General features: G+C 41.9%; 2 protein-coding genes across 2 annotated transcripts in view; one reads left to right on the top strand and one right to left on the bottom strand.

The window, feature by feature from the left end:
- Positions 1–8,010: 8,010 nt before the first annotated feature.
- LOC121865691 (DNA translocase FtsK-like) lies at positions 8,011–37,079 on the bottom strand. The gene is made up of 3 exons (XM_042365248.1): positions 36,920–37,079; positions 8,557–8,687; positions 8,011–8,307 (listed from the first exon to the last, which is right to left on the bottom strand). The coding sequence occupies exons 1-3, from the start codon at positions 37,077–37,079 to the stop codon at positions 8,011–8,013; spliced, it is 588 nt and encodes a 195-aa protein (XP_042221182.1).
- A 29,063-nt stretch (positions 37,080–66,142) lies between these two features.
- The window catches only part of LOC121876606 (extensin-like), a 4,589-nt gene continuing 2,557 nt past the window's right edge, over positions 66,143–68,174 (top strand). The window contains exons 1-2 of the mRNA XM_042381875.1: positions 66,143–66,244; positions 67,798–68,017. Of these exons, the coding sequence (XP_042237809.1) occupies positions 66,233–66,244; positions 67,798–68,017 (232 nt within the window). The 5' untranslated portion in view covers positions 66,143–66,232. The remainder of the gene's footprint in view (positions 66,245–67,797; positions 68,018–68,174) is intronic.

Genomic DNA, 68,174 nt, shown 5'->3' with positions numbered 1-68,174 from the left:
TCTGAACAAAAAACTTCAAAGTTAGTGTAAACAATATTCTATTGGTGGTTCTTTAAAAATACATTCCAATAAAAACAAATGCAAAAACGTTCCAATAATGATGTAAAACGTTCCAAAAACTACAATATAAAATCGTTCCAATAACATCCTAAAAATCCAAAACTTGTACAACTGAAAATAAAAAGTTCTAATAATGACACTGAACAAAATCTCAAGGCAGTCCCACGACGAACAATGTCATAGGTGTTAGTGAAGGGACTGTAACACCTGTGTGAAATAACATCTGCATGCGGTGCTACCTGTATTGCAGTAATTCCTGTTTGCAGTAACGCCTGTATGCAGTAATACATGTATGCGGTAATGTTTGTATTCATTAATGCCAGCATATAGTACAACCTGTAAGAAGCAATACCTGTATGCAGTAAAATCTGTATATAATAACACTGCATACAGTAACACCTCCTGTACGCAATAACACCTGCTCATCTTCTCAATACCTCTATATCTGCCCTGTTGGCTTTTCAGAGCTATTTACACATTCAGAGCTTAGCTTATAAACTACTCGAGCTTTGTTTATTGACCAGTTACAGAGCGTTCTCTCTCTCTCTCTCTCTCTCTCTCTCTCTCTCTCTCTCTCTCTCTCTCCCATCTATGAACCAGTTGGGGTTTTCACGAAACAGCGACGTGAGAGCAATGACTGAACCTCTGCTGCTGCTTAATCAAACCGGATGTCAATCAAGCACGGCCAACCCCCTCCTTCCCTATCTCCCCTCCTCCCTCCTTCCCTTTCTCCCCTCCCTATCGCTGATAATTCGATCCCGAGGCCGCTGGATTGTCAGAGGTAGAGCTGCCCCAACACACACCATGGATGACTCGAAAGTACCACCGCTGGGTCCAGAACATCAAAGGATATATTCCCTCTACTGACCCTGTGCGTCATTCCCAGAAAAAGTTGGACTGGCACTTTTCCTTGTCATGTGGAGTGACACTTTCATCTCCACTTATGAAAAATTGATAATGTGACACCTATAGCTTTATATATCTTACTGTAGGGGTCACAGTCATAGTTACTAAAGCCACATTCTAAATATCTAATTACAATATTCAGTTTGCTTTATGTCCCGGGTGAGGTCATCATCAGTAAAAGAAAAAGTAAAATTTGATTCCTTGTATGTCCGAGAGACTGGGCTCTCCTGGGGTCGGGCTCTCCTGGGGTCGGGCTCTCCTGGGGTCGAGTTCTCCCAAGGGCTGAGTTCACCTGAAACCAACTCAAGAAGCCAAGTTCCAATTTTCCATTCGGAAGGATGTCTGTTCAACCATTTTTAATATTTCATCTTCACGGCACCCCCTCCCCCCTCACCAGATGATTACCTCAATGTTTTGTTAACCAGAGAAAGAAAAAACACGACTCCCTCTCTCTGTGTGATGTAAGAGTTCGCCTTGACATTTTCTTCCGTAAAGTTTGTAGCGAAAGTTTATTAACTGCGCTAGAAAGTTAAAATCTAGAAGCCCTCCCCCCAAACCTCCTTCGTGGTTTACGGCCTTTGTTTTTGTTTATTTCGTTACATAATGTGGCCGGGGGCGTCGTGCGTTACCCAAACTTTAATACATAGAGGAGAACTTAATCCCGCAGCTCCTTGCATATGAGGGTCTGTGATGATGTACTGGCCAGCTGGGTCGTCTCGCAATGCTCTCTGCCTTTCCCTGTGGCTGTGTGACGCAGTGTTTATACTGTCTTTCTCTCGTGTGTGTGTGTGTGTGTGTGTGTGTGTGTGTGTGTTAAGGGGTGAGAGGGAGAGCTGAGTGGGTGTGATCAATGCCTGGGATGATCATGCCCCGTTAGTGTCTCTCCCTGAAGCACCTCATCTCCCCTGAAAAAAAAAAACACTTGGAAAGAGCTAACCAATTCAGACAACTTGATAATAAACTACTAAAGCCAGAGGTATCATTATTGCTCCACTGTTGGTTCATTATGCGGTACACCTGAGTTGTGCGCTCATTAAGGTAAGCAACATGCAGAGGTAACTTGGTGAGTCAGGGACAACACTATCATAAGGCTCACCTCGCCTCAGCCTCCTCCTGTAGTAGACTTCTGGTGTGGACGACCTTTTCCGTCAGCCCACTGTGTGCGGTTACTAAGTTTGTATTATTTTGTTCGCTCACGACATTTTTTTTTAAGCAATTACTTTCTCCACAAGAAGGAATATAGTGAACCTGCCTAACTATGTAATACAAACTTTGTACTAGTGTCATGAACGTGTGAGGATAAAATATATTCACTATATTGATTACATCTGGGCAACCTCCATCACAAACCAATGCAATCTCCATTTCCATCTCCAAGAAAAAAAAATCTCAAATCCCACATAATGATCCACCAACGAGTATTCCACCACACAACAACGTGAGATGCAAGAAAGTGTGATGACCTCCGCCAGCAGTAAACAGCATCAGGCGGTGGAGATGATACCAACCTTGCCCGGCTCATCACCGCCTCATCATCCCGTTCTTTACCCACACTGGGGACTGGAAGCGTTGAGTAGAGTGGACCTCTCTAACACACTCCTTGTTTCCCTCGTAAATATTTTTCACATCAGTCGTCCTCCCGGTAATAAAATGCGCATATCTTCTCACCTAAAGCTGTCAGGATGGTGATATATTTATAGCATAATATTTTTTTTTTATTTATTACATGTCTGTTTGTTCGTCCTTCATATCTCTTTCTTCCTTCATATATAAACAGAGAGAAAGAGTGGGAGTGAGTCTGTGTGTGTATTAGGTTATGTTCTTATCTACTGCACACTTGATGATACTACTCCACGCATACAGCTAAGAGACACCATGCCTTATATAATGTACCACGAAACCACCAAGAGTTGTATCTTCAGCAGAATATATAGCATGGCCTTTCCCGATTGATTTTACTGGGAGATTTTCTTAAGGCAGGTTATTCTGGGGTATGTTTATCCCTCCCTCAGAACTAATTTAGTCTTCCGTCTTGCTCGCCTTGTCTCGCGGTGGTTGGTGAGAGGGTGTAAGTTTGTCACCCAAATTACAAGCCTTCCCCGACTTGATTGTGCGGTTTTTTTTTTTCAACGGTGACATACGCATCGGATCAAGTAAAGATTAGGCACCCCGGTTTCCTTCACTTCATTAAACACTCGAACGATCCCTGGAGGAGTTAGGTTAGGTTAGGTTCGGGTGTTTAATCATTACTTGAAAAAAGCTTGGGTGCTTAATCTTTACGTAATGCAACAGATCACATTCAAACTCTTGAGAACCAGAGTACCCAAGCCTAACTTTTTACACCTAACCAACCAAGTTTATTTCAGATATCTTCACTAAAATCACCTACTGAAACACTGTTAAGAGATCATGTTCGTGTGAGTCTCTCTGATCATGATTCTGATAGTGACATGAAGTGCTACCATGATCACAGGAATGATCACTTGTACTGGGGATATCGCGATTGATTCCAGTCTAAGTGCGCTTGGTACAGCCTCCAACCCTCTCTGGGTGAAGCGCTTCCTAGTGTGGTGTTCACCGACTGACTGACACAGTACCCAGAACCAATAACAATCCTTCAGGTGATTCATGGTGATGGCAATAGTGGAGCCACGGCCCCTATGAGAGAGAATATAACCAATATCCTTCACACAAGTACTTCCTTTTACTCTAGAGATCCTATTGGTTCTTCCACTTCCTTCTCTCCCCTCCCCCCCCTTTCACCCTCCCTCCCTTCCTTCCTTTTAACCTTTCTCTCTACCTCCTTTTCTTTTAACCTTCTCTCTCCCTCCCTTCATTTTAACCTTTCTTTGTTCCTCCCTTCCTTTTAACCCCCCCTTTCCTTTTAACCTCCCTCCCTCTCTCCCTTTCACCCTCCCTCCTTTCTGACTGCTAGAGGCTTGTGACGGCGGTGGCAAGATAGCGAACAGGATCGTAAAATTATATGCTTATCATGTGCGTTACTCTTCAATCTCAACACAATACACTGCCGCCGCCTCGCCCTCCCTGTATTACTGCTAACACGGTGATAAACTATAGTGTCCAGGTCGTGTTGACTTTAACATATGACGCTCGTGGATTTGCCTCTCCTCTTCCTCCTTTACGTTACTCCTGCAATATAATCATTCCTTCGCCTCCGTCACGTTGCGATAAACTTCCCTGTAATATTTTTTTTTTCCGAGATCTTGTGCGATGATAAGATGACAATTATCCATCACCTTCCCTTCACTATACTGTCCATAGATTATTATTTACCTTAGCCAATACTGACTAAGGATTATCACTTATCCAGCACAATACTGACGTGTCCGCCATACTGCTCTCCACAAAGACCTATAGAGCCAATCAGACAAAGAGAGAGAGAGAGAGAGAGAGAGAGAGAGAGAGAGAGAGAGAGAGAGAGAGAGAGAGAGAGAGAGAGAGAGAGAGAGAGAGACAACCGGACGACCGATAACAAACGGTGGTATAAACGTCAGGGTGCAAGACAGCTTATGTGAGGGAGTACAGGCCACACCAGATAAATATCGAGGCCGCCTTACTGAGATTCAATAAACAGAGCAAGACGCCACCAAGACTCGGGTCATGCGGTCGGTCTGGCGCCATGCGAGACACAAGGGATTCACCGTAAACACATAGATACTGCAGAGTTACGGCGAGGCGGACCACTCCCATCCCACCACCGACCAGATCTTACATTATCTCCGGCTATCAACACTGTGTTACGGTCAGATGCACACACACACACACACACACACACACACAGTTCAATAGATCATATTTTACAAAGTACAATACCAGGCAAATAAATATCCCAACATATTTTTTATTATACTATCTAACAAACTTCAATATCCTGCCCCAGAAACCACTTATGTAAATCAAATAATGAACAATTTTAAGGTACAGTAAAGTATTTAATATTAACTACAAACTAATTATCCACCAACATAAACAAGTCAACCTCAACTAACATTAGCATAGGAAACACATTTTCTGGGTCATTTCGTCTCTGCGTCAAGTCTACTAAAACCCACATGGAATATCATTAACTACTTGAGCATGATGACTCACCCCCCACCCGAGTACAATGTCGCTGTACTCAAGGGTTAAGACTTCGTACTCAATGGACTATGATATCTTACTCACTCGGTTAATTCAGCGTATTTAAATAGTCTGGCGCATCGAAATGCTTTTAGCATTTCGATATGAATCACTTTTTTTTTCAAACAATAAATAAGTCACTTTACGGGGATTTATGGGGTTAATAATCTCGACTCGTTTAACCTGAAATCCCATCAGGAGTATTGTAAATATGTTCTCCATAATGAGAACACTTATTGGCGCAGAAGGTAGGATAATGGCCGTGTGGGCGAGCGAGGGCGGGTAGTGCGTGTGTAGAACGAACTAGGGTTTGTTGGTTCTTAGGTAAATGAAGCAATATTGACGCCGCAGCTTAATTACTGAGACACACGGACACACACCTACACACACACCTACTTAAGAATGGTTGCCCCTCGTGTAACAAGGATGGCCACCTTGGCGTCAATTTGTGTAAGGTGTAGAAGCTGTCACCAACACAACAACCACACCCTAAGTTAACGAGTTGCATGACCCAGTGTCAATGAATAGTCCTAGAAGACCGGACAACTCGCCAACTGCACTGGCTAACTATTACCCCGGAACACGATCCGCAAATCGATTAACATCCAGGTCCCCAATTACTGCTGGGTAGACAGAGGCAAATGGCGTAAAGAAACTTGTCCAAAGGCGAGGCGAGCATGCTGACCATTACACCACAGGTCACCACTACCTACACACACACAATACTATGATCTCCACATCCAACCAGCTACAGATAAACATGAGCTTGTGTGGATGTATGTCAGCGTGACTATTGATGATTCATTCATGACCTGAGCCGAAGGTAAATTAAAAAAGTCTCCCACACAGAAAACTTTATATTTTCCCCAACTAACCCAACATTTATCATTATCTAGCATTACCTTCAACTAGCAACAGAATACCTTAATAAATAGAGTATCAACTGAAGATTAGACACCCCTGCTTATTTCACCTGAAGATAAACCCCCTACTACAACTTGGGGGCTTAGTTAGGTAAGCGTAGGTTTGATTAAGATTGGGTAGGTTAGGTTATGGTTGAGTAGGTTAGTTTAAACTAGAATTAGATTAGGTTTGGGCAAGTTAAGTTAAAGTAGGTAAAGTAGTTTGAATTAGTTTTGCGTTATGGTAGTTAATATTCAGGTGAAGTAAGCTGAGGTGATCAATTTTTCAGGTGATCCAAAATAAGTTCTAAGGCTTAACTATATCGAGAACGTATCATTAAACACTACAATCAACCTCAACAAGGACACGGAACCACGAGGTCTCCCGTTCTCATAACCTACTGACACACCACCTGGACTCAACCTTTACCTCTTTGAAGAGTTACAAATAAATACCTCCTCCCCTCCCCCCTCCCCCCCCGTCCTACCATTGTGTGTTATTTGAGAGGGTGAATTATTTGTACTTCCCGTCAACCAACTCGCTGCCTTTTGCTTCAACTTTTGAAATATTCACGCTGGCGACGCCCACGAACGATATTATTTATATCAATTTGTAGTGGGTGTGTGTGTGTGCGTGTGGTGTGTGTGTGTGTGTGTGTGTGTGTGTGTGGCGTGTGTATGTGTGTGGCGTGTGTATGTGTATGGCGGTGTGTGTGTGTGTGCGTGAGCGTAGAGAGCTAGAGAAAGCGTGAGGTTGTAAGTGTGTCAGTGTAGGAGGTACTTTTAGCACCAAGTGAAGGTGGATAATCAATAATCCTTCTCCTCGGCTGTTGTTCTCAATCGACCCTTTGAAGCTCACCAGCCATCTAGTATAAACCCTTCACGTTCTCCAACCCTGTGGTAACTGCCGTTGTCATCCTGCACCTCCTCCCCTCCTCTTTCCCCCTCTCCTTTTCCTGCCCCCTTTCCTTCTCCTTCTCCTGCCCCTTTTCCTTCTCCTTCTCCCTCTCCTCCTCTTCCTGCCCCCTACTTCTCCTCCTCCTCCTCCCTCTCCTTCTCCCCATCTCCTCCTCTTCCTGCCCTCCTCCTCCTGCCCCCCCCCCCCATTTTTTTATCGTTTTGTTTCTCTTTCCTTGAGCTTCCGATTAATTCATGCCCCGTTATATCCCTTTCTCTCCACCTATTATATCACCAATGTCTCTTTATTAACTTTCCCCAAATCGTTCTTCAGAGTCACTTTCACTCATTATCTGAATTCTCTACCTTTTGTTCCTCACTGGCTGTCCCCTAGTAGGGTTTAGGGCTCGCCTTGACTGGCACTTGCTTCATCACCGAGAAATTCCAGGCATTCCACCCCCCCCCACACACACACACACATCTCGAAACGATGATTTCAAAAACTTGTCTTTCGATACTCGTATTACAAATAAAATGCAATTCTGGATGAATTTCAAAACATAAAACAACTCTAGATTAATGCTAACCAGAATCTGAAACATACAAATTACATCTTAAAACAAACACTCGGAAGACAAAAACAAATTTTATTCTCATCATGATAAGATAATCGGGAGAGACATTTCCAGAACTAGAACATGTGAAAATAAGATCGTGATGAATAATTCGGAATATATAAAGCCACTAGAATCGATTTAAAAACAGTAAAATAAAATTCAATTGCGCTTTCTATCTCGTCTTACTACCGTCTATTACAATTAGCCTGTCAGGAGTTTGGTCAGGAGTCCATCAACTGAGTTCTCTTCCCCGTAATTATCTAAGGCGGTCGATCTCTCCCTCTTGCTGTTTACTCAAGAGAATTTGGTCACTAGTGAGAGACCTGTCGCAGAAATAGTATCTCGACAAGACACTGAAATGTTAGAGTGATTAAATATTACAAGCAACATGAAAAATTTTGCTTGTTCTTCAGTCACGACCGTTCTAGAAATAGTTTTCGCCTCTCACTCCACAACTGGCAAGGTCTGCAATTTGTTACTTGAAGGGTCTACAACTGGCTGGGTTGATCTGGTTGCTTGTCATCAGGAAGTGGCTGGCTGGGTTGATCTGGTTGCTTGTCATCAGGGAGTGGCTGGCTGGGTTGATCTGGTTGCTTGTAATCAGGGAGTGGCTGGCTGGGTTGATCTGGTTGCTTGTCATCAGGGAGTGGCTGGCTGGGTTGACCTGGTTGCTTGTCATCAGGGAGTGGATGGCTGGGTTGACCTGGTTGCTTGTCATCAGGGAGTGGATGGCTGGGTTGATCTGGCTGCTTGTCATCAGGGAGTGGCTGGCTGGGTTGATCTGGCTGAGTCACAAGAGCTTGGAGATCGTTTTCATCTTCTAATCTTTCAGTGACTTCTCTTGTCAGTAATGAAGAAGTCAATCCCACTCGAGCGTCACGCCCAAACACAGCAGAGTATGGTGAACAATTTGTTCCAGCAGGACGAGCAGTGTTTTTTTTTCTGGAATTACACGAATTTTATACCAACATTGATCTCGTGAGGTGTTGTCTGCTATCCAAGTAACCAAAATGTCTTTGATTATATCCACTGACCCTTTCAAAAGAACCTTGACTCTGGAGATGTCGAGGCTTTCCATGGACCAATAATAGAATTGGCCACATCTGTTTCAATTCAGAAAAAGCATGTGAAGTGAATTCACATCCGTTATCACTCTGGAAAATAGCTGGGACACCAAGAATGAGAAAGATATCCATTTATATTAGGTGAAATGCCACTTCAGCTGGTTGTTTTGTCATTAGCACTCTCAACACACAAAATTTTCTCAGATGGTCATGTTAAACCATAATCCACTTGTGAGTGGAAGTTGACATAGCTTGTACAGTATACCACAAGTCGAAGCTGCATCAGAGACTGCTCTGCTGTGGAATTTTCATCCCCACATTGTTCTTCATACATTCACTGAAACCCCTTCAGAAATCGTGGTAGAAATCATGAGTGTATTTTAGAAAATAAACTTATCTCCTAACTGCTTTTGTAAATACACGAAATTCCTGAGTAAGAGATCACACGAATTTACTGAAAGAGTTAGGAAATACGTCCATTTCCTGATTACGAATATATATATATATACTTTTTTTAGATATGTGCAAGGCGGAATATACTGCAGGTGTAAGTTTTGGCCAATATCATAATCTGATCTATCAACTTAGCTATGACTATGAGGCCATATATCTGTACAAGAGACTGACATAGATCGATATTCTTCAGCAAAATCGTCATTCAGTATAATATCGTATTGATATTACATGTAGACCAACAATATAGGTGTACAGAGATGTTAAACAATGCAATAAGTCGACTCCACCAAGGACAGTTTAATTGTTGGACTAACCAGGTGTAATTGTCTCCCGCCAACACAAGCCATATATCAGTTTATTTACAAGTACAGTTATTTATATGGATCACCTGAAAAGTTTCTATCCCAGCTTAATTCACCAAAAAATTAACCATCCCAATGCCATTTGTGGGGATAAGGTAAGGTAAGTTGAGGTAATGTAAGGTTAGGTAAGGTAAGGTTAGGTAAGGTAAGGTAAGGTTAGGTAAGGTAAGGTAAGGTTAGGTAAGGTAAGGTTAGGTAAGGTAAGGTTAGGTAAGGTAAGGTTAGGTTAGGTAAGGTAAGGTTAGGTAAGGTAAGGTTAGGTAAGGTAAGGTTAGGTTAGGTAAGGTTAGGTAAAGGTTAGGTGGAGTAAGGTTAAGGTAAGGTTAGGTTAGGTTAGGTAAGGTAAGTTGAGGTAATGTAAGGTTAGGTAAGGTAAGGTAAGTTGAGGTAATGTAAGGTTAGGTAAGGTAAGGTTAGGTAAGGTAAGGTTAGGTAAGGTAAGGTTAGGTAAGGTAAGGTTAGGTTAGGTAAGGTAAGTTGAGGTAATGTAAGGTTAGGTAAGGTAAGGTAAGTTGAGGTAATGTAAGGTTAGGTAAGGTAAGGTTAGGTAAGGTAAGGTTAGGTAAGGTAAGGTTAGGTAAGGTAAGGTTAGGTTAGGTAAGGTAAGTTGAGGTAATGTAAGGTTAGGTAAGGTAAGGTAAGTTGAGGTAATGTAAGGTTAGGTAAGGTAAGGTTAGGTAAGGTAAGGTTAGGTAAGGTAAGGTTAGGTAAGGTAAGGTTAGGATTGAGGTAATGTAAAGGTTAGGTAAGGTAAGGTGTGAGGGTAATGTAAGGTTAAGGTAAGGTAGGTTAGGTAAGTAAGGTTAGGTAAGGTAGGTTAAGGTAAGGTAAGGATGGGTTAGGTAAAGATGGGGAGTAATGTAAGGTTAGGTAAAGATGGGTAAGTTGAGGTAATGTAAGGTTAGGTAAGGTAAGGTAAGTTGAGGTAATGTAAGGTTAGGTAAGGTAAGGTTAGGTAAGGTAAGGTTAGGTAAGGTAAGGTTAGGTAAGGTAAGGTTAGGTTAGGTAAGGTAAGTTGAGGTAATGTAAGGTTAGGTAAGGTAAGGTAAGTTGAGGTAATGTAAGGTTAGGTAAGGTAAGGTTAGGTAAGGTAAGGTTAGGTAAGGTAAGGTTAGGTAAGGTAAGGTTAGGTTAGGCAAGGTAAGTTGAGGTAATGTAAGGTTAGGTAAGGTAAGGTTAGCTTAGGGTAGGGTAGGTTTGGTGAAATAAGTTGGCGTGGAGATTCTTCAGGCAAACCTTTTACCAAAGCAGCTTTTTATCAATACCCCCAATCCCTCCCATCTGCTAATTGTATTCTCCATGCAAGAGTTACAGCTGTGACGTCATCAAGCGGGAGACGGGATTTCAGCTAAGCCGATTATTTTTTTTTTATTAATTGTTTGCACCAAATAAAAGAGTATTAACATTTAAATTTGTTAATCAAGGTTTAATTTACTGGATTAGATAAAAAAACGGGATATTATGAAAACCACTAGCAATCCCCCCCACCATTCTTAATAAAGACGTACTGTATAATATAGTATTCTTCGTCTCATGTTTGCTTACATTTTTTTTTTCGAATATTTCTAAAATTACAAATCATTTTATTCGTTATTTTCACCATATTTCACCTCCTATATAACGTCATATATTTTATTACAATCGGCCTCAGTTGATCTTTCATCTGGTGTTCCTACATTATGATCCCCACCAGCAGTTGGTCTCGTCCTGTATAACAGAAGCCTCGAGTCTCTCCACCCAACTGACCTCCTCCTCGGCGGCTCCACCATGCACGGCAGACCTTTACTGTACTGTAATCATCTCGAGCTCATTTCCCAGTATTGCGCTGTTATCAGTGAATATAAATCATGGTTATTACGGTTCGGAATCCGGACCCAATCGAGCTTCCGCGCGGTGAATGGAACGCGGGACAATTAAGGGTAATGAACGAGACTGGTTCGAGCCAGCCACGAAGCCTGACAAAAGACAATCAAGACAACGGTTTCCTTCATGGTGGAGTTGCGGCTTATTTATGCTAATTAATAATTAGTTGGTCCATAAATACAAAATAATATAATTGTTAATAACTGGAAAATACAACATACATGACATTTAAACATAAAAGGATAAAATAAATAAATTTTGAGTAATACTGTACGGTAATAAATAAAAAGTACAATTTTCGACGTTCTGGTGTTGATCAAAGTCTTTATTTAACCTTTCCCCGACAAGTATTCAATCATCACAAACCTCTGATGGATCTAAAAATGTCCACCAACGTTGTCATTAAATATCAGGACCGTATATTTGTTCTTCCACTTTGACCTCTAGGTATTAAAAACAACAGACCCCAGGGAATAACTCTTAGCACACTGATGTCATAGTTTCAAGCCGATAGTTCACCCTGTCCTACACTAACTCTTACCGCTAGCAAATAAACCACTATAATTTGGCTAGTTTTCAGCACATGGAAAACAATTATTGTAATACTAACAACGAAATTTGCCAACATATGAACAAAGTTTTGGGGGTTTATATAAATCCTTTCCTGCCCCCCCAAAAAAAAAAAAAAAAAAATTATATATATATATATATATATATATATATATATATATATATATATATATATATATATATATATATATATATATATATATATATATATATATATAAAGAAAAACTAAGAAACATATACTCTCAGCACCGTACAGTGTGTGTAATATTTAATATCTTATGAAAGCCACACCAGGGGTCGTTGATCGCAGTTTGTCGCGCCACACTGAACACCATTATCGATCAGACTGACTTTTGCTTTAATGCTAAGTAGAAATTATGTTTTATTTCATTGTGGCTTTAAACGTTGTGGCCTAATTCATGCCCAAAGAATAGATACCTCGAGCAAAAGAATTTGTCATAGTTAAACTGTTTTATTACGACAGGCGCCGAGCCACCTTTGTCGTCGTGATAGATATAATTCTTCTCCCTTTACGGTTAATTATGTGCTTCTCGTCACGAATTTGATATAGTACTTATTTTTCTTCAGTCTTTCATATATTTTACAGGACAGGTATCCCGTATGTCTTGGTTCACAACAATTTACAACGGGATCAATTTACTGTTCGTACCTTTCGGATATATGCCAATGAACTCTGGAAACAGTATTATATATATATATATATATATATATATATATGCTGATAACCACAAGGAAAGAAAAAAACACGAAGTTCCCAAGCGCTTTCGTGTAATTCACATCTTCAGGGATGAGTACAGACACGAAAGCGCTTAGGAACTTCGTGTTTTTTCTTTCCTTGTGGTTATCAGCATATACCTGGATCACGCGCACCTACAGTGATTTACTTGCATATATATGTATATATATATATATATATATATATATATATATATATATATATATATATATATATATATATATATATATATATATATATATATATATATATATATATATATATATATATATTGGGAACAGCCTAATAAATAAGCACCAAAAAACTTTTACTAATATGATATGATTATTATTATTATCATTATTATTATTCATCAAATTGAGTGGGTTGCTGTCTTGAGCACCGAGAGGCTGTACTTGACACATCACACACTATAAATACAACGAGGATGTTCTGCTGATGTTCAAAATCGCGCTGAGCTTTTTATGATCATACGACCTTTTAGATGCTGCACGAGAGTAAGCCAAGAGTTAATATACGTGTTGGTTATTTTCTTCTTAATAAATAGGTAGAAAAAGATTGAGTACCAAGGTGCTCCTTTACCAAATACAGAAAGTTCTATCTCTCATAAGTTTTCGATGTTGTTGGAATAGTGTCACTAACCTTGTTGCGTGCTTAAAGACCTTCATTGTTGAACCGCAGTAATAACATTATAGCAGCAACAATTACCATATACTTAAGATACCACACCTAAATAAAGATTCTTTGAGCTACTGGTGAAAAAAAACGCTGTGCCAGAGAGTTCCAGTGACTGCTAGTTTTAATTCAAAGTATGCAAATCCCGAGGGGGCAGAAAGGACAAAATCTGTGTGAACACTCGATTTTTCTTTGCTCCCTGGCGGATTTACATTCTGAATCGAAACAAACGTATATATAAAGTTTTTATCGAAAAAAAACAAGACTACAGGGGATGAAGTGGCTACCCTCCGCGTAACCTCTACTGAGTTTTAACCTTCAGGGAAATATTTCAGCCCAAGTATTTGAGCCTACAAAAGCAGACGTTGAAGTTTATATATACAAATATCTATTAAATGCTGTAGAGTAATCCCAAAGCCAAGCGACTCCGTTTTATTTGAGGCTCAGACGTTGTGGATTATTTGTGACACCAGACAATAACTTCTAATTTAAGAAAATATTCCACACAAAATTTTCCATTCAACTTAACTTCCATTAAATACTGAATATTAAAAAAAAATAATAGAAACTTCCCTCAATAAAAATGCCCGGCACTGTATATTACTTTTTCCGTTCAAATTCACATCCCTAAAACACTTTAGTGGGCTGAGGATGTAGTGAGAAGGAAGCTTCTGGCGTAAGCGAGCCTTGGGTGTAGCGAGACTAACGCTGGTGGATTAAAGATCTCTCTCCAGCACGTATATTATTTATCTAGCCGCTAACACAAACAAATTAGCTCCTTCTCTCCTTGTTTCTAGTTGAATATATGAACCTACATTTAATATTTCGTAAAGGCTAATGTACTGTGTGTGTGTGTGTGTGTGTGTGTGAAAGGGTGAGGTGTGCATGTGTGTGTGTGTGTGTGTGTAACCACCATGGGAACCCCAACGACTACACCAGCGCACGAAGGCAATGCATGATGAACAGGCTACTAAGACAAAACCCAACAAACTGGGCTATCTATCAGCAGTACCATGCAACTCTCTCTCTCCCCAGTCGTTGCAACACTTGCACTACTGGAACAGGAAAATGGAGAGCCAAGATGTGTGGTTGCCGCCTACGCTCCTGCCTCACCACATAAATCAACTCACGCGCAGCCATTATCCAGTTCATCATACCTCTCATCATCATCAAAACCACTATACCCCCAAAAGTCCAATGGCGACGGGGACAGGCAGGGATGACTGCAAGGAGTCTATTCACAACTCTGCACATGGGCGGCATAGATGAGATGGTCGTTTATGCACTGGGATCGAAACAGCAGTGCAATCTGGTCCTGTCTCTGCGACGGAGCAGCCCTTTCGAGGAGCCACTCTCCTCACCCCACATGAGGAGGGGGCTAGAAAGGGTGTCCTAAACATAGCCTGCCTAAAAAACCAACCTGACTGGAGAACCGCACCCAGTAAGGTAATCCTTATGCAGTCGAAAATACAATCGAAATCACAGATCCAAGCAAAAACAAACTATACAACCACTTATGGTCGCTGCCTGGAATGTCAGGACCCTTCTGGATAATGGCACAAATGAGCGTCTTGAAAGAAAACCTCCCTTGTGGAAAAGAGAGCTGGCTAGGTATATCACCGACATAGCAGCCATTAGCAAATCCCAGACAAGGGTCAACTCACACAACGAGGATCAGGCTATACCGTCTTCTGGAATGGTAAGCCTGCTGCAGTGAGAAACCGCATTTATGGAGCTAGCTTTGCCATCCGCCAACCATCCTTTACAGGCTAACTGAAATGCCTATTAGGATCAACGAGCGCCTCATGACACTCCGAGTCCCAATGAATCACTCACGTCATGCCTTTTTCATCAGTGCATACGCCTCAACACTGGATGCAGAAGATGACGTCAAGGAGGCCAAAGTTGTGCGCCTGACATTTGGCAAGGAGCCATAGGGAGAAATGGACTAGGCAAGTGTAATCACAAAAGCCTACTCCTCCTCAGCACGTGTGCTGCACACAACCTCACTATCACCAATGCCTTATTTAGGTAGGCCGACAAGTTCAAGGGTTCGTGGCAACACCCACGATCAAAACACTGGCATCTCATTGACTACATTATTGTGAGAGAAAGAGATCGCCGAGATGTCCTCATCACCCGTGCTATGCGTGGCTCAGACCACTGTGACACTGATCATCAGCTGTCAGAGCTAAGCTCTCACTTCACGTCGCCCCAAAACGGCGAAGGCAGCAAGCCTCCAGAAGAGGTTTTAACACTAAGCGTCTGGAGGATCCAGCTGTAGCACATGCTTTCAGAGAGCAGCTCCAGCATGGGCTGATAAACAACCCGACAACAAACAATCCAAATCCCAGTACACAATGGGATATTCTTGATGCTGTCATGACAAAAACCTGCAGAGAGACCCTCGGCCAGATCGAAAGAATGTACCAGGACTGGTTTGATGAAAATGGCCCGGCAATCTATGTACTCGTCCATGATAAACGTGCTGCTTTAACCGACTGGCAGAACAACCATCAGTCTCGGACCAAAGGTGATACTTTCCGCAAGAAGAATGTGGCGCCCGGGGGGGAATTTGCCATCTAAAGAACGGCTGGTTTAAAAATAAAGCATATGAAACACAAAATTTGCAGAGCAGCACAAGATGCGCGAATTTTTCAATTCCACTAAAGCATTTTATGGGCCAATCACTCGTGCCACAGCCCCCCCTCTGTTTATCCGACAGTAACTCGATAATTAAAGACGAAGAAAGGATCCTTCAGTGATGGAAAGAGCACTATCATTCACTGCTCATCCGTAACACCGATATGGATGTCCTGACTACCCAGCAGGTCCCTCAGCATCAAGAGCTGACCCACCTGAGCTCTCCTCCATCCCTGGATGAGGTAGCTACTGCCATCAAACAGATGAAAAATAACATTGCCTCAGGGCATGATGGGATCCCAGTCGAGATGTATAAAGCAGAAGGACCTCTGCTTACCAGCCGTCTTCGCTCTCTTCTGGAGAATATATGGGAAAAGGAGGAAATCCCCCAGGTTCTTACACACGCCTCCATCGTCAATATTTATAAGAACAAGGGAGACCGGTCAGACTGTGGCAACTACCGCGGGATATCGCCACTGTCAGTAGCTGGCAAGATTATCGCCTGAGTCCTCTTAAACAGACTTCATCCTGAGGAGGAAAACTTCCTCCCAGAATCCCAATGTGGGTTTAGACCATCACGAGGCACCACTGGCAGGATATTTGCTGCCCGTCAGATACAGGAAAAGTGCAGAGAACAGCGTCGTGACCTGTACATGACTTTCATCGGCCTAACCAAGGCCTTCGACTCAGTCAACAGGGAAGCCCTCTGGTGGACCCTCAGCCGTTTTGGCTGCCCACCAAAATTCACCGCCATTGTGAGGCAACTCTACGATGGCATGAACAGCAGTGCCCTGCACATTGGTACTCAGTCCGAGTTCTTCCCCATCCAAACGGGGGTTAAACAAGGGTGTGTACTGGCACCAACTGTCTTTTCCATTTTCTTGGCTGCCTTCCTTACTCGTGCCAGTGCCAATTTAACCGGCGGGGTGGACATCGACTACCGGAAGAAGGGCCTTTTCAACAGAAGACGACTCCAGGCAAGAACAAAGGTGTTGGCAGCTTCCATTACTGAGCTTCAGTGTGCAGATGACCTCACCTTTGTCGCTCACACAGATCGCGACCTACAGGAGATCATCCTGAACCTCTACGCAGTTGCGTATGCACACTTCAGCATTGCGGTGAATGTACATAAGGCTCAGATTCTCTTTCAGCCTGCCCCTGGTTCAGCCACACCGCCACCATCCATCCAGCTTAATGGTACTACCCTCTCTAATGCTACCCACCCTCGGTATCTCGGCTCCCACCTGTCCACTACCGCAGACATCGATTAAGAGGTTCAGCATCGGATCAGATGTACATCTCAAGCCTTTTACAGACTCCGAAACCGTATCTTCAGCTGTAGGGAGTTGAAATTATCTATAAAGTTACACGTGTATCGAGCAGTGGTCCTCCCCACCCTGCTATTTGGCAGCGAGACATGGGTCACATACAGGAGGCACCTCAAGGTGCTTGAAAACTTTCACCAACGTAGTCTACGTTCCATCCACCGAGTTCGCTGGGAAGACAAGAGAACAAATACCAGTATTCTTGCTAACATCAACTGTAGAAGCATCAAGGCTACCATTATCCATGAACAACTACGCTGGACTGGCCATGTTACCCGCATGGTCGACAGTACACTGCCAAAGCAGCTACTTTACAGCCACCTAACGAATAGTAAACGTATCGCTGGCGGGCAACTGAAAAGGTATAAAGATAGTCTTAAGACAAACCTGAAAAAGTGCCAAATCGACCCCCTTACCTGGGAAACGATTACTCCACACCGAAACGCTTGGAGGATCACCACACGAGGTGTCAATACTTTCGAGCTAGCCCGACTGCACAACGAGGCAAACAAGCGCCAAAGCCGGAAAGACGCTTCCCCTTCTGCACTAGATGTAGTCCCCCACATGTGCAACATCTGTGATCGACCCTGCCGGCCTCTTTAGTCACCTTAGAACTCACCAATCTACGTGACATCCTTAATAACTCATATCATTGTATCATAGCTGGATGATCGTCATACTCGATTCCGAGTGACAGCAAAGTAATAGTAGGTGGTGTGTGTGTGTGTGTGTGTGTGTCATATAATAAGCCATTAGCATTATTAGGGTCAACTACTGGTGTGTATAACGGCAGCCAATAAGGGCCGGCTCCATCATAACTCACCGGGTATTGGTGGGTAGTCTGCCTCCATCGGATATTGGGGAAGCAGGTCGCCAATTACGAGTTAGTGCAAATCCAATTAAAATTCCTCAACTTTTACCACTAATGAAAACATAAATCACCAATAAACGGCTGAAACTAATGTATCTTACCAACAGGAAGTGAGAGACTTATACCTTCCCCAACTACAGACCATGTATTGTAAACAAACCAACTAGAGACCAGGTAAACAACTAGAGACCAGGTAAACAACTAGAGACCAGGTAAACAACTAGAGACCAGGTAAACAACTAGAGACCAGGTAAACAACTAGAGACCAGGTAAACAACTAGAGACCAGGTAAACAACTAGAGACCAGGTAAACAATTAGAGACCATGTAAACAACTAGAGACCAGGTAAACAACTAGAGACCAGGTAAACAACTAGAGACCATGTAAACAACTAGAGACCATGTAAACAACTAGAGACCAGGTAAACAACTAGAGACCAGGTAAACAACTAGAGACCAGGTAAACAACTAGAGACCAGGTAAACAACTAGAGACCAGGTAAACAACTAGAGACCAGGTAAACAACTAGAGACTAGGTAAACAGTCAGAGATCATATAAACAATTCAACTACAAACCATGAAAACAAACCAAATAGAGATCAAGTAAACAACTAAAGATTATGTAAACAACTAGAGATACCATCATATAAACAATTCAACTACAAACCATGAAAACAAACCAAATAGAGATCAAGTAAACAACTAAAGATTATGTAAACAACTGGATACCATGCAAACAACTAGAGACCATATAAACAATTAGAAACTGGGTAAACAAACCAACTAGAGACCATGTAAACACACCAACTAAAAACCATGTAAGCAACTAGGGACAATGTACAAACAAACCAACTAGAGTACTAGACCATGTAAAAAAAACTCAACTAGAGACCATGTAAACAAACCAACTAGAAACCATGTAAACAACTAGAGACCATGTAAACAAACCCAAAGACAATAGCATTTGTTGTCCTGAAAACTCTTAATAATAATAATAATAATAATAATAATAATAATAATAATAATAATAATAATAATAATAATAATAATAATAATATTTTCTACGTTTATAACTACGATAAGATTCATGTCATGAGGAACTACACACTGGTTTTGCTTTTACTTGTCACTGACTAAATTAAACTTAGTAAATATAACAGTTTTTATTTGCGTACTACGGCTGTGAATATCAATCACTTAAACGACTGGTAATTATGCCATTCAGTCGAGCATGATCTCAGGGTAGGATAGACTTACCGAAAAGTCAGCAGGAAGAGGGAGGAAGAATTCTTTGGTTGATATATTTTTTTTTTGTGGTTGAATGAATTAGTCATAGGAATCCTGGAGTTACGGTTGATTTTTTTTAATGATGCTACATAACACACAACCACAACTTCCACACAACCCCACCACTACCACACACTATCCAATTACCACCACCAACACCACCATTAAAACAACCACTTCCACACAGCTACCACCATTACACACCACCCAACCACCAACAACACAACCACTACCACATAACCAGTACCAACACAAACCATCACAACTACAACCACACACAATCACCACCACACGGCACACGACCACTATCAGCACCACCACTCCCCTGTGCGTCTCAAGTCAGATAATGGACAGGAAAAATACACCTCCATCACTCAGCCTTGACCCGTCTCTTCCTCGGCTATTTTCCCTTCAAATATATTTTTTATCACTCGATCTATTGATTCTTATTTATTTCTGTCTTCTTTATTTACTCATCTTTCATTTTCAATGTGGGTACAGAAACCACAAAGGAGGAGGAGCTGGGTATTATGGGTATGGGTATTACTTTACCGTTACTCGTAATTGAGTATGACCACCATCCAGCGATTACACAATTATATGAGTTATTTGTGATGTCACCTTCGTTGGTGAGCTCTGAGGTGACTCGCGAGGCCGATACGGGACTCCCGAGACCGTCCATTACATCTACTGTAGTGTGGGAGTCTTTCCGGCGCCGATGCTTATCTGCCCGAGTATGCAGTCAAATTAACTCAATGGTATTGACACCTCGTGTGGTGCTCCTCCAAGCGTTACGGTGTGGAGTAATTGTCTCCCAGGTGAGGGGGTCGATCTGGCACTTTTTTCAGGTTGGCTTTAGGATTTTCCTTATACCTTTCCTGCAGTCCTTCAGTGTAGCATATACCATTCTTTAGGTGACTAAAGAGTAACTGCTTTCACATTCCAATGTCGTCCATGCAGGTAATGTGGCCGGTCTAACGTAGTTGTAAAAAATGAGTCTTCGCATCTAAAATAATTCACATACTCATCATTGTCAATTATCTCTGCAAATAGTTTTAATCTTAAATTCTCTCATTTCATCTCTCTCTCATTCTTGTGTCATTTCGAATTTTATTTCACAGTTGGTTATTTATCACTGGTAATCAACTTCCACGAGTCAGGTCAATATTTTGGTGTAATGAATGGCCGAAGGTGAGGGAGCCAGGTGTCTCGACCCCCGCCGTGGGTAAGTCTCACTCACTCTTCCCGGGATTTCCAGTTTTTAATTAAACCGGGAACGTGGCTAAAATCTCTGTTTTTAATCCTGGAAAGTGCCGGCTCCGTGGCCTGGGGTAGGGGGGGGGACAGAAGGATAAATGGCCATGGTAGCCACAGGATAAGGCCACGCTGGGTTGTGGCACCACATCCTGACCGAGGATTCTCAAAAGAATCGTAAGTTCATTATTTCTCCCAAACTGTGGTTAAGTGAACGTATAAACCACTCTGAGGCCATATTTCTGCAATGCAATAATTAATGGCCTTTTAAACAACTAAATCTGATCGTAACAATAAATTATTTTTTTACAATTAAGTATTTCAGTAATGACGAACCGATTGGATACGTTTTCACAAAGATAATGAAATTCTAACCGTGAAAACCTTTGAGAATCCGGCCCCCACCCTGGTCTGTGACAACCACCAGAGGACAAGCAACAATTACTTTCTCCTGCCACAAGCTCAAGGTCAGCCCACACCCGCTGTTGGTGTATAATATTCCTAACTTCATTACCAAGACTGAGTAAAAGGCGACTGTCAATTAGTACGTGTTATATAAATCAAGTCTCTTATCCGAGCCTTTCATTAAAAGATTGTTGAGATTACGGGTAAATTGGCCTCTAACCCTCTAATTAAAGTGATTCAACGCGTCATGGTGTGAGTGAGAATGAATTTATGAACGACGAAAGAAATGGATAAAATAATAGCATTTAGGTTTGATTATTTGTAAACACTAGACAAAATCGTCGTCACAAGTTGCTTAAATCTAAAAGTTATCATTAATTTGCCAGTCAGGTTTACACCAGTCGTTATCATTACAGTCAGATTACATCACAGTCAGGTTATAATCACAGTGAGGTTACCCAACTAGCAGATCATATCACGGACAGGTCACACCACAGTTAGGTCACACCACAGTCAGGTCACACCACAGTTAGGTCACACCACAGTCAGGTCACACCACAGGCAGGTCACATCACAGTCAGGTCACGTCACACTGTTCTTGTGGCTCACAGCACTAAACGGTTTCAGTAGTGGATTTTAGCTGCCTTTATGAGATACTGCCGCGTCCAGTTACTGAAGTCAAATTAGGGTGAAGCAACAATCAAATTTTCTACCATCTATTTATTTTATTTATTCATTTATTCTGTATTTTTTTGGAGCTGTGACTGACCTAAACATATATAACTCTTGGGGTTGTCATGGGGGATATATATGCTCATTATACAAGCTGTAGCTCTGTCCTCTCTAGTGTTATTCTGCAGACAGACAAACGGTTCATATGGTACACACACCTGAGGAGCTTCAGATGCGGTGATTACTGGTGGAATATTTTCGATTTATCGATGTATTTCGTCAGTGGCCAAGAATATTTATAACTTAGGTTCCGGCTTAAGGTTCGTTTATTCAATAGGTGAGCCACTTAGTTTTAATCGGGACTAGTGATTCGTCAGTGATTCCTACTTCTACATTCCCACTAGTAATATACGCGCGGCCGAGGTCTTACACGTCGACGAACTTGCTTGTTATAGTACAGCATACACGCGACTGTGCTTTTACTTTTAATTACTGTAAAATTTATCACTGCCAGCCAGTGTGTGTGTGGTACCCTGGCGTCTTGCCTCAGGGCTTGATTCCAAATTACCTTCGACTATCTTCCATCAACACGTAACTTGGTAAAATAATTTTCAGATCACCTTTATGATACGGCAGGTCTTCTAGCACGTACTCTACATTAGTTCATGCATTAGACATCAATAATAAACTATTAGAGACAAATGTCTCAAGTTGGGTTGCAGCTGGCATTTGCGTCATTATAAAGCGTTTATTAAATAAGTTTTTGTTTTCAGTCCTGAAAAATAAACTTGTACTACCTTCAGAAAAATACCTCATTCTACAGCAATTCTCAGATCATCTTTATGCTGCAGCGGACACGTGGGTGAGACATCTGAACAATTTTCTCCTTAACAATACAGCCAGAGTCAATCAATCAATGAGTACCGTCCCAATATCTGAGGGTTGGCGACTACAGTCCTCCACTCTAAACGTTCTCGGGCTGTTTTTACACCCAGAGTAGAGCTGTATAATAGTCACATAAGGATTTTGACCCTGTAAGTTATTGATCTAAGGACTGGTGCTGTTAATAATCTTCAGTATATAAGTTGGTTCCTCTAACACATGGACACCTGTAAGTAATGAATAATACTCTATGACAATTCTGCTGGTTGACGCCCCCCCCCCATCCCCATCCCCATCCTATACCCTCTGCTCCTCCTGTCCTCCTATTCCTTTTCTTCTCATCCCCTTTCTCCTCTTATCCCTTGCTCCCTCACACCTTCCTCCTCTGTCATTATTTCTATATCGACTGACTGTCTCTACTCCACTTCTACTTTTTCTTCGGGATATTTCAATGGATAAGAAACCTCCAAAGGAAGAAATGAAACAGAGGGGAGATTGGTGCAAGACTACGTGCAACATTTTCTTCTCCCAGAACCGTCCTAATTATCATCTATCATTATTCTAATTGAAAATCAGATTCATGGCTCTGATGGCAAGGCGAAGTTACTAGGTCCTTCCCGTGTACACCAGATCAAGGACTAAGGAGAGGTCTGCTCACGAGCGAATGAAAACATGTCCCATCCCCCTCATGATGTCACCGTGCCCTAACCCAGGCTTCGTGCTCACCCAGTCACCCACATAGTTGACCCAAGACCTTACAGTTAATATAAGGTCACTTCCTAAAGCAGTTAATATAAGAGTTATGGGAATATTGTATACAATGCCTAACAACTGTGCTGTCTTTGCCTGTGAATCAAATTACACGAAGAATATTAACAACGCTAGCTTCAAGCTTCCTGTAGAAGAGGAGGTTAAGCAGAAGTGGGTCAATCTTTGCAAGAGAGAAGATTCAATTAATCCAGCCTTTGCTAGAATATGCAGTAGACATTTTGAGCCTTGTGCAGGAAAACAAAGAAGAGTCCCTCAATAATGAATTATGTTTGTCAACCATGCTATTTTCCTCCATAGATCTCAATGAATCACAAGATGATGATGGAGCCCTGCCAGAAGATATGCAGTTTGAGCAAGAGCACTAGGTAGTAGGCAGCTACCAAACAGGGAGGTACTGCCGCCTGGGAAGATATTGGAAGCATAATGTGTTGTCTAATGGTAGACCCTGCTGCCATGTGGCATCACAAAAATTGTGACCAAGTCCCAGGTTGCTAATCTGACTTTCTGCCTCATTTACACACAATTGCAGGGTCTCAATTGTTTCTCTTACTTGGACAACACAACATACATAATGTATATCGTTTCTCACTCTTGATTTATTTTTCGTTTTTGTATTTATTTTTGGTTATTACTATTATTATTATTTATATTATTTTATTTGTATTAATTTGCTATTAATTGTTGTATTATTATTATTATTATATTTTTCTCCCCCAGGCCCTGATGTGGGTCAGTGACCTGTGCCCGGGTGGGCTAATCCCCGTGTAAAAAACAAAAACAAAAATAAAATTACTTGTATGGTCGCTCGATGGTTCCTGGACCAGGAGATGTAGGGTCATATGAGTTACGGGTGTCATAACGCGGTAACCCTCAAACACAGTCACATTCCTGGCAGTGCTCCTTCACTACACATAACTGAAGTTGTATGCCAGTAATACTTTTATTTATTGTATTCAAACTAGTGGCTCATGACCATGTGTTCCTCTTTCACACAAGAAGTACTGTATGTTACTGTTCTTGGCCAGGCGGGAAAGCAAAGCCTCCTTCACAAGCACATAGTCTCTCCTTGACTTTCAACCACCTCGCTGAATAGTGTACAATTCAAATCATAAACCTTCACATTTCCACCTACAGTCAATTTAACTGCTTGTTGAGTTTGTCTGCACATGACCTTCCATTTCTTCAAAGTTACTGATTCTGGGCCAGTGATTGAGGCCATGGACGTCTGGAAATCTTCTTGTCCTAAGTAGAGACTTGTGCATTACCTTAAGGCAGTGTTTCTCAAACTTTTTCACTCCATTCCCCCCATGAGGAACTCTCAACATCCTCGTGGTTGAAAGTCAAGTTGAGACTATGTGCTTGTGAAGGAGGCTTTGCTTTCCCGCTTGGCCAAGAACAGTAAAATGCTTCTTGCGTGAAAGAGGAACACAAGGTCATGAGGCACTAGTTTGAATACAACAAATAGAAGTTAACACTAATGGCCAATTATCCCTATTTAGTGTAACATACAGTACAGTATTTATAAGGTGCAGGTACGTTTTTATTTATTTTCGTATAATTAACTCATTTATTTGTTAACATTTAGCTTAGAATAAGTAAATATTATCAAAATGAACATTGTAAAACTCACAAGTGACTTAGTAACATATAATTAAGTCGAGGTGATAATACCAATACGACGTGCTGGTCAAGCTCCGAAAGAGTTGTCCGGGGGTCTAGCTAACCTCTGGTCGGGGCTTGACCAGCACGAAAAAAAAAAAAAAAAATTTGTGTTTACGAAATGTGATTTTGGCGACCTGTGGTGTGATGGTCAGCATATTTGCCTCACAAGCGAGTGGGCCAAGGTTCGATTCCGGGCAGTGTGAACCTATGGGCAATTTTGTTTTCCTTTTTTTTTAACGCTATTTATCTCTGTCTACCCAGCTGTAATTGGGAACCTGAATATTAATCGATTTACAGATAGTGCTCCGGGGTAATGGTTAGACAGTGCAGTTAGCTAGTTGTCCGGTCTTCTCGGACTATTCTTTTACATTGGGTCATGCATCTCGTTAACTTAGGGTGTGGTTGTTGTGTTGGCGACAGCTACTACACCTTAAACAAATTCACAACTAGTTGGCCCTAGGCCCAGCAATCCTCGTACACGAGGGGCAACCATTATTGTTACGTTATTAAATATGTTGTAAGTATATACTGCAGTAAGTATATAATATAAAAGACAAAGAACATGGAAATATATATATTTAGTTTCAGGGTTTATTTAGTTATTTATTACTGGTACTTTTTACTAGTATTTGTTTTCCTCTCTTCTGTATAGTTGAAGTCTTTATTATTGTTTTGAGTAACTTTAGATTTAATTGTTTTTCTCCTACACTTTCGTTCACATTTACATTTTTCAGAATATATCATAATATCATGATGATTATCCTGTATTTATAACGATAAAATAATTAATAACACAGGTTAAAGCTTTCTATTAAAAAATTTATTAATATCTAATTTGATGAAGTACATGATCGCCGATGACCAGTTGGAAGCTTAAAATAATACATAGAAGTTATCGATATTAGGCTAAACGCCTTCTGAGCGTTTCAAGGTTAATCAGACTTCACGTTAAACTCGAACGTTATAATTCGGTCAAACCTGTTGAATACAATTCATTTTAGCATTTCAAATAAATCATACATAGGCAATCATACATAAATGTTTAATCCAATATATATTCACATACCAATCATAGCTATGTAATTAGTCTAATCTTAACACTTATAATGAGTACTTAATTTGCCTTATTTTTATGTTGTCACAATGATAACCGATGCAATGGACACAGTCTACCTGTGTAAACTTAAGTACAAATTAAACTTGCGTGTTGAAAGTCTCAAGAGAAACAAGTTAGGTGTTGACTATGATGGGGATAGCTACAGTGAGCAGTGCCCTGCCCGGCGTCACATACCCAGCCCTAGTTAGTTTAATAACTTTATTGACAAAGCTTGGAGTACAGTTTGCCTATTCTGAGTAATTCAGTCAGGTCTTGACACTGAGGGTGGTATCACTTCTCACTGCCACGCAGGACAGAGGTTCATACACAAAGACATGTGGGTCATGTCACTGTTCACTGCCCTGCAGGACAGAGGTTTGTACATCATATTCATTGACAGTATATTAAGGTTAGATTCATGTGGGTCATGTCACTGTTCACTGCCATGCAGGACAGAGGTTCGTACACAAATAAATGCATCTTATTCATTAGCAGTATATATAGGTCAAAGTCGTGTGGGTGATGTCACTGTTCGCTGCCATGCAAGACAGTGATTCATATTCATTGGACGTCATATTCTAATTGAAGACTAATCAGTGTGGGCTAGCAAATTTGGGATAAACAGCAAGAATGTCCCCTAGCACCCCCGATTCAATCGTGATTACAAAGTTCATGATACAATAAGCCAGGTGGCCTGAAGTCTTTGACAATGTCACATTCAATAATATAGTGTTCAAGTGTCTGCTTTAAAGGTTTATCACAAAGTTTACATGCTGAGTGTTCCGGTATGGGTACAGCGTTACTAACTTGCCAGAAGTGTCTGTATCCTAGCCTAATTCTGGCCACGACTACATCACATTGTCTGGTTCTGTCCTTATGCTGGCCATACCGGTACCTCTCGTCACAAAATTTGCCATATTTACTAATGTTACAACTGTCAGGTCTTTCTGCATTTCTCAGTTCTTCTAGATCAGAGTTCATGATTCGGACTTGAATGTTTTTTAAGTACAGCATTGGACAGGCCAAGGTCACGGTCAACATTTTCTTTCTTACATGCCTCATTGGCCAGTCTATCAGCACGGTCATGATACCTAATTCCAACATGTGACGGAATCCACACAAATTCGATACGAGAGTTGTTCTCATTGGCAGTTATCACATTTCTTTTAATATCACATACAACTTTAAACTTAGAACATGACGGGCTGTTCATTGATTTCAAGGCACTTTGAGAGTCAGAATATCACAACAGAATATCACTCCACCTCCATTTTCTTTAAGGTAGTCTGTAGCTAAGTAGATTCCAGTTAGTACCGTTTGTGTTGTGCTGGCCCAGTTGTTCAGCCTTTGCTTGTCTGACACTATCGTCTCTTTTTCTTTATATATTACAATTGCACAGCCTGTTCTACCTGTGTTTGTCTGCACAGAACCACCAGTAAAAGCATAACATTCACTTGATTTAATACTCTCTATGTGTCTGTTAATAGTTTCTAGTGTGACACATCTCATTACATCGGTGTTTAACATTTGCTTACTACCAACAGGAGTGTAATTAATAGGAACTGATATATCCAGCCAAGGAGGAATGGCATTAATGGCTTCGTCTGGGGTGATTGGGACATTCAGTTTCAAGAGATCTGCAACACTTTTTATGAAGCCAAGCCCCAAAGAGAGTCTTTTGTGGAAGGTTAGCGAGATAGTCTGGATTACTTAGATAGAACATCAACTCAGTTTGAGCTGTAGTTTGGGGACCATTGTTCCTCAAAACTTTGACACAAAACATGGTATTAAGTAGAGATATCCTCTCAGATAGGGAGGGCAGTCCGAGCTCTTTCCTCATGTTTACAATTCTGGTTGATTTTGGGCATCCTAGAATGATGCGCATGACTTCATTTTGCACTACCTCAAGGCTGTTGATTTGTTTAGGCAGAATAGTCACAAGATGGAGAGCATGATAGTCAACTGTAGAACGAATGAAGTGAAGATAGAAAGTACGAGCATAGGTGATGTTAATTCCATAGCCCTTGCCCTGGCTGACCGACTTTGCTGCGTCAGGCGTTTATAAACAAACAAGCTCCCCTTACTACCTACCACCCAACACCCCAACCTCGTCTGGGTCTCTCATCTCCACCATCCCAATACTCTACATACAGTATACGGGCAGACACGCCCAATAAACATGACATGACTTACAGCCTAACATAGTGTTTGTTTATGTGGCATCCTACTCATTACTGCTTGCGGTAACAAGGCAATTATCCCTATTTAGTGTAATGACCAGGAGTATATAGTCTACGATTAAGCCTTCACCAATCATCAGTCGTTTTAGTTAAGTACAGATAACTTTTGGGTGTTATTATTACAACTTAATTAAGATTAATTCGTATATGGTAAAATTTCGTCTGTTTCGGTTAAAACATCGTTTACTGTCATATGATAGCTAAATTATACTTTAAGTAGGTTACGTTAAATTACGTTAGGTTACGTTACGTTACATTAAGTAAGGTTAAGCTAGATTAAGTTAGGCTAGGCTTGACAGATTAGGTAAGTTTAGGTTAGGTTAAGATAGGTCAGGTCAGGTTACATTTTGTATGAAGGTATTCATTTATATGTATATTTATGATCTACAGGATCGTTTATGGCCAGTCAAAAGTTTCCAAAAAGGAGAAATACATAGAAGTTATCACTAATGGCCAATTATCCCTATTTAGTGTAACTTACAGTACAGTATTTATAAGGTGCAGTTACTTTTTTTTTCGTATAATTAAGTAATTTATTTGATAACATTTAGCTTAGAATAAGTAAATATTATCAAAAAGAACATTGAAAAACTCACTAGTGACTTTGTAACATATAATTAAGTCGAGATGATAATACCCATACCACGTGCTGGTCAAGCTCCGAAAGAGTTGTCCGGGGGTCTAGCTAACCTCTGGTCGGGGCTTGACCAGCACGAAAAAAAAAAAAAAACTTTTGTGTATATATAATGTGATTTTGGCGACCTTTGGTGTAATGGTCAGCATATTTGCTTCACAAGCGAGTGGACCAAGGTTCGATTCCCGGGCAGGGTGAAACTATGGACAAGTTTTTTTTTTTCATTTTTTTTAAAGCCATTTGTGTCTGTCAACGCAGCAGTAATTGTTAACCTGAATATTAATCCATTTGTAGATAGTGCTCCGGGGTAATGGTTTGACCAGTGGTTCTCAAACCTTTTCACTTCATTCCCCCCATGAGGAACTCTCAACATCCTCGTGGCCCCCTTCAGTTCTCTCCCAAGCCCCTCACAAATAATGATGAAAATAAACTGTTTTGGTTCTCTTCCTTTATTTTAATGTTTACAATGATCAAACAGAATGCTTATTTTTTTACAGTTCAATGGGATGGATGACATTGTTTCCTTTCAGTCAGTCAACTGATTCGAGGTTGAGTCACTGATAAGGCACATCACATGTCTGGGTCCACATGTAACCGGTTTCGACTTTTATTCTCTATTTGAAGAAGGCGGAGAAACCAGATTCACGTAAATAAGTAGTAGAAAATGGCAAGAGGACTCGAAGTGCGATCTCACTAAGTTTTGGATATGACTGATACATTGAGCACCAGAATACAGTCAGATTTTTATCATAGAGGTCTCTGGAAGCAGAATCGTTCTGAGATCAAGGAATTCGCCCAAACAGGAACTAGAATCGTACAATGTGAACGAATGCGATGGAAATGAAAAACTACCTCCTGCACCATACTATGTAAATGTCAAAACTGTACCGTATGGGTATTATGATTACACACAATGACAAAAACAAAAAGAGAAAAAAAATTCTCCCCGAACAAGGCAAAGTAACAAAAAAAAGTTGAATCATAGTTTCCACATTTTCTCCAAACATACACTAGCCTGCCATGGCCCCCTAAACTCTTGCCATGACCCCCAGTTTGAGAAACACTGCCTTAGGGTGACCTCCTACACACAAACACGGGATCGACCTTAAGCACTGGAAACAACACCACAACCTGCTTGTCATTAATACAGGAATGCGTTCACTCGCCAGATTAATTATTATCTATTATTCTGAATAAATAATGTAATTTAATACTTCTTCGTTGGCTTTCCATGTGGCATTTGCTTCCGTGAAAAACAACATTGTTTTTTCTTTTCTAATATTGGTTACTTCGTCTCGACCTGTTCAAAATTCCTTTTCCATACTACAGCTGTTACAATGATTATTGTGAATTTGTGAATTATATATTTTTCCTTGTGTTATTTAACTGCATTTCCTTAGTTTTATACACAGTCGTCTTATGTATCAGGAACATGGTGGACCCCTGCTGTTCACTAGGGACTTGATCTCACTCTCCTCTACTGTATATATTAGCCTTGTCAGGTATTACTCCTTAGTCTGTACTCACCCCTGAAGATGTGAATTACACGAAAGCGCCTTGGGAACTTCGTGTTTTCTTGTTTCCTTGTGGTTATCAGCATATATACATGACTTTGTAACATATAAATAGGTCGAGATGATAATACCCATACGACGTGCTGGTCAAGCTCCGAAAGAGTTGTCCGGGGGTCTAGCTAACCTCTGGTCGGGGCTTGACCAGCACGAAAAAAAAAAAAAACTTTTGTGTTTACGAAATGTAATTTTGGTGACCTGTGGTGTAATGGTCAGCATATTTGCCTCACAAGCAAGTGGACCAAGGTTCGATTCCGGGCAGTGTGAAACTATAGGCAATTTTGTTTTCCTTTTTTTTTATAGCCATTTATCTCTGTCTACCCAGCAGTAATTGGGAACCTGAATATTAATCGATTTGCGGATAGTGCTCTCCGGTAATGGTTGGACAGTGCAGTTGGCAAGTTGTCCGGTCTTCTCGGACTATTCTTTTACACTGGGTCATGCATCTCGTTAACTTAGGGTGTGGTTGTTGTGTTGGCGACAGCTACTACACCTTAAACAAATTCACAACTAGTTGGCCCTAGGCCCAGCAATCCTCGTACACGAGGGGCAACCATTATTGTTACGTTATTAAATATGTTATAAGTATATACTGCAGTAAGTATATAATATAAAAGACAAAGAACATGGAAATATATATATTTAGTTTCAGGGTTTATTTAGTTATTTATTACTTGTACTTTTTACTAGTATTTGTTTTCCTCTCTTCTGTATAGTTGAAGTCTTTATTATTGTTTTGAGTAACTTTAGATTTAATTGTTTTTCTCCTACACTTTCGCTCATATTTACATTTTCCAGAATATATCATAATATCATGATGATTATCCTGTATTTATAACGATAAAATAATTAATAACACTTAGGTTATATTCGTTAAGGTTAGTTTAAGTTAGTTTAAGTTTTTTAATAAACAATTTATCAATACCTATTATGATGAAGTACATGATCACCGATGGCCAGTTGGAAGCTTAAAATAATACATAGAAGTTATCGATATTAGGTAATTATCCCTATGTGAATTACACGAAAGCGCTTGGGAACTTCGTGTTTTCTTGTGGTTATCAGCATATACTTGGGATCACGTGCACCTACAGTGATTTACTTCCATATATATATATATATATATATATATATATATATATATATATATATATATATATATATATATATATATATATATATATATATATATATATATATATATATATCTTCCCCCCTCCCCCCAGGCCCTGATGTGGGTCATTGACCTGTGCCCTTGTGGGCTAATCCCCGTAAAAAAAGAGAAAAGAATCCAATGTTTGATTTTTACGAATGAAAACACGGAAAAACAAGCGGCTGGATAGAATTTGTTGGCAGGGAATAGAGGAAACTACCAGTTCCGAGTGAGTTTTTCCATAAGCAGCTGAGAATAATGGAAAATATATTCCAATGTCATCATGGGAAGGCGATGAAGCCAGGTAAATGAGCAAGTGTGGTAACCTTTTTTCTTTGTTGTCCAACTTTTTTAGAAGAAGGATTTTAAACAATGGTGAAAAGACGTTGGTACAGAATAATAAAAAGGCAAAGAAGTTAGCAAAGTAAGGGTTTGGATGGTTACGTTTTGTCTGTATAATAATAATAATAATAATAATAATAATAATAATAATAATAATAATAATAATAATAATAATAATAATAATAATTAACGGTTTACTGAAAGAGCATGGCAGCCGGAAGGCTAAACATATACAGTTCCATGTGTGTTTTATATTTATAATGTATGTTTATTTATATAACTATGCTGTTCAGGTGCTCATTTTGGGTTTGTTTGTTTGTTTGTTTTATTTATTTCAATAAATTTAAGTTAATGAGGAGTTCTGTAGAAATATTATGCCTGTATAACTGTTATTCAGATTGATGAAGCAAGTGAAAGTAAGTAGTAGTTTATGTGTGTTAAAAATATACGGTTGGGCTGCGGGCAAAATGACGTCACTTAATCGGGGCGTGAGCAGACCTTCTCTGTTCTCCCTTCAGGCCCTGCACCAGACGACAGACTATCACTTCACGTCATCTACGAGTTATGGAGGTAGCCAAAGTGTGCTAAGGTGTTTTCTCCGCTGTCACTGAATTAAAAACAAATACTCCGTCTCTGAGATGTATATACACACAAAATCTATGCCGATAAATCATCATACACATTTACATGGGTTCAGCACGTACACAGACAGGGCAGGTAAAGAACAATGTGCAGCTACACACAAGAATGGAGCGTAGGAGGTCAATTAGAACAAGGGGTAACTCAAGAAAGCCTTTATAGGGTTATTTCCGTATCCAAGTAAACTAACCTTAGTCACTTCACTGAGGGGACGCCACTTCTAACATTTTACTTAGCTAATGACAGACGATTAGACGATTTTATTCAGCACAGAGAGGAGCCCGTACACAAGAGGTTAATAACGAACTGTGATCCACTACAACCATGTATTGTATTCACGGTTATCATGGATGAATAATCAATAAGACTTCCACAACTGAACCCCAATAGCTATACAGTAAGCGGCCTCAGAACGACTTAACAACTGAGCATAACAAAAGTGACTGACCGGCAAGTAGTCTGACAAGTCGCGAAGAAAGACAATAAAGTAAAGTGGGGGTTAAATAAGTTCTATCCTTTACTTTCAGTATTTTCAGCTTCACCAAGCACCAATGTACAGTATAATGTATATTCAACTGATCTAGAACTTTACTTAAATCCAGGAGTCCAATAAATGGTGATGTTTATGATTAACACCACCACAACCCAGGCAAACAATTTATCTGGGGAATGGTGGCTAGTCAAGAGAAGAATAAATGGATCAAACAGGTCACCCATTTTTCGTAGTTGCCCCTATATTTATTAACGTTTTCTTTCTAGTACAAAAATATTTTCTTTTGCCAACTGAAATATTTCGCGGGGTAACCTTTAGGCTAAGCTTATCACAGTGTTACTTGAGGCCCACATTTATACATCTTCAATAACAACAATGGAGTGGACCCAAAAAAGATAACTATAATTTATTTTCATAAACAATAGTTTTCGTGTGGGTTTGTTTTTGTGGCGAAATCGTACACAAACTGCTTGAGTTCTTTTGCATAACCAACGGCAAAATAAAAACACCTGAGAATAAATTACACGAACAAACAAGACTTGGTAGTACAGAGTTAACGGGTGCACCTCTCACGAATCTGCCATGGGTTGAGTCCCGCTTGGCCCGGGCACACGTGAGAAGAGTACTCCGATTTCCTACTGTACTAAAATGGGGCAAATGATATTTGTAACAAAGAGCGGATCAACCGCAAGAACAGCTGGTAAGGTCCTGTCTGACATCCATAGAAAAGGTGCAACACAGAGCTACTAAGATGATTCTGGAGCTATGTCAAGTCGATTATCTAAGCAGAGCCCCTTGGACAAAGTACAATAGGACAGATCTCACTGAAACCTTCAAATCCTGAAAGGGATAGAAAAAGTGAACCCGGGACATTTTTTTGTGATGTCACGCACCACCAACACGAGAGAACTCAACTACAAGTTCGCCAAATTATCGTACAGATCGAGTATAAAGAAATACTTTTCACACAAAGGATGGTAGACTTATGGCTGTGGAATTATGAACAGTACTGGACTTCAAAAAAGACCCTGAAAAAAATTAAGAACAATGGAGGGATCCTACACAGGCCACTGGTCTCCTTCCCTCGGCATGGCCACCTCTAGTGAGTGGCCACTAGATAAATAAGGTAGGTAAATAAGGTAACTACAAAATAATAAATAAATTTAAATTACCGCCGACAACCAACTCTCTATTGAGTCATCCTTGATTCATTTGACTTATTGTTTTTATGCTTAAACTGTTGATATACATGAAAAACAAACGTGAATTTCATCAACAACATTTTGATGGCAACTTTCCACGCTTGCGTGGGTTAGTTACGATTATCTGAAGACAGCTTTCCATGCTGCACTGCCTCTTGTCAGGTTCTTAGCTCAAATGTCATTTCCCACAGCCTCTTCCCCATGTAATTTTCTTCACACTACGACTAATTTTTTCCATTCTTATGCTCATGATTCGACTCATTCACTCTTCTTTACAATTTTCCCTTCCCCCTAATTCTCAAACTAGATCTGTTTCTAGAACTGAAATCATTACATCTACCAATGCGGGTCTGTGCAGCATCTCCGAATAGGGAGGTAGAAACTTGGTTGAATTCAATAGTAATAAAACTCCGTATTTACCAATTACTCTTTCCAAATTAGATGATATCCCACCAATCACATTTCAGGACGCAATCATTCTGCTAAATTCTAAAATAGATATGATAGGCATCACCATTTCCTCTCATTATCATGGAAGCCAAACATCCACAACATCGCTAAAGCTGCCTCCCGAAAAATGGGAATGCTGTACAGATGCCGTAGCTACTTTACTCCTGAGCAGTTGCTTTAAGTGTATAAGGGATTCATTCGTCCTAACGTGGAGTACTGCTCTAATATCTTGGGTGGCTCTTCTTCTGTCCAACTATTAGATAGGGTGGCATCAAAGGCATTTCGTCTTATCAACTCTCCTCCTTTAGTTGATAATCTTTCTTACCTTTCTCTTCGCCGCAATGTTTCTTCACTCTCTCTCTCTTACAGGTACTTTAACGGGCAATGTTCGGTGGATTTGGCATCCTGTGTTCCGTCGGCAAGGCTGTGGGCTCGTAACACCCGTCTTGCCCGCGGTGACCACGGTTTCTCTGTGGATGTCGGTCACACTAGAATAACCCGTTATAGTACCTCCTTCTTTCCTCACACAGCCAAACTGTGGAATGCTCTGCCTTCTTCTTTTTCCATACTCATACAATCTGTCTCACTTCAAAAAGCTGGTTTTCCGACATCTTCGTGGTGTAGATTAATATAATCTTTTTCTTTTCTATTTTTAATTTAATTTTACTCTTATTTATTTCGCTCCCTAGGCCCCGTTGTGGGTCGATGACCTGTGCCCGGGTGGGGTATTCCCCGTAAAGAAAAGAAGATAGAATCCTGCATCTCTTGACCCAATTGGGCTCATTCATTATTTCCACATGCCCAAACCATCTCAGCCTATATCTAAGCAGAACGTTACTAAGACTCTTAGTATCTAGTTGCCCTCTTAGCTTTGAACACGGTTATCTATTTTTGAGTCGTATTGCAGTTCCACTGCACCATTCTCATTTCAACTCGCTTGAGCCTGCGTATGGCACCATCTACATCTATTACTGACCATATTTCAATACCATATAACACATCTTGCCAGTGGAAGCTCCCCTTGTCGTCAATAAAGTCAGCAACTCTCTTGAACTTCCTCTATCCACTTCCGGCACCCCAGCCAAGCACTGATCATGTCAACCAAGTAACAGAATTCATCGACACAGAGTTTATTCAGCCTTGCTAGGTCACATGGTTATCAGCACAGAGAACAATTAAAAGTCAACATCTTCCTGCAGTCCGCCATCCAATCCATTACATCTCTTGTGTACCCATAATCCACTCATTGCACGTTATCAAGTTGCTTCCAATACCTGCCTTGCAGACAGCAAATGGTAATTTTCAACTTTCCACCACGGGTTCCTCACCCACGTCACAAATCATTACTTTTGTTTTCGCCACATTCACTCTCAAACCTTTTGACTATTCCTTCCTCCCGTTTCGTAGATTTATATTCTGCCTCTTCAGTACATTTTACTGTCAGCACTAAGTTCAGCATTCACTGTATATTTTCAGCCTTCTGGCTGCCAAGTTCTTTCAATAAACCGTTAATTATTATTATTATTATTATTATTATTATTATTATTATTATTATTATTATTACAACAGTTCCCAAGGCAGACCAGTCCCAAAGTCCTATGATACTGCCTGAAGCATCATGATAAACAGAAGGGGGATTAAGACAGATGTCAAATACTTTCTCTAAGTCTACAAATACGAAGTACAGCTTTCATTCTTTCCGTAAATGTTTCTCTTGTAGTTGTCTGGTCATAAATATTGCCTCTGGCCCCCTACCTGGCATGAACCCAAACTGCATTTCGTTTGTATCTACTCAGATTCAGATTCAGATTTGCCCCCGAGCTAGTTTATTGGGCACCCCCTTACATCCTGTGCAAGGTGAAGCGCAGAAGCGTTTACAGCGCTCAACAGGGAAGTATGAAAAGTTCATACTTGCCTTTATGACTCGTACATTAAGGGAGTAAAAGTTTGTATCTACTCTCTCCCTTATCAATTTCTCCATCACTCCACAACTTTCATAACCTGATCTAACAGCCTCAGGCCCCTGTATTTCCTGCGTCCAAGTGCATCAACTTAAACCCTTTTTGTAGGTATTCATGATCACACTCTTCCACCAGTCGTCTAAAGTAGAACATTCAATCATGATTCCATTAGTTACAATCAACACGCCTACGTTGCCTGGTGCTTTCAATGGTTCTGCAACTATTCCTGAACTTCCAACCGCTTTTCCATGCTTCATTTTGTCTTCTTTTTTTTTACCATGTTTATTTTAATCCTTGGTGACAGTGCTTTTACTGGTCCCGCTACTCCTAGGCAGCACCTGTCCCATTCGTAGTCATTCAATATAGTCACCAGTAGTATTTCTTCCTCGCTGTCAATAATCACCGAAACGTGGTAATTGTTCGTGCACTCCACAACCTGGAATGCCTCCGGGCTTTCACAGGCCTGAATCTGGCCATGGCTAAGTGTATTATAAAGGTTGAATTAATAGGTTATGTATTCTGTCATGGTTATCCCTAAAAATACTAAAAGAAAATGGTATTTTAAATTTGTTGAAGAAAACTATAAAAGGTAATGGTAGTCTATGATAAATGGTAGACCTAACTAACAACGTATCGTCTGCGTAATTGCTCCCCCCTCCCTTCCCCCAGCTAAATTTCGTTATTACATCCTCCTCTTATCCTTCACATTGAACTTTAACGATGGTCTTCAGCGGGGAGAGCGGTGACGGGTTCCCTATTAAAGGAGCAAGTGTAGATGAAGAGGTATTTGTCAACAGAAAAAAGTAAAGTTTTTCTAAATGTACAAATCGTTCACCAGTTTTTGTGCAAAATATCCAGTGGATTCCCATTACTCCTTTATTTGGGCCGTCTGTCCTCTCCATGATCGATTTGAGGCAGGAGTCATCGGAGACACATACCTGCTTGGTACTGCATCGTATTTCTATCGGTTAAGATTTGTTGGAAGACCTGGACAAAACTCTGTATTGATTTTTATAGAGATATATAGAGCACACAAAAAGGGAATACTTTACTCTATCATCTATTCTATATAGCATTTTCGTAGCAAATATGAATTTTTCGAGTTATTTTGCTTTTTTTGGAAACATTCTTTAGTGCACATTCACTTACTTACAAAGGATATTTACGGCCTACGGGGAGAGGGGGTCGTCTTTGGGGGTGAAGCTCCCAGCAGGTAAGCTTAGGAGGTTTCTTTAGGTTTGAACAGTGTATTACACCCATTATTTTATACGCAGTGGCTCATGAACCTGTACTGGCAGGTAATTTTCCGATTCTCCGGGTTCTTCTGGGAAGTACGGTAATGTGAAAGAAAAGAATACAGAAAAGGTTCGTAACAGTTAAGCTGTGGGATCGAGACCACTACTGGGCCTTAGAACACCTCTCACTTGGCTTAGCCATGACAATACAGTATATTTGTTAATACTCAATTTTCATCTGTTTCAGCATTAATATCAATATCTGTTATAATCGCTCTCATCCTCATTTTCAGAAGCCATAAAAAAATAAATGATCACGAAGTGTTGCGGTATATCCCTAGAAAAGCATCAAGAGAATGTCTCAATATATCAATTATTGCGTGTGGACAAGATGCTGGGAAATTCTTGGCGTCCATTAGTGTAGTCGTTATTAACAATTCCGGGAACGATAATAAAATATGCATCTACGAGGGACGTCTTTCGACACGCGCGTTGGACCAGTCAGTGACCGGAATTCCGATAGCAGTGTGGAGTGAGTGGTCGCCCAGCCTACACCTTCAGTGTTGCTCTCCACAGTCTCCTTCTTGATCTGAGAGTCGGTAACGTGCGACTTGATGTGAGAGACCCTCTCGAGGGTAACTGGAGGAGCATACAAAAAGATTAAAAGGAGGGCCACCTGACAAAGCTTTGTAAGAGCCGTACACCTGTGTACGATGACGTGGCTGGCGCTGGTACTTGTTGGTATAACAGTTGGTCGTGGTGCCACAGATCAGATGTTGGTGTACCAGCCCGTGGCGGTGAAAGAAGTGCGTATCAACTGGACACAGGTGCTGCTGAGGGAGGTCTATGGCGTCATTGAGAGAGTATGTGCCATCCACTGCTACATGATCCCCAACTGTAGTGCATTCTGCTTGCAAGGTGACGTCTGCCGCCTCGGGTACTTCTTGGTCTCTCCTAACTACTTGCCCCAGGTCTCCCCGGCAGACACCATCGCCTGCCACACCAACCGCAAACACAACGTCGCCCTAAATGCCGACGTAACAACCAACTTACGTAGTGCTTACGGTCCCGCCCCGCTCTTACTGGACGGCATCTTCACTCAAACATTTGACGAGTGTTACCGTGGCCGGGGAAAAATATCAAACTACGTGGCCATTGACTTAGGAGAAGCTACACTGGTAAAGGAGGTACACATCTACCACTGGATCAAGGCCAAATCCTACACCAAATTCATCGAACTGTACCTAGAAAATCAAAATCCAATTCAGAATGGTTCCTTCGTCAACACCACTGACAGGATCGCCATAACAAATGATCTTGTCAGTGTCAATAACGTGTACACATTTGTAGTGGAACCACCTCGACAAAGCCTCTGGGTTGTACTGTACAAAGGGGAGTTATTTATGGGTCTGTGTAGCGTGGAGGTGTACTGAACCTTGTTAGTAAGCTGTACATCACTTTCCTCACAACAATCATCTCACAAGTGTATCGTGTGTGGTGCCAATATCCTACACCTCATCTCTCCGTAAAATATGAGGGATCTGTATCTCTCAGTAGAACGTGGGGGTCTATATCACTCATCTCTCAGCGGAAAGTGAGGGCCTGTATGTACCTCAGTAGAATGCGAGGGAAGTTTACCCCATATCTCAGTGAATCGTGAGGACCCATTACCTCATCTCTCAGTGAATTGTCAGAGATATACCTCACTTCCCAGTACAATCACTAGTATTTTATCCCCTTGGGTACAAAGAATTAACCACTGTAGTATGATGAATTAATCCCTTGACTGTGATGACTAAACCCCACAACTACGATTACTTAAACCCCTAAGTATAATGTCATCTTACTCAAGGAACAGGTCATCGTATTCAGACTTTATTCGTCGTGCTCAAGCGAATAAGTCATCGTATGCAAGAGGTTTTATATCTCAATGGACTATTTCGTTGTTCTCGGGTGAGGGGAGCGGGTTAGCTTCCGTACTCTTGAGGGTTCAAACATAACATTAACGCTTCTCAATGTGTTAAACTGGATTTATTATACCAGACTAAATTCGTTCCTCTAATTTGTCCTTAAAGGTTAACAAAAAATGTAATTGGAGCAAAGACGGCCAAGACAGTGAGGATAGAGAAATATATATAATCACTATATAAAGTTTCTCTTGTTTTGAACAACTATTTTTTACTACACCATATTTAGAGAAATTTGAATACTTAAGAGGAAAATTACAACATAATTGGTCATGAATGGTTAAATGATTCTTCTTTAAGCTTGTAATGATCTATGTTTCAATGATATTTACAGTATGTCAATTATCAGGGTACAAAAACGTGTGTGTGTTTGTGTAAAGGTAATACAGTTATGTTTCGGTCACACAAACCTTTGTGGTTATGATACAAGGTGACCAGACACGTGTTGATCCCCTGATGCTTAACAGTTACTACATTACCCCACATCATTATTATTATTTTATATATATATATATATATATATATATATATATATATATATATATATATATATATATATATATATATATATATATATATATGCATTACAATTGCTACATGGAAATTATGTAGGACAGACTAGGAAAGCATTGCAACTCAGAATTAAACAGCACAAGTACAATATTAGAACAGCATCTGAAAGCAGTGCACTGTTCGTTCATGTTAGGAACAATAATCACCCCATGGATTGGGTAAACAGCTTAAAAGTGCACAAGTCATTATGTGTCACATTAAGACTTTTGATCAATGATTCCCAGCATGGCTTCACAAGCGGGCGTTCATGTCTAACTAATCTATTAACATTCTTTTCATCAGTTTTTGAATCGGTGGATGAGGGGCACAATTATGATGTGGTATTTCTCGACTTTAGCAAAGCCTTCGACAGAGTCCCCCACGAAAGACTAATAAGAAAGGTAGAAGCACATGGCATTAAAGGTAATATTCTAAAATGGATTAGGGCGTGGTTACAGGACAGGAAACAGCGAGTGGGCATTAACGGCACTAAATCCCATTGGAGCAACGTCACTAGTGGAGTTCCCCAAGGCTCAGTACTTGGACCATTATTATTTATTATATACATAAACGACATAGATATCGGCATAGACAGCAACATAAGTAAATTTGCTTATGGCACTAAAATAGGACGTGTAATTAAATCTGAAGACGACTCCGCAAAACTACAGGAAGATCTAAAAAAAAATTTCGAATGGTCTGATGGCAGATGAAATTCAATGTGGACAAATGTAAAGTACTCAGAATAGGAGATGTAAACAGAGAAACCAGATACCAGATGAACAACGATGCCATTGTGAAATCCGACTGCGAGAGAGATTTATGAGTAATGATAAGTAGGAATCTTAAGCCAAGTAAACAATGTGTTTTTGCTCGTAACAAGGCTAATAAAGTACTTGGGTTCATACAAAGGAGTGTTAGTTACAAGACTAGCGAGGTCATCTTAAGATTATATCTTGCGCTTGTGAGACCTCACCTGGATTACGCAGTTCAGTTCTGGGTATTACAGAATGGATATAGAATCCTTGGAAAGAATCCAGAGGAGAATGAAAAGATTAATCCCGGGCATTAGGAACCTTGAGTACAGAGACAGGTTAAAGCATCTTAATTTGCACTTCCTCGAGAGACGCAGAGCGAGGGGCGACATGATAGAGGTGTATAAATGGAAGTCAGGACTAAACAAATGGGACATTACAAAAGGTACTCAAACTATCCAACCAGGAACGAACTCATAACAATAGTTTTAAATTAGACAAATTTAGATTTAGGCGCGAAATAGGTAAACACTGGTTTGGAAACAGAGTAGTGGAAGAATGGAACAAGTTACCAAATATTATCATTAACTCGAATACCCTGGATAGCTTCAAACATAGGTTGGATGCTTATATGAGCAATAGGGGTGGGGCTGCCCAGTATGGGCCAATAGGCCCGCTGCAGTTTCCTCCATTCTTATGTTCTTATGGTTGAAGCAAGTTTGACTAGAGAATTGAATTCTGTAAACCTTAGTGATGGTCAGTACAAAACTGATAATATGTTACACAAATTTATTTGTCAGTGGCCCAAGGTTAAAAATGCTTTGAAAGCATTCGAGTTAGATGTAGGATAGATGATTAATGGGTCCCATATTTTTTACCTGAAATGACATGACTAGTTACGTCTCCCTTTCTTTCAAGCTCCTTTTGTGTGTGTGGTGGTGTTGGTGTGCGGATTAGTGGATGTCATGTTTATGACCTGACCTCATGTTTAGCAAGGTCACCTTGTGTACTTAAGCCTCTCTCGGTCCTTGTAATTCAGTTGCCTCTGAAGATGTTTTGAATAAAGACGAAAGCTAAGGTGCTCCATTGTTTCCCCTTTCCGTGTGTGATTTTATCAAGATTTATCTTATCCACGTTGTGCTGATAACCACAAGGAAAGAAGAAAACACGAAGTTCCCAAGCGCTTTCGTGTAATTCACATCTTCAGGGGTGAGTACAGACTAAAGTTTAGTCTGTACTCACCCTGAAGATGTGAATTACAAAAGCGTTATTGATGTGTGTGTGTGTGTGTGTGTTTTGCCTAATATAAAACAAATATAAACTATAAACATTTCATATATGTCTAGTGTGTTGTGTTGCTCTGTCAATAAAACTAAACTCTAACATGTGTTTTAGTTCCTACATCAATCATATTGTTTTCAAAAACTCCATATCGACAATACGTATTAAGCTCTAAGTGCCTATCGTATTTGAGATAAAGAAATGTTACATACAACTGGAAATAAACGATGTGCTTTGCTGCATTACTTGTGGTGTTAAGAGAGTACTTAGTGTACTTACATTTATTCGTAACCTTAAAATAAAGATATTTGTTATTTACAGAGCAGGGAGGATAATGATCAAGGACGACATCTTATTAATCATTCGTCTTAAGTGACAATGCAAATCTAATCTGGCAGAAAAGAAAAATAAGACAAATTACAAATATTGCAATAATCAAACTTCTACACGATGGTTCTATCATACGTGAAATATACCAACCAAGTCTAACGTGGGCAACATAACCTAACCAACAGAGCTTGAAGCTAAAGGTGTTATTTTTTCTAGTTAGGCGAGGCTTTGTTAGATTAAGTTACCTAAGGTTAGCTTTGGTAAGGTTAGTTTCATTTAGATTATGCTTAATTAGGTTAGGATTTTTTAGATTAGATTTAGATTCAATTAAGACAGCTTAAGTTTAGTTAGATAAGGATTGGATTGGGGTTTTTTTTAAGTCCGAGTACGATAGATTTTGTTATGCTATGTCGGATCGTTTCGTCAACCAGTCAAAGAGAATGACTTCCCCCCGTCTCCGACAGATCAGTTATTACCGTTCTTGTGGAGACACACGCTGCTGCTACTACTACTACTTTGCTGTCACTCGGAATCGAGGATGACGATCATCCAGCTATGATACAATGATATGAGCTATTAGGGATGTCACCTAGGTTAATGAGTTTTGAGGAGACAAAAGAGACCGATACCGAACTCGCAGCGTCGTTCACATTCGTTGCACATGTGGAGGGCTCCATCTACTGCAGGAGGGGCGGTAGCAGAGTCTTTCCGGCGTTGGCGCATGTCTGCCTCGGTTTGCAGTCGGGCTAACAAATAAGTATTGACACCTTCTCGTGTGGTGCTCCACCAAGCGTGACGATGTGGAGTAATCGATTCCCAGGTAAGGGGGTCGATTCGTCACTTTTTCAGATTTGTCTTAAGACTATCTTTATACCTTTTCAATTGCCCGCCGGCGTTACGTTTACTATTCGTTAGGTGACAGTAAAGTAGATGCTTTGGCAGTTTACTGTCGTCCATGCGGATAACATGGCCAGTCCAGCGCAGTTGCTCGATGCTCTACAGTTGGTGTCAGCAAGAATACCGGCATTTGTTCTCTTGTCTTCCCAGCGAACTCGGAGGATGGAACGTAGACTACGTTGGTGAAAGTTTTCAAGTGCCTTGGGGTGCCTCCTGTATGTGACCAATGTCTCACTGCCATATAGTAGGGTGGGCAGGACCACTGCTCGATATACGTGCAACTTTGTGGATAATTTCAGCTCCCTACAGCTGAAGACACGGTTTCGGAGTCTGCCAAAGACTTGAGATGCACATCTGATCCAATGCTCAATATCTGCGGAGGTGGACACGTGGGAGCCGAGATACCGAAAGTGGGCAACATTAGAGAGGGTAGTACCGTTAAGCTAGATGGATGGTGGAGGTGTTTCTGAACCAGGGACAGGTTGAAAGAGAATCTGAGTCTTATGTACATTCACCTCAAAGCCGAAGTGTGCATACGCGTCTGCGTAGGTGTTCAGGATCTCCTGTAGGTCGTGTTCAGTGTGAGCAACAAGATTGAGTTTGTCTGCATACTAAAGTTCAGTAATGGAAGCTGCCGACACCTTTGTTCCTGCCTGGAGTCGTCTTATGCTGAAAAGACCCCTCTTCACCCAGCTGGCTAAATTGGCACTGGCACGAGTAAGGAAGGCAGCCAAGAATATGGAAAAGAGAGTTGGTGCCAGTACACACCCTTGTTTAACCCCTGAGCCGTTGCTCAGGACACTGCCGTTCATGCTACCGCGGAGTTGCCCCACAATGGCGATGAATGTTGGTTGGCAGCCAAAACGGATCAGTGTCCACCAGAGGGCTTCCCTGTTGACCGAGTCGAAGTCCCTGGCTAGGTCGATGAAAGCCATGTACAGGTCACGACGCTGTTCTCTGCACTTTTCCTGAATCTGGCAGGCAGCAAAGATCATATCAGTGGTGACACGTGATGGTCTAAAACCACATTGAGATTCAGGGAGGAAGTCTTCCGCCTTGAGAAGAAGTCTGTTTAGCAGGACTCGGGGGATAATCTTGCCAGCTACGGAGACCAGCAAGATCCCACGGTAGCTGCCACAGTCTGACCGGTCACACTTTTTATTATAAATATTAACGATGGAGGCGTCTTATAGAGCTTGGGGGATTTCCTTCTTTTCCCATATATTCTCCAGGAGAGAGTGGGGAAGGCTGGTAAGCAGAGGTTCTCCTGCTTTATACACCTCGGCTGGGATTCCATCAGGCCCTGAGGCTTTGTTTTTCATCTGTTTGATGGCAGTAGCTACCTCATCCAGGGATGAAGGATAGCTGAAGTGGGTCCACTCTGGATGCGGAGGGACCTGCTGGGTAGTCAGGACATCCGCATCGGTGTTTCGGTAGAGCAATGAATGGTAGTGCTCTTTCCAATGCTGAAGGAGGCTTTTATCGTCTTTAATTATGAGGTTACAGTCAGATGAGCGGAGGGGGGCTGCGCCACGGGTGACTGGCCCATAAAATGTTTTAGTGGAAATGAAAATTTCGCGCATCTTGTGCTGATCTGCAAGTGTTTGTGCTTCACATGCTTTATTTTTAAGCCAGTCGTTCTTTAGATTGCGAAGTTCCTGCTGGGCTGCAGCTTTCTTCTTGCAGAAGGTATTAGCTTTGGTTCGAGACTGAGGGTTGTTCTGCCAGTCAGTAAAAGCAGCACGTTTTTCATCGATAAGTACATTGATTGCCGGGTCATTTTCATCAAACCAGTCCTGGTGTATTATTTTGATCTGGCCACGGGTCTCTCTGCAGGTTTTTGTCATAACATTATTAAGAGTATCCCATTCGGCACTGGGATTCAAGTTGTATGCTGTTGGTTGTTCATAAGCCCCTGTTCGAGCTGCTGTCTGAAAGCATGTGCTACCGCTGGATCCTCCAGATACTTAGTATTAAAACCACTTCTGGAGGCTTGCTGCCTTCGCCGATTTGGGGCGAGGGTGAAGTGAGAGCTTGGATCTGACAAGTCGATGATCAGTGTCACAGTGGTCTGAACCACGCATAGCACGGGTGATGAGGACATCTCGGCGATCTCTTTCTCTGACAATGATGTAGTCAATGAGATGCCAGTGTTTGGATCGTGGGTGTTGCCACAAACCCTTGAACTTGTCGGCCTGCCTAAACGAGGTATTGGTGATAGTGAGGTTGTGTGCAGCACACTTGCTGAGGAGGAGTAGGCCGTTGGGATTACACTTGCATAGTCCATTTCTCCCTATGGTTCCTTGCCAAATGTTAGCATCTCTGCCAACTCTGGCATTGAAGTCGCCAAGGAGCACAACCTTGTCTTCTCTGGGGTTAGAGGTTAGCACTCTGTCGAGGTCGGTATTAAAGGCCTCCTCGATGTCATCCTCTGCATCCAGTGTTGGGGCGTATGCACTGATGAGGAAGGCATGGCGTGAGTGATTCAGTGGGACTCGAAGCATCATGATGCACTCGTTGATCCCAATAGGCATTTCAGTTAGCCTGTGTAGGATGCGTTGGCGGATGGCAAAGCCAACTCCATAAATGCGGTGTCTGTCCGCAGCAGGCTTATCCTTGCAGAAGGTGTACTCCCGTTCTGTGAGTTGGCCCTCATCTGGGAGCCGGAACTCACTGATGGCTGCTATGTCGATGTTATACCTAGCCAGCTCTTTTGCCACAAACTAGGTTCTTCTCTCAGGATGCACATTTGTGCCAATATCCAGAAGGGTCCTGACTTTCCATGCAGCGACCATAAGAGGTTGTATGGTTTGTTTTTGTTTGGATCTGTGATTTTGGTTGTGTTTTCGACCGCAAGCACAAAGCAACAAGACTGTTGTAGTGTCTGGTGCGTTTAGCAATCAGGAGCAGGTGGAATCCTCAAATCATGACATTGTCACAGATTTCCTAGAAGCCCGCCATGAAGAGGCATCAAACATTGTTGTAGCTGCTTGGGACACTGGTGTCTTGGTCCTCCTCCTAGCACATTTCAGCAAGATACCGTTCTCGAAAGTATGGTTGAAGTCAGACACATCCAAGAACAGAAAATATATTCCTATCCATACCATTACAACTCAACTTGATAATAGTATATTGAGCACACTGCCTGCATTTCGTGGTCTGACAGGCCCTGACATTACACCCTTTTTAACTGGCCAAACCATAAAGTCCTGTCTTCAAGGAGCATCAAAATCTCTTGCAATTACTTGGTAAAGGTGATCTATGTGAGAAAGCAGTCCACGATGCCGAAGAGTTCATTTGCAGAGTCTCCAAGTGTGATACAGCTACATCAGTGGACAGGGTTCTCTCCATTGTTTTGGTTCGAGCCCACGCCTTAGAAGCCCTCCCACCAGCAAGTGATGCTCTGTCTTTCCACATAAGGCGTGCACACTACCAGGCATTCATTTGGCAGCAAGCTGACAGGCAGTAACCCATGCTGCCCCCTCTTGGGAAGATGGGATGGAGATTAGATGATGGCTCGCTTGTCCCTATTCTCAAGCCCCTGCCTTCAGTGCCAGACTCCTGCATGGAGCTCATCAGCTGTAACTTCACCAAACAGTGCACAAGTGTTCATTGAAAATGTAAGAAGTCAAAGCTGGTTTGTCCTGCTGCATGTAACAGCACCGCAGCTGACGAAATCTGCAGGAACATTCGAAAGACAATGAAATTCTGTTTTAATATTGATGTTCCTTTTCTTTAGCCTGATTTAAGTAATTTGTATGTTCACTTTCTTTGTTATTCTATATTGTCTCTGTTTCATTCCCATTTCATATTGTTTTTTTATATCAACAGTTTCTATATAAACGTATAAAAATAGTGTAATGTTTTTGTTACTTATGTATGTGAATACTGTCTCCGCATGAGTCCATTTCGAGAGTATATAATCAGAATCTGCTCCAGATTTTCAAATAACACAATGAACAGTTTATTCTAAAGGTATAATTACCGAGTGCGTAAACTGTCAATAAAAGCGTTACATTGTCTCTACCGACCTGTGTCAAAATTTTACTTTCTGCACGGTAGCCATTTTCAATATATAACTAACTCCAAAACAGTGCAATATTTATTTTGTGATATTCCAGAATTCAGCGTACCAAAATCCTTCAGAAAAAAATATTTGGCAACTTTGTCTCAGATTTGCCGAACTCTACGAAAATAAACTGAAATCTCAAAGAGAAAATCAGTTTAGTCGCCCTCCACATGTGCAACATCTGTGGACGACCGTATCGGCCTCTCGATTCACCTCACAACTTACCAAAGAAGGTGACATCCTTAATAACTCACACCATTGTATCATAACTGGATGATCGCCATACTCGAGTGACAGCAAAGTAGTATGCTTAAAAGATACCGTAATACTAACGACCTATGTAAAAAGGTGAGTGTGAAAGACAGCGTATAGGTGGGAAACGGTGCGTTATAACTTCAAAAATATATCGTTGGAGGGAAGGTGAATACTTGCACGCCAGGAGCTGTTCATGGCGGGCCACACCAGGACACGCAATCATATCCCTTCAAGATTCCAATGACCGAGTGTTTGTTGTATCAGAGTACTTAAGCTGTTCTTTGAAAATATGTTTCTAAGAAATGTCTACCAATCCACCCCCCCAACCAACCACTCACACACCACAATTTGTTACCCTCCACCCCACCTATAATTATGGCCCTATCTCGATTAGCCTTTAGAGCAGCGGCGCACTTCGGTATTCTATTCTGGCGATAGTAATACGTCTACCATGATGTACAGTAATTTGGGTCAATATCCAGTCTTTTCAGATATCGTGCACAAGATGGTTTAGTAACATTTACGTACGTATTATTTTGTGACCGTGACCCCTCAAAATAAATTAGGTGTTATACTTTTATATGTTAATTAGATACAGTACAAATTAGTCAAGATGCAGTCTCCCAGTTCTGAGATTCGTGTACAAAAGACCCAGACTGACGAACAAAAGTAATTCATAATTGCCTAGATCTATGGTGGGGAACTAATAAAAAAAAAAGGAGGCTAATAAGTCGTGATATAAGGACCAGCTCACTGCCTGTCTACCAGTCTCTCGGAAAATAAAAAAAATATTCATCACTCGGATCGTTATGTGTCGTGGCATGGCAGGAATGACTTGTCTTCGACCGACTTATCACTTCTCTCACAACAGACACTAATTCTGACAGGCCTACTCCAGAGACTTGTCAGGTGTATGAGAAAATTTCAACAATATTCACCTGGCCGAAGGATAAGTCATGACACTACCCTGACACAGCCGATCTCAGACAATTTTCGGATACACAAAATCCTTGATGACACTTTTATACAAATGGACAAAATGGTGATGATGGGGACTGATCGAGACAATAATAAATAAAAAGTTAAAATTAAAACTGCGAGGGGAACCACAATGATTTTATACGATGACTTCTCTTCGTTAAGCTTTAACTATAAAACCGTTATTCTAAATTTTATCAAAATTTCTCCGAGATTTGGCCTTTATCTCATAGCTCACAACAGCACTAATTAGGGAGGAAAGGGGAGGAAGGAGGGAAAGGGGGAGAGGGAAAGGGGAGAGGAAGGAGAGGAGGGGCTAAGGGAGGAGGGTGGAGAAAGGGGCAAAGGAAGAGGAGGAGGGGGTAAGGGAGGATGGGGGAGGGGGTAAAGATAGTGGGGGAAGGGAGAAAGGAGGAAAAGAGGAGAAGGAGAGGAAGGGGAGGAAGGGAGAAGTAGGGAAGGGAGGAGGGGGAGAAGGGGAAGGAGGAGGAAAGGAGGAAGAGAGGAGGGGAGAAGGAGGAAGGGAGAAGGGGAAGGGATGAGGGGAGAAGGGAGAAGGAGAAAGAGGAGGGAGGAGGAGGAAGGAGGAGGGAAAAAAGGAGGGAGGAAAAGGAGGAAGGGAGGAGGGAGGAAGAGGAAGAGGAGGGAGGAGGAGGAGGAGGAAAGAGAAAGAAGAGGAAGGGAAGAGGGGGAGGAGGAAGGGATGGAGGTGAGAAGGAGGAAGGAAGGAAGGAGGAGAAAGGAGGAAGAGAGGAGGGGAAAAGGAGCAAGGGAGAAGAGGAGGAAGAGGTAGGGAAGAGGAGGAGGGGAGAAGAGGAGGAAGAGGAGGGAAGAGAGGGAGGAGGAAGGAGGGAAGAGAGGAGGAGGAGGAGGAAGGGGGGGAGGGAGGAGAGGAGGGAGGAGGAGGAGGAGTTAGGGAGGAGGGGAGGAAGAGAGGAGAGAGGAGGGAGGAGAGAGGAGAGAGGAGAGGGAGGAGGAGGGGAGGAGGGAGGAGGGAGGGAGGAAGGGAGGAGAGGAGAGGAGAGGGGGAGGAAGGGAGGAGGGAGGAGGAGGAGGAGGAAGGAGGAGGGAGGAGAGGGGAGGGAGGAGGAGGAGGAGAGGAGGAGGGAGGGAGGAGGAGGAGGAGGAGGAAGGGGGAGGAGAGGAGGAGGAGGAGAGGGAGGAGGGAGAGGAGGAGAGGAGGAGGAGGAGGAGGGGAGGAGAGGGAGGAAGAGAGGAGAGGAGGAGGAGGAGGAGTAGGGAGGAGAGGAGGAAGAGGAGAGGAGGAGAGGGAGAGAGAAGAGTAAGGAGGAGGAGGGAGGAAGAGGAGAGGGAGGAGGGAGGAGGGGGAGGAAGGGAGGGAGGAGAGGGAGGGAGGAGGAGGGAGGGGAGGAAGGGAGGAGGAGGAGGAGGAGGAGGAGGAGGAGGAGGGAGAGGAGGAGGAAGGGGAGGAGGAGGAGGAGGAAGGGAGGAGGGGAGAATGACGAAGAGAGACAAGGTGCTGGAGAGGGAGCCCAGAAATTCACCAAACCATCTTGAAGACCTTTGTTGTTGAAGCGCAGTAATGACAGTACAACAAACCTGAGCGATGCAGAAGGGATATTATATACTTTAATTAACTGTAGAAAAAAAATACACCAATAACTGTAGAATATCTTTGCTTATTCATCATCTTTTATTTTAATTTACCTTTCTATCTCTATTTCTACATATTTTTAATTGCGTACTACTCTCTCCTGTTTCCTCTTGCTTTCTACTTTCTTACGGCATTTTCTATATCATTTATTACCCTTTTCTACACTTTCCGTCCATCACATTGTCTCCCTTTCTCGAGGTATCTATTTATCTATGACCGTCGTCTTTCCCTTGTAAAAAAAAAAAAAAACTGTAGCAGAGAAAAATTATAGCACCAAAAAATTATATGAAGATTAATATCAACAAAAAAAAGCCAACTACAGTAAAAATTTACCCCAAAGAAAAACCAAAACTTCCTTCCCTCCTCAACACGTGTTCAATATACGTGACCAACGACATGAACACCAGCAAGAGGTATAGTTCGATCAAGACTTTTACTGGAATATACAGACATCTAATCCCCTAAACACTATTCATATACCCATTAGTTCATGAGGTGTGGACAATACACGAATACCTTACCTTAATCTGGGAGAGTTGCACCAGGGGGTAAAATTACCAACGTGTTATTATCATGTTTGTAGATCATCAATGAATTCTGTTCGATTTCTTATGTGCTTTGATGATTATGTGAATAAGATGGATGTATTTGTGAAGGTATTCTTATAAAAAAGGTATTTTCTGTTATTCTTATTACAGTATTATTATTGTTTTTGTTCTTATAATTGTTATTACTATTCTTCATTATTATTACTGTTATTATTATCATGACTATTCTTCATTATTATTACTGTTATTATTATCATTACTATTCTTTATTATTATTAATGTCATTATCATCATTACTATTCTTTATTATTATTAATGTTATTATTATCATTACTATTCTTTATTATTATTACTGTTACTGATACCATCATTTCTATTATCATTATTATTAGTATCATTTCCACCATTATCATCTATCATTATAACTGTTATATAATAATACTATCAATAGGCCAGCACTAAAACGCGATGACAAGCAGCCATGAATACCTTTGGCCATAATGAATAACTGACAAGTGATATACTACGCACCGCCCTGAGTGTACGTAACTGTCGTCTCTCGTGTTGCTCCTTGATAGCATGTAATTGTGTATACGTACGTGCGTGCGTGCGTGTCCCCAGAAAATATAAGGTTGTGCTCCTTGGTGGCTTCAATGCCAGAGTTGGCAGAGATGCTGACATTTGACAAGGAACCATAGGGAGAAATGGACTAGGCAAGTGTAATCCCAACGGCCCACTCTCCCTCAGCAAGTGTGCTGCACCTAACCTCACTATCACCAATACCTTGTTTAGGCAGGCCGACAAGTTCAATGGATCGTGGCAACCCATGATCCAAACACTGGCATCTCATTGACTACATCACTGTCAGAGAAAGAGATCGCCGATATGTCCTCATCACCCGATCAATGCGTGGCTCAGACCACTGCGACATTGATCATCAGCCGTCAGGGCCAAGCTATCACTTCACGTCGCCCCAAAACGGCGAAGCAACAAGCCTCCAGAAGAGGTTTTAACACTAAGCGTCTGGAGGATCCAGCTGTAGCACATGCTTTCAGAGAGCAGCTCCAGCATGGGCTGATAAACAACCCGACAACAAACAATCCAAATCCCAGTACCGAATGGGATATTCTTGATGCTGTCATGACAAAAACCTACAGAGACCCTCGGCCAGATCGAAATAATACACCATGGATGAGATAGCTACTGCCATCAAACCAATGAAAAATAACAAAGCCTCAGCGCCTGATTGAATCCCGAGGTGTATAAAGCAGGATCACCTCTGCTTACCAGTCGTTTCCACTCTCTCCTGGAGAATATATGGGAAAAGAAGGAAATCCACCAAGCTCTTAAAGACGCCTCCATCGTCAATATTTTTGAGAACAAGGGAGACTGGTCAGACTGTGGCAACTACCGCGGGATCTCGCTGTTGTCCATAGCAGGCAAGATTATCGCCTGAGTCCTCCTAAACAGACTTCTTCCCGAGACAGAAAACTTCCTCCCAGAATCTCAGTGTGGCTTTAGATCACCATGTGACACCACTGACATGATCTTTGCTGCCCGCCAGATACAGTTAAAGTGCAGAGAACAGCGTTGTAATGCTGTCTTTCATCGACCTAACCAAGGCCTTCGACTTGGTCAACATGGAAGCCCTCTGGTGGACCCTCAGCCATTTTGGGTGCTCACCAAAATTCATCGCCATGGTGAGGCAACTCCACGACAGCATGAACGGCAGGGCCCTGCACAATGATACCCAGTCCGAGTTCTTCTCCATACAAACAGGGGTTAAACAAGGGAGCGTACTGGAGCCAACTCTCTTTTCCATATTCTTGGCTGCCTTCCTCACTCATGCCAGCGCAAATTTAGCCGGCGTGTTGGACATCCGGTACCGGATGAAGGGTCTTTTCAACATAAAACGACTCCAGGCAAGAACAAAGGTGTCGGCAGTTTCCATTACTGAACCCTTGTCGCTCGCACTGAACGTGACCAACAGAAGATCCTGAACACCAACACATGTGTATGCACACTTCGGCCTTGAGGTGAATGTACGTAAGACTCCGATTCTCTTTCAGCCTGCTCCTGGTTCAGCCACACCTCCACCATCCATCCAGCTTAACGGTACTACCCTCATTAATGTTACCCACTTTCGGTATCTCGGCTCCCACCTGTCCACCACCGCAGACATTGATAAAGATATTCAGCATTGGATCAGATGTGCATCCCAAGCCTTTGGCAGACTCCGAAACCGTGTCTTCAGCTGTAAGGAGTTGAAATTATCTACAAAGTTACACGAATATCGTGCAGTGGTCCTCCCCACCCTGCTATATGGCAGCGAGACATGGGTTACATACAGGAGGCACCTCAAGGCACTTGATAACTTTCACCATCGTAGTCTACGTTCCATCCTCCGAGTTCGCTGGGAAGACAAGAGGACAAATGACAGTATTCTTGCTGACACAAACTGTAGGAGCATCGAAGTTACCATTATCCACGAACTACTATGCTGGACTGGCCATGTTACCTGCATGGACGACAGTAGACTGCCAAAGCAGCTAATTTACTGTCACCTAACGAATAGTAAACGTAATGCTGGCAGGGAACTGAAGAGGTATAAAGATAGTCAACCTGAAAAAGTACCAAATTGACCCCTTCACACGGGAGAAGATTACTTCACACCGTAACGCTTGGAGGAGCACCATACAAGAAGGTGTCAATATTTTCGAGTTAGCCCAAGTGCATAACGAGGAAGACAAGCACCAACGCCGGAAAGACGCTGCTGCCGCCCCTCCCGCGCTAGATGTAACCCCCCAAATAAGCAACTTCTGTGATCGACCCTGCCGGTCCCGTATCGGCCTCTTTAGTCAAATCAAAACTCACCAACCGAAGTGACATCCTTAATAACTCATATCATTGTATCATACCTGGATAATCGTCATACTCGATTCCGAGTGACAGCAAAGTAGTAGTGTGTGTGTGGTGGGTGAGTGTGTGTGGTGGGTGAGTGTGTGTGGTGGGTGAGTGTGTGTGGTGGGTGAGTGTGTGTGGTGGGTGTGTAAATAATAATAAACGGTTTATTGAAAAAGTTTGCAGCCCGAAGGCTGAAAATATACATTGGACACAAATGACTTATTACATACATTGGTGGTTTAACAAAAGCCTTCATTATAGAAAGGTAAAGGAACATACAGCGAACATACAGATTAATGTTTACACACGTAGATCATGTGAGCTGAGGTGTTGAACAGCAGACACGTAGTGTAGTAACTCCCTCACAGATGGCGTTATGAGGGGCATCACGTGGAGTACTAGTTCCCTCATAGGTGGTGTTATGAGGGGCTTGACGTGGTGTAGTAATTCCCTCACAGATGGTGTTACGAGGGGCCTGATGATGTAGTAGTTACCTCACAGATGGTGTATGAGGGGCCTGATGATGTGGTAATTCCCTCACAGATGGTGTTACGAGGGGCCTGATGATGTAGTAGTTACCTCACAGATGGTGTATGAGGGGCCTGATGGTGTATGAGGGGCCTGATGTGGTGTAAATTCCCTCACAGATGGTGTTATGAGGGGCATCACATGGCGTAGTAATTCCCTCACAGATGGTGTTATGAGGGGCATCACATGGCGTAGTAATTCCCTCACAGATGGTGTTATGAGGAACCTCACATGATGCTGTAGCAACTCATTCACTACGTGGTGTCGTAGCATCATGGGGACACCACGTGGTCAGTTGTCACAGGACTTCACTCACTCAAGTGGGTGAGGTGTGGTCCCAGGCTTCTCTATCGTGGAGTCTCAGGGGAATTATCACTGGGTACCTGGGACCTCACTGTGTGAAGGTTAGCTTGGGTAAGACTCAACTGCCGAGTTGTTTTTCACTGACTTAAGCACTGTTCACCACTATTCAACACTGGTTCCATTCCTTTCCCAAATGAAATAGTAACTTCTGGCGAGAACTTGTTGATATTCCGGTGGGGAGGAGGGTTCAGGGGAGGGAGTTGGTATGGGCCAACATAATAGTTGACGTGGCTGCTGCTGAGCAGCGCCAGGTGCGTCTGACCCGTCGGTGGTGGGTGGGTGGATGTGTGGTGGGTGGGTGGTTGGATGTGTGGTGTGGGTGGGTGGGTGGATGTGTGGTGGAGTGGGTGGGTGGATGTGGTGTGGTGGGTGGGTGTGCGGTGTGGTGGGTGGGTGTGTGTGGGTGGGTACGGGTGTGTGTGGTGTGGTGGGTATGTGGGTGTGTGGTGGCGTGTGGTGTGTGTGGTGGATGGTGGGCGTGTGTGTGTGTGGTGGGTGGGTGGGTGGGTGTATGTGTGTGTGTGGTGGGTGGGTATGTGGTGGGTGGTGTGTGGTGGGTGGGTGTATGTGTGTGTGGTGGGTGGGTGGGGGTGTGTGTGGGTGTGGGTGTGGTGTGGGTGGGTGGTGTGGTGGGTGGGTGTGTGTGTGGGTGGGTGTGTGGTGTGGGTGGGTGGGTAGGTGTGTGGGTGGTGGGTGGGTGGGTGTGGGTGTGGGTGGGTGGGGGGTGTATGGGTGGGTGGGTGGGTGGGGTGGGTGTGTGTGTGTGTGTGGGGGGTGGTGTTTGTAATAATTAACGGTTTATTGAAAGAGAATGGCAGCTGGTTGTTTGTAATAATTAACGGTTTATTGAAAGAGAATGGCAGCTGGAAGGCTGAAAATATAGTTACTTAATTTGGGAATGGGTCACTTGATTGACAAATACTATACAAGTAACGTAAGTGATACAAATATGATATATTGTTATTATATGCACATTCAGAAGAAAATTTATTAGCTTTGCAAACAATGTGTAGCATGGTTCATGTTGGTGGTTACGTTGTAGCATAGGTGTAGTGATCATTTACGAAATCATCAGACCCAATGTGCACTGATAATTTTTATCGTGTGTACACTCTTATCAACCCCCTGGCTTAAACACACCCACCCACATAAACACGTGTACAGTTCATCTTTGATTTTTATTTGAAAATCACATGAAGAGGTTTCTTTTCTACTCTGGCAAAGGTGGAATGAGTACTTGTATATAAGTGGTTGGGGCGGGTGGAATGAGTAATTGAGAGAGGTGTAGAGGTGGTATAACACATTATAAACGTGCTCCCTCTTGCTCACGTTCTCTGTGTAAGAGCGAACCACCAGTGTACCTGGTGACCTCTCTCATGCGTGGATGATTTATAAGTCTGCTCAACACAAGTTATAATGTTTAAAACGATACGTCAAAGAACACAAGTCCGCATAGTATGAGTTATAAATCTGCACAAGGTGGGCTGTTAAGTTTGAACAATGAGTCAAATTTCACAAGGCAACTCAGTGCAGTGTTGTTTCAAAGACAAACTCCAGCCAGTACATTGTAAACTGTGTCAAGGCGGGTCCAGGCTTATGTAAACACGTTCAACTTTATTCAAAACTTCCTTCGTCGAACCATTTTTAGCACAAAAGGGAAAGATTCCGGTATATTAACCTCTCTTATTGACGTTAAAACACCAACAATAAATTACTCCTACAACTACTACTACGAGTAATAGTAACAATATCAACAATAATGTCAGAAAGTACGTATGGCCGTACTTACAAGTACGTGAATGTGTATTGTGTGCGCGTATGCCACCTGCCACAGGATTCTCAAAAGGTCAGTAAAGGTGACGAGGTAATGTCAGTAAGTTAACCTTCGTTCCAAATAAAAAAAAATATCACTACATGAAGAAACTAATGATACTATACAGATATATCGAGGTATATACGACAGTAGAGGTATGGCAGGGTATATCCGGGAATTTATTTTACATATTAATTTAAGTTAGGGAGACATGGATGTATTCTTATGTATACAAAATATATACAACATATACATGGGTAAGTATACAACAGGTATACACGGATGGGTATACAATAGACATACATGGATGAATAGCTGCACATCTGACGAGATAATTTCCCATTGAGATTCCTAAAGGAAGCTTAAAGGTCAAGGTTGCGGAAGGCACGATACCTGCCCGGTTAACAGCACCGCCACCTGCTGCCCCGCTCGGCAGACAGAACCTCCACCTGCCGCCCCGCTCGGCTATAAGCGCCTCCACCTCCGGCTGCCCCGCTCGGCTATAAGCACCTCCACTGCCTGTTGCCCCGCTCTACTATAAGGTTTAGGAGGGAGATAGGAAGAAACTGGTTCACAAATAGGGTGGTGGACGAGTGGAACAAGCTTAGCAACTTTGTAGTAAGTGCGGGAACTCTGGAAAGTTTCAAAAGGATGCTAGATAGATTCATGGATGATAGAGAGTGGTAGTAATTCTCGACAGGAGCTGCCATGCACAGGCCAACCGGCCTATTGCAGACTCTGTATTTTCTTATGTTATCGCCACCTCCTGCTGCCCCGCTCGGCTATAAGCACCTCCACCTCCTGCTGCCCCGCTCGGCTATAAGCACCTCCACCTCCAGCTGCCCTGCCTCGGCTATAAGCACCTCCTCCTCCTCCTCTTCCTCCTGCTGCTGCTGCTGCCCCTGCTCGGCTATAAGCACATCTTCCTCCTGCTGCTGCTGCTGCTGCCCAGCTATAAACACCTCCTCCTCCTGTTCCTCCTGCTGCTGCTGCTACCCCTGCTCGGCTATAAGCACATCCTCCTCCTGCTGCTGCTGCTGCTGCCCTGCTCTGCTATAAGCACCTCCTCCTCCTCCTCCTCCTCCAGCTGCCCCGCTCGGCTATAAGCACCTCCTCCTACTCCTCCTCCAACTGCCCCGCTCGGCTATAAGCACCTCCTCCTCCTCCTGCTGCTGCTGTTGCTTCCCCTCTCGGCTATAAGCACATCCACCTGCTGCCCCGCCCTTGCTGACAGCACCTCCACCTGTTACCCCGACCGGCTGACAGCACCTCCACCTGTTACCCCGACCGGCTGACAGCACCTCCACCAGCTGCCCCGCCCGGCTGACATTACCTCCACCTGCTGCCCTGCCCCACAGTGGTCCCAAACCGAGAAATCCAGGACAAAATTTAAACACCATTTCAAATCCGTTAAACTTTGTGTAAATTAATTGTGACAAATACTGTATGTCAAACTAAGGTATACTCGTATAAAAGACACACTTTGTTGACAGTATTTAGTTTATTATATAAACGTGGAATATTTACGAATTACCTTACAGCTAGTTTACTAATAATTAGAAACAATGAGATACATTACTACGTTCTTCTGTATTCACATAAATTTATTACACGCACACTACTACTACTACTACTACTGCTTTGCTGTCACTCGGAATCGAGTATGACGATCATCCAGCTATGAGACAATGGTATGAGTTAAGGATGTCACCTCCGTTGGTGAGCTCTGAGGTGACTAGAGAGGACGACACGGGACCGGCAGTGTCCTCCACAGATATTGCACGTGTGGAGGCCTACATCTAGTGCGGGAGAGGAGGTGACATCGCCTTTCCGGCGTTGGCGCTTGTCTGCCTCGGTATGCAGTCGGGCTAACTCGAAAATATTGACACTTCATGTGGTGCAATTCCAAGCTTTAAGGTGTGGAGTAATCGTCTCCCAAGTGTGGGGGACGATTTGGCACTTTTTCAGGTTTGTCTTTAAACTATCATTATACCTTTTCAATTGTTCGCCAGCGTTACGTTTACTATTCGTTAGGTGACTGTATAGTAGCTGCTTTGGCAGTCTACTGTTGTCCATGCGGGTAATATGACCAGTCCGTCGTATTTGTTCATGGATAATGGTAGCCTCGATGCTCCTACAGTTGTTGTCAACGAGGATACTGGATTTGTGTTCTCTCATCTTCCCAGCCAACTCGGAGGATGGAATGTAGACTATGTAGGTGAAAGTTTTCAAGTGTCTTGAGGTGCCTCCTGTTTGTGAACCATGTCTTGCTGCCATACAGCAGGGTGGGGAGGACCACTGCTCGATATACGTGCACTTTGTACATAATTTCAGATCCCTACAACTAAAGACACGGGTACGGAGCCTGCCAAAGGCTGGAGATACACATCTGATACGATGTTGAATCTCTTCATCGATGTCCGCGATGGTGGACAGGTGGGAGCCGAGATACTGGATGGATGGTGGAGATGTGGCTGAACCAGGGACAGGCTGAAAGAGAATCTGAGTCTTACGTAAATTCACCTCAGGGCCAAAGTGTGCATACGCATCTGCGTAGGTGTTCAGGATCTCCTGTAGGTCACGTTCAGTGGGAGCGACAAGGGTGGGGTCGTCTGCATATTGAAATTCAGTAATGAACGCTGCAGACACATCTGTTCTTACTTGGAGTCGTCTTATGTTGAAAAGACCTTTCATCCAGTACTGGATGTCCACCCTGCAGGCTAAATTGGCATTGCCAGTCAAGAAAATGGAAGAGAGAGTTGATGCCAGTATACACCCTTCTTTTACCCCCGTTTGATGGGGAAAGAACTAAAACTGGGTGCCATTCTGTAGGACACTAGCGTCCATGCCATCGTGGAGTTGCTTCACAATGGGTAATGAATTTTGGTGGGCAGAAAAAACAGCTGAGGGTCCGCCAAAGGGCTTCCCTGTTGACAGAGTCGAAGGCCTAGGTTAGGTCGATGAAGTCAATGTACAGGTCACAACGCTGTTCTCTGCACTTTTCCTGTATCTGGAAGACAATAATGATCATGTCAGTGGTGCCACGTGATGGCATAAAACTACACTAAGATTTTGGGACGAAGTTTTCCGCCTCAGGAAGAAGTCTGTTAAGGAGGTCTCGGGCGATAATCTTGCCAGCTACGGACAGCAGCAAGATCCCACGGTAGTTGCCACAGTCTGACCGGTCTCCCTTGTTTTTATAAATATTAACGATGGAGGCGTCTTTTAGAGCTTGGGGGATTTCCTTCTTTTCCCATATATTCTCCAGGAGAGAGTGGGGAAGGCTGGTAAGCAGAGGTCCTCCTGCTTTATACACCTCGGCTGAGGTTCCATCCGGCCCTAGGCTTTGTTATTTTTCATCTGTTTGATGGCAGTAGCTTCCTCATCCAGGGATGGAGGATAGCGGAGGTGGGTCAGCTCTGGAAGCTGAGGGACCTTCTGGGTTTTTGGATTGAGCAGTGAATGGTAGTGCTCTTTCCAGCACTTGCGGATGCCTTCTTCATCTTTAATTAGGGAGATACCATCGGAGGAGCAGAGGGGGCTGCGCTATGAGTGATTGACCCATAAAATGCAGCCGTTTGGTTCTTCTTGCAGCTCTGTAAGCATGTGTGCCTGGTGCGGGGCTCCACCGCAGATTTTTCGTCCGGTGTATACTTCCGTAGCATTATACCTACCAAGGTTAATCCGCAAGGCAACGAGGCAGTGATTGGTAGGTGCCAGGACGTATCCACATGCCAGTGGGACTATGTGCCGTCCCTCTGAGGCCCATTGCTGCTCCGAGGTTCCCTGTTGGTCTAGCCCAGGCCCACGAGGCACACAGTTACCGTGTGTTGTCACATGGAGACACAGCAGGAGTCTTGATGGTGAAGAGGCTGTGTACTGACAGGCGAAGACTTGTGCAGGTTGCTTCCTTGTTCACCACAAGGGTTAGCCAGCAGCGGTAGCTGACAGCGAGAGGGAGCAAGCAGTGCTTGCACCTTAACAATAACATAAAGCTGCCACACTAGATGCATTACACTCACACACACACACTCTTCCTTTGTTAATAGTGCAGGTGCATTTATGTTTTAATTTCCTGTACAATAGGGTCAGACGTCGCTAAAAGTCAATTCTTTAAGTCTTGATTGGTTCTTTGCCTTGATATTTTGCATGTGGGGTTTTAGCCGTGCATTAAAGTTTACTTTCGAACATTTTCTATGACGTTGATTTAAGTAAGGGTTACTATTAAATTTTCTCCGTAAATTGAAGAGGGTAGTCGGGTGATTTTCCTTCTCTACAAAAAACAAAAACACGTTTTGGTTTTTTCAGGTTCAGAAAGTATTGGTGTACTTTTCTTTTAAAAAAATCGACGCTACAGATTGTGAACCTACCTTAAAATGATTCGTTTATAGGAATGACAGCTGGAGTGATGCCAACACACGGGCCAAAAGAAAACGGAGTTATGGCACAATATCCAAACCGGACAAGTCCGTACCAATGCTAATTTATGATTTCAAGATCCATTATTTGACGATTAGGGACATTTTTGGATCTGCACATTACTAAATTATTATCCATGTATATTCCATGTATATGCATTAGTATGCATCTCGTAATGGAACTCGATGGAATTCATAGTTAACTTTATACATTTGCAACATGCAACGAATATGCAACATATGACATTTAGTGCATTTTTTGTATCCGACATGCAACACCTGATAGAACATATTATATACAAAATATTTTAAGTATTACCAGAAGTATCCAGAACCCAGAACACGCATTTGCAGTTTCAGTGCAACTACTTAAATGCTCTACATCAAGGGTTCTCAACCAGGGGGGAATTCACCCCAGGGGGGGAATTTCAGGTTTTCAGGGGGAAATTGTACTAATATGGAAAAAATAAAGGATTTTCATTATTATATGCATATTATTTGGAATGCACTTTTTGAGGCAGACAATCTTGGAAAGGAGGGGGGAATGACATTCTGACATATGGTGAAAGGGGTGCATGGGGCAAACAAGGTTGAGAACCACTGTTCTACATTAAAACTACGCATCACATCCACTTTTTTTATAGTGGTGATACAAACCCCCAAATCTGTTTATCTTAAGAATTATTTTGTATTAAATTTGCTCATTCGGGGTTTGGGCCATATTTTCTGGGTTTGGGACCATTGTGCGCGCCCGGCTGACAGTACCTCCACCTGCTTTCCTGCTCGGCTGATAGTACCTTCACTGGCTTTCCTGCTCGGCTGACAGTACCTTCACCTGCTTTCCCGCCCGGCTGACAGTACCTCCACCTGCTTTCTGCCCGGCTGACAGTACCTCCACCTGCTTTCTGCCCGGCTGACAGTACCTTCACCTGCTTTTCCGCCCGGCTGACAGTACCATGGTATTGGTCAAATTTTGCGCGATTTTCACCAAAAATTTAACATGTGGGCTTTTTTATATGTTGATCAAAATTTCGAAGCTTGGTGGAAACCTGCCTACCTTCTCGAACAAAAAAAGTAACGAGTCATCTACTAACTCTTTCACGAGCTCACTGGTAGGACCATAAAATTACCTTACGTCACACAAACACTTAAATCGTCGACTGAAAGTCCTTGACATTTCATAACATTCTTACCACTTGCCTTCCTTTTTTTGTGGCAGATATTACACCTCATGGAGAGATATGTGGTAGGTAGTGGACGGTGAAGGTGCGAGAGATGACAGTGTAGGTAAGTGAACAAGTAAATTTTCTTCATTCACTCTGTTTCATTATTACTTCATTCGTTATACATTTTATAATGCAACTCTTGTTGGTTTTTCATCCTTTGTAATTTATAAATTGTAAAATTGAATTAAATGGCTGATTATAGGGTTATATTTTATTTACTGACTAAAACAACTAAGAATGTTAACTATTGGGAATTATTATTTATATCAAAACTAGTAACAGCAACGAATAACATCAACAATACAGTAACTAAACTAATCATCATTCTTCCATATACCAACGCATATCCGTCAATACATCGCCGTTCCTTGCATCTTTAAAATGAAACTTAAGCTAAAACAGAACCTTGAGACCCCCTATGTTAAAACGATCCAACCTCCTTCCTTTTAAAAACCCGGACGCGCTAAGTCGTGTTCAGTCACATTATTATTATGTTCCATTGTACAGTTAGTGAACATAACCTTGTCTCTCGTCTTTATACAGGCAACATAAAAAAAAAACAAGAAGAAGAGGAAGAAGAAGAAGAAGGAGGTGGAAGAAGAAGAGAAATAATATCCGAAGTTTTTATTGTAGGAATTTCTCACGGCGTTTGGGAGGGATTCCCTGTTCACTGGGTTAAGTAATTCTTTGAGTTGACGATTTTAAGCAATATTCTGGGCTGACAGCTTTTAAGGGGGTGATGTCCCTGGCCTGTTAATTTGGGTAAGGTCTCGGCTTGACAGTTTAGATGATATTTCTCGACTGACAGCACTAACTACTCCCACAGCTGACAGAATTAAACAAATCCCACAGCTGACAGCACTAACTACTACCACAGCTAACAGCATTTAACAATGCCCACGGTTAAAAGCATCAAACAACTCCCACAGCTGACAGCATTAAACAACTCCCGCAGCTGACAGCATTAAACAACTCACACTGCTGACAGCATTAAACAACTCCCACATCTGACAGCATTAAACAACTCCCACTGCTGACAGCATTAAGTAACTCCCACAACTGACAAAAATAAACAACTCCCACAGCTGACAGTATCAAACAACTCCCACAGCTGACAGCATCAAACAACTCCCACAGCTGACAGCATCAAACAACTCCCACAGCTAACAGCATTAAACAACTCCCTCAACTAACAGCAATAAACAACTCCCTCAACTGACAGCAATAAACAAACCCCACAGCTGACAGTATTAAACAACTCCCACAACTGACAGCAATAAACAACTCCCTCAGCTGACAGCAATAAACAACTCCCTCAACTGACAGCAATAAACAACTCCCACAGCTGACAGCAATAAACAACTCCCTCAGCTGACAGCAATAAACAACTCCCTCAACTGACAGCAATAAACAACTCCCACAGCTGACAGCAATAAACAACTCCCAAGGCTGACAGTGTGAGTTGGAGAAACCTTACACAATACTGTATTTTTTTTGCCTTCTGTTGCTCGTTGACGAACAACAAAAAATAAAACAAAAGCCACGAAAACAAAAGAGAAGATAAGAAATTAAGGCAATAATAATAAAATTGGTAAAACAAAATACAAAATAAATTAATAGAAACACTAAGACAAAAAATAAAAAAAAAGTTTGACGAATAAAAAAAAAACTGGATGAAATAATTAAATAAAAATAGCTAAACAAAAGACAGTCTGATAATTAAATATTAAAATACATTAGAGAATAAAAGAATAAAAAGTGTAAGTGATCTAACAATATAACTTGATAAAAAAAACCATAAAAGAACAAGACAAAAACTAACAACGGACAATTTCAAGACAATAAGATGAATAGAGAGAAAAACAAAAGATTAAAAAAATAGGTAAATAAAAACACAATAAAACAAAGAAAAAACAAATACAAAATAAATTAAATAAGAAAAAGATAAAAAATTAATTAAACTGAGAAAACAAAAAATATAAAATAATAAAATAGTAAAGAGATTTATAATATGTTCTTAAGTTAGATATTAATTACACAAGTCCAACTACACACACACACACACAGGGTACTCGGTTGGGTCGTTCAGTCTACCACTTTATAGCTTAAGAAAACAATGTAAATCTTTTTATCATTTGTTTTCTCAGTTTTATTATTTACTTTCTTTCTATTGTTTTATTTATTTGACTTTGTCGTTGTTGCTTCTTTAGTTTTTTTTTTTTTTCTTCTCCATTTTTCAATATCTTGTAACTCCATTTATTTTAGTTTTTAAATTTCCCGCTTTTTGAGCTCATAAAAAATGAAAAATGGGGAAATAAAAATATAAGATTAAACGAACAACAAATTTATAATAAAAGTAATAAGACAATGGAAGGAAAAATAATTAAACTGAGAAAACAAAAAACTAAGATAATAAAATGATAATTAGGTTTCCAATATTTTCTTAAGTTATAAAGTTTACATAATTAACAAGCAGAAAGAGACTGTTTGGAGAGACCTCATTTAGAAAATTAGGTTTGAATAAATTAGACACACAGCTCGTCAACATATGTCGGTCACCTGGCTGGTCTAACAACCATTAAACATAAGGGAATGGCAGTTACCCAGACATGAGAAGCCAACACACACGGGATGGTAAATCCTCTTTAGCGGAGGGCAGACGTACAGTACGTGCGGATGGCGGCACTACCCTCACCTTGGTCTGGAGGGTGGGTGGTATATCCCCCCCCAACAAGGTTAACTCCTTGAAGGCGGTCCTGACGCCTCTATCACTACGCACATCGAGGGGCCGTAGCGGAAGACACATTACTCCAACATTACCTAACCTGACCTTCTCGTCTCCCCTTAACGCCATGTGTGAGATGACACGTCCCAAGTGTACAGTACATCATCAACAATGGTTGACATTTTTCTGATGAATTACGGTGTGTTTTTGTTTACATGTTGTAAATGACGTGGGTTTATGGTGGTGTTCGAATGATCCAAGTCACAGCTTACCTGGCTACCTGGGGACAGCTTAAGAGGCAGATTAGAACAATGATTAGCCACAGTAAGTGATTGTAAGGATTCGGCATTTATCGAAGTGATCTTCAACTGGCATCTTAAATCAGTGTTCACTCAGGGATGTTAAAGACTTAGAACACCTCACTCTTCACCTTTAGAAGAGTATGAACCTGAGAGTAGCTCTGACTACCGAGAACAGAGCAGGAACTAGACCTGGTCAGTGTTTAATGAAGGAGAATGCTAAAGACGTGGTCCAGGGCTCACCTCCCTCAACAAAAACTCAGTGGACCACTACTACCAACAGGTGAGTAGGAACTAGGCCAGGTCAGCCTTCAACTACCTGTGTAAATTACGCTACCACTCCCCTTCCCGTCATAATAGAAGTTATTTACCAACCCAAAAAATCTACATCACTTCAGAACATCTATTTGGCGACTTTTTGTCATGTAATTTTCACAGTCAAAAAGTTTAATTATGCACATCGATCATTACAGAATCTGAAAATAAATAAGTTTTACCATCTGTTGGCTTACACAGTGCCTGTTTGGGGACCGGACCTTGTGCAATACTATTTATTCACTGGCAACTACAACAAGGTCGACCGGTGCTGAAAGGTTTATAAAGCGGGCGCAGCCAGAGAGTGGCTCAGTGGAGCAAGAAACAGCGTACCAGCATGAGGACCTTGGTGGGTAGCTCTCCTGGTCTATAGTTCCTAGTTCTAGTTTTAAGGGTAATACTACCACTAAGTTATGTTAAATCCAGAAAATTAGGCTGTTTTCATCTCATACTGTTGATAAATCTTAATCCACAACAAATAGTAAAAATATTTTCAAAGTTACGAAGGATTTTTTTCGAACCAATTCATCTTGGCGATTAATTAGCGTTAACCTCTTGGATTGTTTGACCGATTTAGGAATCAGATGTACGCGTGAACATTAAGACATCATGGAGGACGTCTAGCCTATGTTGTCTGAGCTCGTACATCAGTCTATAATGTGTTCAACGTGAAAATGTCTAAGCGTACTGTGCAAAGAATTAATTTATTAAAAAAAAAATCTATATCACGTGTGACGTTCCAACATAAGTTTTAAAATTTCAAAGGGGCGTAAATTTATGAGTAAATAATAGGCACCTTTTAACGTGGCGAGAAGAAATGATTGTCAGGATTTTGGTGAAATGCCTTTTCTCTCTGGAACCAAGTGACATTTCCTAAAGGTATAAAGTAAGATCAGGATGGAGGTAAGTGAGAGAAAGAAGGTCGACCTTCTAGTGCAAGAGAGAGCTACCGTGAGTGTGTGTGTGAGTGTGTGTGAGAGTGTGTGTGTGTGTGTGTGTGTGTGTGTGTGTAGTGCCACGTATTGTACATATACTGCCACTATGATCATATACCAGCAATGAAGATACGTTGTACAGTTTATGTCCTGTGTGTATTGTGTGCGTGTCAGGTGTATCCATTTTTGTGTTTCTCTCACCCGAACACTAGTGGTTCTGTGCTTAAGTGTATATTTTTTTCTGGTAAACAAGTGGTCGCTCTGAAAACATCCGCCTCTGAAATATCAGTGAATTCCACCTGTAAATTAATTTGCATTGCCTTAAAAATCGTTTTCCTGACGTCATGTGGTGATAACGTCTACCAGACTCTCGCCCTTGTGCAGGAACAAGTCTACAGCGGCAATTTAGACTCTTGCCTCCTTACACCAAGCACGAAGACAAATTTCTGTTCCACTTTATTCCTTTAAGGTACATGTTTGTGTGGTGACTCTTATGTGTGTGTGTAATAATAATAATAATAATAATAATAATAATAATAATAATAATAATAATAAACGGTTTATTAATAGAGTTGCAGCCGGTGGCTAAAAATATACAAACTTACATTTGATTTAGACATAATGATAGGCGTTGAATACATTACACGGCTGTACAATACATAAATCAGTTGTTGTTTATTATTTTAACAAGGTGTGCGCGCGCGACTGGTGAAACAAATTAAGTCAATGTAGTAATTAGTGCAAGTATCGATTTTTCTGTCTGGAGAAATATCATGCCCCTACGTTTACGGAACCTGAGTTGGCGGTCGACTATATCAGAGACAAACACATCAGTATATATAAAAAAAGGCTTAATCATGAACGTACCAATAAAACCAGTAGACCATCCGTCTCCATTATCTGAGAATGGCCCATGAGAGTCACTCACCACACCTTTACTAACCAAACATCTTTCCTCCCGACACAGATACTAATGTGCGTGGTGGCGGCGGCCTGCGCTCAATACGAAAAAGGTCACGTCAAGATCCTTCAAGATAAGAGGTACCAGGACGGTGCAACCTTCGGCAACTTCCGTGACCAGGAGGACGGCATCAAATATTTCGAAGAGACGGACGCCCAGGGTATCCGTCGAGGATACTGGGAATACCCATCTGAGGGTACCCAGCCTCATCGCGTAGAGTTCGAAGGTAATGTCTTGTTTATTTATTGTTCTACTTATTGTTCGTGATAGCCGTCACACACAGCTCCCGTGTGATTTGTCTAAAATAACGCTGTGTTCAACTATGGTCGTATCAGGCTTGGTAAATTAATTTTCAAATGAGTTGGTAAACTAACTAAATTCTA

Source organism: Homarus americanus, unplaced genomic scaffold, assembly GCF_018991925.1.
Source record: "Homarus americanus isolate GMGI-L3 unplaced genomic scaffold, GMGI_Hamer_2.0 scaffold51859, whole genome shotgun sequence".
Lineage (NCBI taxonomy): Eukaryota > Metazoa > Arthropoda > Malacostraca > Decapoda > Nephropidae > Homarus > Homarus americanus.
Note: the sequence above shows the minus strand (reverse complement) of the source record. Positions and strands in the feature narration are given on the sequence as shown.

What these genes read in the sequence shown, in the direction of transcription:
- LOC121865691 (XM_042365248.1), bottom strand. Translation starts at nt 37,079, where the DNA reads ATGAAGCATGGAAAAGCGGTTGGAAGTTCAGGAATAGTTGCAGAACCA. An exon ending in CATGAATACCTACAAAAAGG is followed by an intron (nt 8,688 to 36,919) that starts GTTTAAGTTGAT and finishes TTGGTGTCCCAG; the next exon opens with CTATTTTCCAGAGTGATAAC. An exon ending in GTCAAGGTTCTTTTGAAAGG is followed by an intron (nt 8,308 to 8,556) that starts GTCAGTGGATAT and finishes CTTGTGACTCAG; the next exon opens with CCAGATCAACCCAGCCAGCC.